Source organism: Bombina bombina, chromosome 11 (genome assembly GCF_027579735.1).
Source record: "Bombina bombina isolate aBomBom1 chromosome 11, aBomBom1.pri, whole genome shotgun sequence".
In the NCBI taxonomy this organism is placed as follows: Eukaryota; Metazoa; Chordata; class Amphibia; order Anura; family Bombinatoridae; genus Bombina; species Bombina bombina.
Genome location: NC_069509.1, coordinates 150,910,469 through 150,982,557, shown reverse-complemented (window position 1 = coordinate 150,982,557; position 72,089 = coordinate 150,910,469).

Sequence of the window (72,089 nt, the reverse complement as noted above, 5' to 3'; positions counted from 1 at the left end):
GGGAGACTTCCCCAGGGTCATAATAATTTGCATACAAAGAGAGAAGCGCTCTACCAGGAATGAACAACAGCTCAGTGGCTTGTTCTATGGCGATTTACCACCCGGAAGCAGCCTCTTTTAGACCAGTGTGCTTTTCACAGAAGAAAACTTTCCTGAAGTATATCAGTCTGATCCTGCCAAGTATGGTCAGTCCAGCCCCGAAATACCAGGCAATTCTCCTCTGAACAAGGAACATGACAACCCCAGATGATCGTTTTGGCCTCCTATGTGCCTCGTCAGTGAGGTGCAGCCACATTCCTCTAAGCACACTGGGCAAGGAGTCCACGTCTGGTTTCCCCCATCACCCATAGGGAGACTTCCCCAGGATCATAATAATTTGCATACAAAGAGAGAAGCGCTCTACCAGGAACGAACAACAGCTCAGTGGCTTGTTCTATGGTGATTTACCACTCGGAAGCAGCCTCTCTTAGACCAGTGTGCTTTTCACAGAAGAAAACTTTCCTGAAGTATATCAGTCTGATCCTGCCAAGTATGGTCAGTCCAGCCCCGAAATATCAGGCAATTCTCCTCTGAACAAGGAACATGACAACCCCAGACGATCATTTCGGCATACTATGGGCCTCATCAGTGAGGTGCAGCCACATTCCTCTAAGCACACTGGGCAAGGAGTCCGCGTCTGGTTTCCCCCATCACCCATAGGGAGACTTCCCCAGGGTCATAATAATTTGCATACAAAGAGAGAAGCGCTCTACCAGAAACGAACAACAGCTCAGTGGCTTGTTCTATGGCGATTTAACACCCGGAAGCAGCCTCTTTTAGACCAGTGTGCTTTTCACAGAAGAAAACTTTCCTGAAGTATATCAGTCTGATCCTGCCAAGTATGGTCAGTCCAGCCCCGAAATACCAGGCAATTCTCCTCTGAACAAGGAACATGACAACCCCAGACGATCGTTTCAGAGGAGAATTGCCTGGTATTTCGGGGCTGGACTGACCTTACTTGGCGGGATCAGACTGATATACTTCAGGAAAGTTTTCTTCCGTGAAAAGCACACTGGTCTAAAAGAGGCTGCTTCCGGGTGGTAAATCGCCATAGAACAAGCCACTGAGCTGTTGTTCGTTCCTGGTAGAGCGCTTCTCTCTTTGTTTTATTTTAACTAGGAGGTTATTAAATAGTTAAAATAAATACAAAGTTGCCTGTAAAATAAAAATAAATCCTAAGATAGTTAAAATGTAACTATTAGTTATATTGTAGCTATCTTAGGGTTTATTTTATAGGTATTTAGTTTTAAATAGGAATAATTTATTTAGATTTATTTAAATTATATTTAAGTAATAGGTGTTAGGGTTAGTGTTAGACTTAGGTTTAGGGGTTAATACATTTAATATAGTGGCGGCGGTGTAGGGGGGGCAGATTAGGGGTTAATAAATATAATGTAGGTGGTGGCGGTGTAGGGGGGGCAGATTAGGGGTTAATAAATATAATGTAGGTGGCGGTGGGCTCCGGGAGCTGCGGTTTAGGGGTTAAACACTTTATTTATTTGCGGCGGGGTCCGGGAGCGGCGGTTTAGGGGTTAAACACTTTATTTAGCTGCAGCGGGGTCCGGGAGTGGCAGGATAGGGGTTAATAACTTTATGTAGGTGGTGGCAGTATAGGGGACGGAAGATTAGGGGTTAATATGTATAATGTAGGTGGCGGTGGGCTCCGGGAGCGGCGGTTTAGGGGTTAATACATTTATTAGAGTTGTGGTGGGCTTTTTTTCAGCCAATATGAATGCAACAGTACCCCAATATAAAAGAGGTACCTTGCATGAAGAGGACCTCCACGTCAGACCGATGGACCTACGCCTGAAGATAGAAGATGCCGGTCCCGCGATGGATACAGATAGAGGCATCTGGATGAAGATGCTTTGCCGCTGGAATGAAGATCTTTCTCCGGACTTCAGCAACTGTGAGTACGGATTTTGTAGTTAGTGTTAGGAATTTTTTTGTTTTTTTTGCTGTGTTTTTTTTTTTTTTAGATTAGGGCTATTTTTATTTTAATGGCCGTAAAAGAGCTGAATGCCCATACAAATGTCCTTTTCAGGGCAATGGGAAGATTCATTTTATTTGTGGGTTTGGAGGCTGGGTGTTTGTAATGTTAGGGGGGTTGTTCTTATTTGTTTGCAAAAGAGCTTTTAACTTTAGGGCAATGCCCTACAAAAGGCTCTTTTTTATTTTGGGGTTGTTTTTTTTTTTTTTTTTTTAAAAAACCCATAATTTATGTAAGAACTTACCTGATAAATTCATTTCTTTCATATTGGCAAGAGTCCATGAGCTAGTGACATATGGGATATACAATCCTACCAGGAGGGGTAAAGTTTCCCAAACCTCAAAATGCCTATAAATATACCCCTCACCACACCCACAATTCAGTTTAACGAATAGCCAAGCAATGGGGTGATAAAGAAAGGAGTAAAAAGCATCAACAAAGGAAATTTGGAAATAATTGTGCTTTATACAAAAAAATCATAACCACCATAAAAAGGGTGGGCCTCATGGACTCTTGCCAATATGAAAGAAATGAATTTATCAGGTAAGTTCTTACATAAATCATGTTTTCTTTCATGTAATTGACAAGAGTCCATAAGCTAGTGACATATGAGATATCAATACCCAAGATGTGGATCTTCCACTCAAGAGTCACTAGAGAGGGAAGGAAGAAAAATAAAAACAGCCATATTCCGCTGAAAAAATTAATCCACAACCCAAAAAAATAAGTTTATTTCCATTTTTAAAAGAAAAAAACTTTAATAAAAAAGCAGAAGAATCATACTGAAACAGCTGCCTGAAGAACTTTTCTACCAAAAACTGCTTCTGAAGAAGCAAATACATCAAAACGGAAGAATTTAGTAAATGTATGCAAAGAGGACCAAGTTGCCGCTTTGCAAATCTGATCAACTGAAGCTTCATTCTTAAAAGCCCACAAAGTGGAGACCGATCTAGTAGAATGAGCTGTAATTCTCTGAGGCGGGGCCTGACCCGACTCCAAATAACCTTGATGAATCAAAAGTTTCAACCAAGAAGCCAAGGAAATAGCAGAAGCCTTCTGATCTTTGCTAGGACCAGAAAATAAAACAAATAGACTGGAAGTCTTCCTGAAATTTTTAGTAGCTTCCACATAATATTTCAAAGCTCTTACCACATCCAAAGACTGTAAGGATCTTTCTAAAGAATTCTTAGGATTAGGACATAATGAAGGGACAACAATTTCTCTATTAATGTTGTTAGAATTCACAACCTTAGGTAAAAATTGAAAAGAGGTCCGCAATACTGCCTTATCCTGATGAAAAATCAGAAAAGGAGACTCACAAGAAAGAGCAGATAGCTCAGAAACTCTTCTAGCAGAAGAGATAGCCAAAAGGAACAACACTTTCCAAGAAAATAGTTTAATGTCCAAAGAATGCCTAGGCTCAAATGGAGGAGCCTGTAAAGTCTTCAGAACCAAATTAAGACTCCAAGGAGGAGAAATGGATTTAATGACAGGCTTAATATGAACTAAAGCTTGTACAAAACAGTGAATATCAGGAAGTATAGCAATCTTTCTGTGAAATAAAACAGAAAGAGCGGAGATTTGACCTTTCAAGGAACTTGCAGACAAACCCTTATCCAAACCATCCTGAAGGAACTGTAAAATTCTAGGAATTCTAAAAGAATGCCAGGAGAATTTATGAGGAGAACACCATGAAATGTAAGTCTTCCAAACTCTATAATAAATCTTTCTAGAGACAGATTTACAAGCTTGTAACATAGTATTAATCACTGAGTCAGAGAAACCTCTATGACTTAGAACTTAGCGTTCAATTTCCATACCTTCAAATTTAATGATTTGAGATCCTGATGGAAAAACGGACCTTGAGATAGTAGGTCCGGCCGTAACGGAAGTGGCCAAGGCGGGCAACTGGAAATCTGAACCAGATACGCATACTTACCAAAACCTGTGTGGCCATGCTGGAGCCACCAGCAAAACAAAAGACTGTTCCATGATGATTTTGGAGATCAATCTTGGAAGGAGAACTAGAGGCAGGAAGATGTAAGCAGGATGATAACACCAAGGAAGTGTCAGTGCATCCACTGCTTCCGCCTGAACATCTCTGGACCTGGACAGGTATTTGGGAAGTTACTTGTTTAGATGAGAGTGTGAATTAACCAAGGTGTGGGGAGCTAACGGTGTGGGTTAAAAAAGTGTTGTGTCAAAGTGTTATCACTAAGTGTTTTATCACAGTATTATCACAAAATAAAAAAATAATTAAGCTTATATACAGAATGTATTTATTTAAAAACAATTTAAAACAGGTAGAATATAAGTATAGAGCTCTAATACTTTAAAACATTAAAACAGTGTACAATTTTATAAGGACAACATTGGAGAATTTTGAGCAGTCTTTTTGATTTGTTTTCAATCTGTTCATATAATTTGATTAGTTTCGTGTTTCGGTTAGAAAGTTTTTTATATGTATGTTTTACTTGTACTCACGTTTTAGTCCTGAATAAAAAACTTTTTAAGATGGCCTTAAATTATGTCCAGGATAGGCCGTTGAGGAGACAAAAGGAAATAGGTGACTGTCTTATGTTTAAGACGCTCCTTCTTTAAAAAGGTCAGAAATGGCAACTTATATAAGAAAAATTGTAAAGTTGTTTCTATTTCAGAAGATTCTTTTCTTTTTGTTCCAATTCTTAGATAGTCTTTGAGGAGGAGAGACAATGTATGTCTCTATATTAGATATGCTTGGAAAATTCGATATGCTTAAGGTTTCTTAGCCGTTTTCACTCGTAAATGTGATGTTTGAAAGCGAAATGGACTCGTTGGTCTCTGAGACTGTTTACCCTAATGATGTGGTAGATTTGATGTCCAGGGTTTGCAGGAGTCTCTAAGAGGCTTGTAGTGTTTGTTTTACTATAAGGGACCTCTACGGACAGATAAAATTGTCCCGGTCCTCAGAACCTTCAAAATAATTTATTTGTATTCCGAAATTGATATCAGATCCAAGATAGTATTATCCAGAAATACTTCAAGCCTCTTAGAGACTCCAGCAAACCCTGAACATCAAATCTACCATAACAATAGGGTAAACAGTCTCAGAGACCAACGATCACATTTCGGACCAAAGACTGTAATACCAACAAACACTACAAGCCTCTTAGAGACTCCTGCAAACGCTGGACATCAAATCTACCACATCATTAGGGTAAACAGTCTCAGAGACCAACGAGTCCATTTCGCTTTCAAACATCACACTTACGAGTGAAAACGGCTAAGAAACCTTAAGCATATCGAATTTTCCAAGCATATCTAATATAGAGACATACATTGTCTCTCCTCCTCAAAGACTATCTAAGAATTGGAACGAAAAGAAAAGAATCTTCTGAAATAGAAACAACTTTACAATTTTTCTTATATAAGTTGCCATTTCTGACCTTTTTAAAGAAGGAGCGTCTTAAACATAAGACAGTCACCTATTTCCTTTTGTCTCCTCAACGGCCTATCCTGGACATAATTTAAGGCCATCTTAAAAAGTTTTTTATTCAGGACTAAAACGTGAGTACAAGTAAAACATACATATAAAAAACTTTCTAACCGAAACACGAAACTAATCAAATTATATGAACAGATTGAAAACAAATCAAAAAGACTGCTCAAAATTCTCCAATGTTGTCCTTATAAAATTGTACACTGTTTTAATGTTTTAAAGTATTAGAGCTCTATACTTATATTCTACCTGTTTTAAATTGTTTTTAAATAAATACATTCTGTATATAAGCTTAATTATTTTTTATTTTGTGATAATACTGTGATAAAACACTTAGTGATAACACTTTGACACAACACTTTTTTAACCCACACCGTTAGCTCCCCACACCTTGGTTAATTCACATTTTATCTTTAGACAGTCGTTTGAAGGAACAACTGTCAATAATCGTAGGGTTCAGAGCGTGGTTACAAAAACTATTTTCTTTAGATAAAAAAAAAAAAAAAATTATTTATCTCTAAATATACACACACTAGGTGCACTCACTCTATATCTGTTCCTCCTAAATTGTTTAGATGAGAGGCCATGAGATCTATCTCTGGAAGACCCCACATTTGAACAATCTGAGAAAACACATCTGGATGGAGAGACCACTCCCCTGCATGTAAAGTCTGGCGGCTGAGATAATCTGCCTCCCAATTGTCTACACCTGGGATATTCACCGCAGAGATTAGACAGGAGCTGGATTCCACCCAAGCAAGTATCCGAGATACTTCTTTCATAGCTTGGGGACTGTGGGTCCCAGCCTGATGATTGACATAAGCCACAGTTGTGATATTGTCTGTCTGAAAACAAATGAATGGTTCTCTCTTTAGCAGAGGCCAAGACTGAAGAGCCCTGAGAATTGCACAGAGTTCTAAAATATTTATTGGTAATCTCGCCTCTTGAGATTTCCAAACCCCTTGTGCTGTCAGAGATTCCCAAACAGCTCCCCAACCTGAAAGACTCGCATCTGTTGAGATCACAGTCCAGGTTGGCCGAACAAAGGAAGCCCCTTGAACCAAACGATGGGGATCTATCCACCATGTCAGAGATTGTCGTACATTGGGATTCAAGGATATTAATTGTGATATCTTTGTATAATCCCTGCACCATAGATTCAGCATGCAAAGCTGTAGAGGTTTCATGTGAAAACGAGCAAAGGGGATCGCGTCCGATGCTGCAGTCATGAGACCTAAAACTTTCATGCACATAGCCACTGAAGGGAATGACTGAGACTGAAGGTGCCGGCATGCTGCAACCAATTTAAGCGTCTCTTGTCTGTTAGAGACAGAGTCATGGACACTGAATCTATCTGGAAGCATAAAACGGTGACCCTTGTATGAGGAATCAAGAAACTTTTTGGTAAATTGATCCTCCAACCATGTTTCCGAAGAAACAACACTAGTTGATTTGTGTGAGATTCTGCAGTATGTAAAGACTGAGCTAGTACCAAGATATCGTCCAAATAAGGAAACACCGCAATACCCTGTTCTCTGATTACAGATAGTAGGGCACCCAGAACCTTTGAAAAGATTCTTGGAGCTGTTGCTAGGCCAAATGGAAGAGCAACAAATTGGTAATGCTTGTCTAGAAAAGAGAATCTCAGAAACTGATAGTGTTCTGGATGAATCGGAATATGAAGGTATGCATCCTGCAAGTCTATTGTGGACATATAATGTCCTTGCTGAACAAAAGGCAGAATAGTCCTTATAGTCACCATCTTGAAAGTTGGTACTCTTACATAACGATTCAAAATTTTTAGATCCAGAACTGGTCTGAATACATTTTCTTTCTTTGGTACAATGAATAGGTTTGAAAAAAAACCCAAACCTTGTTCCTGAGGAGGAACTGGCATGATTACCCCTGAAGACAGATCTGAAACACACTTCAGAAAAGCCTGAGCTTTTACTGGAATAACAGGGATGCGTGAGAGAAAAAATCTTCTCACAGGAGGTCTTACTTTGAATCCTATTCAATACCCCTGAGAGACAATGCTCTGAATCCAATGATTTTGGACAGATTTTATCCAAAAATCCTTGAAAAACCTTAAGCTGAGCTGGAATGAGGGCCGCACCTTCTTGCGGACTTAGGGGCAGACTTTGGTTTCCTAAATGGCTTGGATTTATTCCAATTAGAGGAAGGCTTCCAACTGGAAGCAGATTCCTTGGGAGGATAATTGAGTTTGTGTTCCTTATTTTGACGAAAGGAACAAAAACGGTTAGAAGCCTTAGATTTACCCTTAGGTTTTTTATCCTGAGGCAGAAAAACTCCTTTTCCTCCAGTGATAACCGGAAATTACACACTTGTGTCACTAATGACGCCGCCGTGTGAAAGGTCTCGGCGTCACGTATGACGCCGGAAATGACGAAGTTGCGTCATAAACGTCTTTTTCCGCACCAAATTTTTTTCGCGCCAAGAATGACGCAATAAAGTTTAGCATTTGACGCACCCGCTGGACTAATACCCGCAATAGTAAGAAAGTGGTCAATTGAAAAAAAGACTAAACCCCAGGTAAGAAATACATTTCTTAAATGTTTAAATTCCCCAAATATGAAACAGACAGTCTGCTGAAGGAAATACATGAACCTGACTCATGGCAAATATAAATACAATACATATATTTAGAACTTTATATAAATGCATAAAGTGCCAAACCATAGCTGAGGTGTCTTAAGAAATAAAAAACATACCAAAAGACACCCATCCACATATAGCAGATAGCCAAACCAGTACTAAAACAGTTATTAGTAGAGGTAATGGTAAATTGAGAGTATATCGTCGATCTGAAAAGGGAGGTAGGAGATGAATCTCTACGACCGATCACAGAGAACCCATGAAAAAGACCCCCGTTAGAGAAATCATTGTATTCAATAGGTGATACTCCCTTCACGTCCCTCTGACATTCGCTGTACTCTGAGAGGAATCGGGCTTCAACAATGCTGAGAAGCGCATATCAACGTAGAAATCTTAGCACAAACTTACTTCACCACCTCCCTAGGAGGCAACGTTTGTAAAACTGAATTGTGGGTGTGGTGAGGGGTGTATTTATAGGCATTTTGAGGTTTGGGAAACTTTGCCCCTCCTGGTAGGATTGTATATCCCATATGTCACTAGCTCATGGACTCTTGCCAATTACATGAAAGAAAGGGGTATTAGAATAGGAATCATTTTTATTATTTTGGATAATTTCGTTTGTTATTTTTTGCAATTGTAGTTTTTTATTTTTTGTAATTTTAGTGTTTATTATTTTTGTAATTGTAGTTTAAATTTTTTAGTAATCTTAGGTTTTTTATTTTTAGTAATCTTAGGTTTAATTAGTGTAAGCTTAGGTTTTATTTTTATTTCACAGGTAAGTTTGTATTTATTTTTAAATAGGTAGTTAGTTAATAATTGTAACTTTAATTTAGGTCCATATTAATTATGTTACAGTTAGGGGGTGTTAGGTTTAGGGGTTTATATAGTTTAATTTAGGTTGTTGCGATGTTTGGGACCGGCGGTTTAGGGGTTAATAGGTTTAGTTAGTGTTGGCGATTTTGAGGAACTGTGGTTTAGGGGTTAATAGGTTTAGTTAGTGTCGGCGATGTTGAGGAACTGCGGTTTAGGGGTTAATAGGTTTAGTTAGTGTCGGTGATATTGCGGAACTGCGGTTTAAGGGTTAATATGTTTAGTTAGTGTCTGCAATGTCGGGGAACTGTGGTTTAGGGGTTAATAGCTTTATATAGTGATTTAATTGGTGTCGGCGATGTCGGGGAACAGCGGTTTAGGGGTTAATAGGTTTAGTTAGTGTCGACGATGTTTGGGACCGGCGGTTTAGGGGTTAATAGGTTTAGTTAGTGTTGGCGATGTTGAGGAACTGCGGTTTAGGGGTTAATAGGTTTAGTTAGTGTCGGCGATGTTGGGGAACTGCGGTTTAGGGGTTTATATATTTATTTAGTGTCTGCAATGTCGGGGAACTGTGGTTTAGGGGTTAATAGCTTTATATAGTAATTCAGTTGGTGTCGGCGATGTCGGTGAACGGCGGGTTAGGGGTTAATAACATTATTTAGTGATTTATTTAGTGTCAGCAATGTCAGGGAATGGCGGTTTAGGAGTTAATAGCTTTAATTAGTTATTTAGTTAGTGTCAGCGATGTCAGGTTAATAGGTTTAGTTAGTGTAGGCGATGTCAGGTTAATCGGTTTAGTTAGTGACGGCGATGTCGGGGAACTGCAGTTTAGGGGTTAATAGGTTTAGTTAGTGTCAGCGATGTCGGGAAACGGCGGTTTAGGGGTTAATAGCTTTATTTAGTGATTTATAAAATCACCAAATAAAGTCCATCAAAGATGATCCCTCAGGACAAAGGCGCCCTCTAGAGGCTTCCGTCGATGGTTAAGGAGAGATACACCAGGATCAGCTCTTCTTGGAACAAATCATTCACATTCACTGCCTGAGGAAAGAGTGCCATAAGCACTTCGAAACGCGTTGCAGATTATATTTAAATTTTGAAATATGTCAGACTGAGCAGGAGCGAGCTGCACTTAATGTTATGGCTCGGTCGGGCCGGGCTGTGACTATACAGCTGGCCCGATGCGCTGTGTAAAAAAAACAGACCCGCTCAGTAGAGAGCAGAGAGCAGGTTTGTAAAACAGGCATATTTTTAAAAAATTTAAATGGAAAAAAGGGTTTTATAATGAAAGCACTAAAATAATGTTATATAATTCTACACTATGTGCAGAATTATATAACATTATTTTTTACGTTTACTGTCCCTTTAAATTAACCCCCATTTGCAGATTACCCATGTTTCTAAGGTCTAAGAATGGCCTATATTATTAAAATATGGGAGGAAAATAGAAAGAGGACTATTATCTTTCCGGTACATTCCAGTTTAAAAGTTATGACGTAAATTTCAGACACTTACGGCTAGATTACGAGTTGTGTGTTAGGGTAAAAAAGCAGCGTTAAGAGGTCCTAACACTGCTTTTTACACCCGCTGGTATTACGAGTCTTGAAGGTTTAGGGTCACAGCACACTTCTTTGGCCTTACCGCAAAACGACATACGCAAATTTCAGAAAGTCTTTTTTCTATGGGACTTCCATAGCGCCGGTATTATGAGTCTGTCCTGGGAGGCCAAAAAATGAACGGTACACCCTCTCCTGTCAAGAGTCCTACCGCATTTAAAAGTCAGTAGTTAAGAGTTTTATGGTACAACGCAGTAACATAAAACTCATAACTAAAGTGCTAAAAAGTACACTAACACCCATAAACTGCCTATTAACCCCTAAACCGAGGCCCTCCTGCATAGCAAACACTAAAATAAACATTTTAACCCCTAATCTGCCGATACGGACACCGCCGCCACCTACATTATATTTATGAACCCCTAATCTGCTGCTCCCAACATCACCGACACCTACATTATATTTATTAACCCCTAATCTGCCGCCCCAAATGTCGCCGGCACCTACCTACACTTATTAACCCCTAATCTGCCGCCCCCAACGTCGCTGACACTATAATAAACATATTAACCCCTAAACCGCCACACTCCCGCCTCGCAAACATTAGTTAAATAGTATTAACCCCTTATCTGCCATCCCTAACATCGCCACCACATACCTACATTTATTAACTCCTAATCTGCCGCCCCTAACATTGCCACCACTATATTAAAGTTATTAACCCCTAAAATTAAGTCTAACCCTAACACCTCATAATTTAAATATAATTTAAATAAATCTAAATAAATATTCCTATCATTAACTAAATTATTCCTATTTAAAACTAAATACTTACCTGTAAAATAAACCCTAAAATAGCTACAATATAACTAATAATTACATTTTAGCTAGCTTAGGATTTATTTTTATTTTACAGGCACGTTTGTATTTATTTTAACTAGGTAGAATAGTTATTAAATAGTTATTAACTATTTAATTACCACCTAGCTAAAATAAATACAAATTTACCTGTAAAATAAAACCTAACCTAAGTTACACTAATGTAAAATTAGTATAAAAGTAATTCCCAAAGGAATAACTAGGAGGATGTGCGTATATAAAAATAATAATATGGTAATATGGTGTGAATATATATAGCTAAAATTATATATTCATTAATATAGTACACTTATTATGGTAAACAACCTTATACACTTTGCTGTGGTATTCAAAATAACATATAAACAAGTATATGAAAAAAAATATTCAAAAATATTCAAAAAAATAATGATTAAATGTTCCAAAAAAATATTCAAAAATATTATTAGTGTCCCAAAAAGTTGTTTATAAAAATGATGGTGAAAAATATGTCCCAAAATAACTGTGTGTGTCTCAAAAGAGAAAGATCTCAAGTATAAGTAAATGAAATACGTGAATATTCGGCACGCTCCACTTGTGTCCCACTGTGTGATGGTTCGAGTGTCTAAAATGAAGCAAAAGACAAGGGGCGCCACATAGTGTAATTTGTATCACCAATGGAATATAGTAGGTAAAAGAAACTACTCACAAGGAGAGTTGCACCTTAAACTAATAAGATGCTCACAAGCAGGCTGACATTCAATACAGCAGTCAGTACACTGGGGGTCCCCGTTGGTATGACCCGTAGCCGGGTGTGGAAGCCGGATCTGGAACAATATCCCAATTACAAGTCTCCCTCTGTAGCTTATAGATGTTATGTATGTGAAGACTTCCTTCACACACAGGAATTCAGAGCTGTATGCAGGATCTCACTGTGGAGCAACACAGCACCAAGCTAAAAGGAAGCCTGTATAAAACAGTTTTATCCTGTAATTCACGATCAGCTGGAAGCGGTAACCTGTTTAAAGTTTCAAGACAATTTTGTCTGATATGCATTTCTGTTTTTAACTTCTGCTCTTTTCTAATACTAAGGGACTTCTGATGATACACCCTTTTAAACAAACCAGCATACACCATTTTTTGTGGTGGGGACTGAGAGAATCATCAAGTACATAACATCTATAAGCTACAGAGGGAGACTTGCGACTGCGATATTGTTCCAGTTCCAGCTCCCACACCCGGCTTTCAGTTTGTGAAGACTGACGCTGCAATATCCTGATCCAGATCCTACGGGTCATACCAACGGGGACCCCCAGCGTACTGACTGCTGTATTGAATGTCAGCCTGCTTGTGAGCATCTTATTCGTTTAAGGTGCAACTCTCCTTGTGAGTAGTTTCTTTTATCTACTATATTCCATTGGTGATACAAATTACACTATGTGGCGCCCCTTGTCTTTTGCTTCATTTAAGTTACACTAACACCTAACACCGCGCTATAATTAAATAAATTAACTAAATTAAATACAATTACTTAAATTAAATTAGCTAAAGTACAAAAAAAACCCCACTAAATTGCAGAAAATATTAAACAAATTACAGAAATTTAAACTAATTACACCTAATCTAATAGCCCTATTAAAATAAAAAAGCCCCCCCAAAATAAAAAAAACCCTAGCCTAAACTAAACTACCAATAGCCCTTAAAAGGGTCTTTTGCGGGGCATTGCCCCAAAGTAATCAGCTCTTTTACCTGTAAAAAAAAATACAAACAACCCCCCCAAAAGTAAAACCCACCACACACACAACCAACCCCCCAAATAAAATACTAGCTAAAAAAACCCTAAGCTCCCCATTGCCCTGAAAAGGGCATTTGGATGGGCATTGCCCTTAAAAGGGCAGTTTGCTCTTTTGCTGCCCAAACCCTAATCTAAAAAATAAAACCAACCCAATAAACCCTTAAAAAAACCTAACACTAACCCCCTGAAGGTCGACTTACCGGGAGATGTTTTCATCCAAGCCGGGCGAAGTGGTCCTCCAGACGAGCAGAAGTCTTCATCCAAGCCGGGCAGAAGTGGTCCTCCAGACGGGCAGAAGTCTTCTTCCAGACGGCATCTTCTATCTTCATCCTTCCGGCGTGGAGTGGGTCCATCTTCAAGACATCCGACGCGGAGCATCCTCTTTATCCGACGACTAAAACAGAATGAAGGTACCTTTAAGTGACGTCATCCAAGATGGCGTCCCTTAGATTCCGATTGGCTGATAGAATTCTATCAGCCAATCGGAATTAAGGTAGAAAAAATCCTATTGGCTGATGCCTGTAATCTTTTGCCTGTAATCTAATCCCCCTACACCGCCGCCACCTATTTAAACTATATTACCCCCTAATATGATCCCTCTACACCGCCGCCACCTATTTAAACTATATTACCCCCTAATATGATCCCCCTACATCGCCGCCACCTATTTAAACTATATTACCCCCTAATATGATCCCCCTACACCGCCGCTACCTATATAAAAATTATTAACCCCTAATCTAATCCCCCTATACTGCCGCCACCTATATTAAATTTATTAACCCCTAAAATACTAAAATTTCCCTACCACTAAACCTAAGTCTAACCGTACAAATAGCCCTGAAAAGGGCCTTTTGCGTGACATTGCCCCAAAGTAACCAGCTCTATTACCAGCCCTTAAAAGGGCCTTTTGCGGGGCATTGCCCCAAAGTAACCGGCTCTTTTACCAGCCCTTAAAATGCTTTTTGCGGGGCATTGACACAAAGTAATCAGCTCTTTTGCCTGTAATCTAATCCCCCTACACCGCCGCCACCTATAATAAATGTATTACCCCCTAATCTAATCCCCCTACACCGCCCCCACCTATATTAAATATATTAACCCCTAATCTGACCCCCCTACACCGCCGCCACCTACATTAACTATATTAACCCTAATTATATTAGGGTTAATATAGTTAATATAGTTATTATATTATATATATTAACTATATTAACCCTATCTAACTCTAACACCCCTAACTTAATTATTATTAAAATAAATCTAAATAATATTAATAATATTAACTAAATTCCTATTTAAAACTAAATACTTGCCTATAAAATAAACCCTAAGATAGCTACAATATAATTAATAATTACATTGTAGCTATTTTAGGGTTTATATTTATTTTACAGGTGACTTGGTATTTATTTTAACTAGGTACAATAGCTCTTAAATAGTTAATAACTATTTAATAGCTACCTAGTTAAAATAATTACCAATTTACCTGTAAAATAAATCCAAACCTAAGTTACAAATACACCTATCAGCCAATACACCTAATCAGCCAATAGAATTACAGTAGCTCTTGTTATATTGGCTATTCAAATCAGCCAGTAGAATTAAAGTAGCTCACATCTGATTGGCTGATTTGAATTTCAAGGCTCAAATCAGCCAATAGGAATTCAAGGGACGCCATTTTTAATCACGTACCTTGAATTCCTATTCAGTGTACGGCGGCGATCGTATGAAGAGGATCCTCCGCGCTCCGGCTCTGGTCTTCAGTTCCAGCGGTCTTCAGTTCCAGCATCGCCGGTCTTCAGTTCCAGATGGACGGTCTTCCGCTCTGCGGTCATTGGTCTTCAACTCCTCTGCTCCGCGCCGGCTGGATCCTGGAAGAATAAGAGGTCACCACCTGGAAGAAGACTTCTCCGCCTGGAACAGGACCTTCTCCGTCGGTCTTCAGGACAGGTAAGGAGCACTTGGGGGTTAGACTAAGGTTTTTTAAGGGGGGATTGGGTGAGTTAGAGTAGGGGTATGTGGGTGGTGGGTTATAATGGGGGGGTTGTTTTTTTTTACAGGTAAAAGAGCTGATTACTTTGGGGCAATGCCCCACAAAAGGCCCTTTTAAGGGCTGGTAATAGAGCTGATTACTTTTGTAATTTAGATTAGGGTAGGGGCATTTGTTTATTTTGGGGGGCTTTGTTATTTTATTAGGGGGCTTAGAATAGGTGTAATTAGCTTAAAAATCTTGTAATCTTTTTTTATTTTTTGTAATTTAGTGGGTTTTTTTTGTAATTTAGTTTAGTGTATTGTATTTTAGTTTAGATATTTGTAGTTTATTAAATTAATTTATTGATAGTGTAGGTGTAGTTGTAACTTAGGTTAGGATTTATTTTACAGGTAAATTGGTAATTATTTTAACTAGGTAGCTATTAAATAGTTATTAGGAGGAGATCTATATGGAGATAAGAAGGCGCCAAACATAGGGTGATATCGTCAAAAACCGGCAATACACTACGGTAGCAGGCAGATTGAATACTTACAAACAGAGCGGCACCACGATGTGCCTAGTAACACAGGCCAGGACCTCAACTGTCACCCGGAAGACCAAACACTGGCGTGCAACGAGCCTCCAGCGGTCACGTGAGTCGTTTAGCCAATCACGATCCGTTAGGCACACACACCTTTCTTCCAAGTTTCCGAATGAACTGATTAGCAACATTGTAGACAAACCAGGTGTCCCATACACTACGAACAAACACTGGAAATTGTTGGTTAGAATAGGGGGGTGATGAAGAAACCCACTCCAACGAGGTATTATAAAAACAATTTATTTAAAATGTCCTTAAAATCAGCAACGCGTTTCTCAGTCACACAGGGCCGTTTCATCAGGCTGTAATACATAATTTAACAATCCCGCTGCTTATATACCTCTTCTAACCAATCACAACAATTCATACCTAACTCGCATTTCAAGAGGAGGATATATTGCTCGGAGTAAATACTTATATTTGAAACAATATCTTAGCGGTTTATCTCATTGCACAAAATCAGTTTGTAGCATCCTGTAGTCACTACTTCAATCCCACTAAAATGAAAGTATATACTTTGTGGGCTCCCCTCTATTGCGTAATTGATACTTTATAATTAATTCTATACTGATTCTTTCATTATGGACTCTATTGCCAGATTTTCCTATGTTGTTTTTACTTAACTTATTTTTAGTTTGATAAATATTAAAGTTTTATACATATACCCAATAGACTTATTTCGTCTACAATATTTCAATCCTAAACCAAAACACTTATTTAAACAACCGCATATGATTGACGTGCTCTACCATGACCTCACATCACATTTCAAAATTGACAAAATTCAATAAAATCAAAACCTATAAATTCAGTTATTAACTATTTAATAGCTATTGTACCTAATTAAAATAAATACCAAGTTACCTGTAAAATTAATATAAACCCAAAAATAGCTACAATGTAATTATTAATTATATTGTAGCTATCTTAAGGTTTATTTTATAGGTAAGTATTTAGTTTTAAATAGGAATAATTTAGTTAATATTATTAATATTATTTAGATTTATTTTAATAATAATTAAGTTATGGGTGTTAGAGTTAGATAGGGTTAATATAGTTAATATATATAATATAATAACTATATTAACTATATTAACCCTCATATAATTAGGGTTAATATAGTTAATATAGGTGGCGGCGGTGTAGGGGGATTAGATTAGGGGGTAATACATTTATTATAGGTGGCGGCGGTGCAGGGGGATTAGATTATAGGCAAAAGAGCTGATTACTTTGTGTCAATGCCCCGCAAAAAGCCCTTTAAAGGGCTGGTAAAAGAGCTGGTTACTTTGGGGCAATGTCCCGCAAAAGGCCCTTTTAAGGGGTGGTAATAGAGCTGGTTACTTTGGGGCAATGTCACGCAAAAGGCCCTTTTAAGGGCTGGTAATAGAGCTGGTTACTTTGGGGTAATGCCACACAAAAAGTCCTTTTCAGGGCTATTTGTAGGGTTAGACTTAGGTTTAGTGGTAGGGAAATTTTAGTATTTTAGGGGTTAATAAATTTAATATAGGTGGCGGCGGTATAGGGGGATTAGATTAGGGGTTAATAATTTTAATATAGGTGGTGGCGGTGTAGGGGGATCATATTAGGGGGTAATATAGTTTAAATAGGTGGCGGCGGTGTAGGGGGATCATATTAGGGGGTAATATAGTTTAAATAGGTGGCGGCGGTGTAGGGGGATTAGATTAGGGGTTAATACATTTAATATAGGTGGCGGCGGTGTAGGGGGATTAGATTAGGGGGTAATATAGTTAAAATAGATGGTGGCGGTGTAGGGGGCTCACATTAGGGGGTAATAATTTTAATATAGATGGCGGCGGTGTAGGGGGATTACTTTAGGGGTTAATATAGTTTAAATAGGTGGCGGCGATGTAGGGGGATCACATTAGGGGTTAATATAGTTTAAATAGGTGGTGGCGGTGTAGGGGGATCATATTAGGGGGTAAAACATTTAATGTAGCTAGCGGCGGTGTAGGCGGGTCAGATTAGGGGGTAATACATATAATATAGGTGGTGGCGGGGTCCGGGAGCGGCAGTTTAGGGGTTAATATATTTATTATTAGGAGTGAGAGGGGGGATTGCGGATAGAGGGGTATACGTGTCGGGCTATGTTTGGGAGGCGTGTTAGACAGTACGGGTGATTTTATAACTTAGTCAGTTTTTTTTATGCGGCGTCAGTTTCTAAAGTGCCGTAAGTCACTGGCGACTCCAGAAATTTGTACTTACGCAGATTTCTGGACATCGCTAGTTTGTCAGACTTTAGCATCTGACGGCACCGTATATGAGATAGCTCGAGTTGCGAGCTGAAACTACGGGCGGCGCAGGTTTCCACGCTTGAGCCGAAACCTGCGCTGTATATCAGATTGCGCCCATTGATGGTAACATATATATATTGATCTGACCAACATTATTGTGGAAGAGTGCTCAGTAATAATTTAAAGGAACATTATACACTAGATTTTTCTTTTTGTAAATGTTTTGTAGATGATCCATTTATATAGCCCACCTGGGAGTGTTTTTGTAAAAAATGTTTAGTTTTGTTTATTTTTAAATAACATTGTGCTGATTTACAGACTCCTAACCAAGCCACAACGTTTTAGATGTATACTGATGTCTGATTGTGTAATGGGTCTTTTCATATGCAGGGGGATGGGGGATTGTCTGTATGTTGCTGTTTTCCCAGCCCCTTTCAGCGGGTGTCCTAGCCTAACCTCATCAACAGTCCTAAACTGGTTGCTTCTAAGTAAGTTTTTAAAAGTTTTTTATTACTGGGTTTATATCAGTATCTGTGCATATTCTTCTTTATAGTAGTGTCTATTACATGCAGTTTTTGAAAATTGGTGTATACTGTCCCTTTAATGTTTCTCTGTGCCAGTGTTACAAAGTTAGTGATAAACTATTCTGAAATGAGAAAAATGTTTCATTTGTCCCACAAGATCTAAAACTAAGGGCATAACAGGTGAGATTATATAAGAAGATTTGTTAGCACTGCAATGCCCTTCAAGGGATTCTGGAAAGGTACATTTTACCTTGAAAACTCTGTGTCTCTCTATGGAACATTCTCTACATTTTTGTATATAAAGGAAAGACGCAAATAATATGATAAAGAACATTGGCAGGGTAGAAAAACATATTGAAAGTCCCACATAGAAATACATTCATTTAACCCCTCAATGACAAGCAACGTACCATGTAATTCGCTGGTCTTTCTAAGGGAATTGCTTTATTTATAGCTCGGTTTTGCTGCCATTTTAAGAAGCCAACAGGAGGAAGGGAGGGTCTATAGCACGGTATTGGCAATTGCGGCAAGACCTGCGCTATTAGAAGCAGACAATCTCTTAACGACCAGTGACGTACAGGGTACGTCATGGTTGTTAAGGGGTTAAGCACACATTAAACTTTGTGTTACAAAATTGTGCCACAAAATTCCATTTCAACTATGCATAAAAGTTCTTAAAATATGTAAGAAAATCATATTTAATACACACACTAAAAATCATATTTGGTGTTCAATATATATATATCAAAATAGAAATATCATACTAAAAAATATACATTGAAGCTGCACTTTATTTTTCTAATGAAAAATGAGTCTTGGAGCATCAATGAGAGGACTAACATTTCTTGGTTGTATCTTAGGTCTTATCTCCCCCTAAGCATTTTACACCTGCATGTTTCACTCTTTTATCTCCCCAAATGTATGATTGTGATTTTGTCTTAAAATACCTAATATAATGATAAAAAATGCATGTATGTAAAAAAAGAATAAAATACAAGTTAATGTATTAAGTTTAATTAGTTTATTCCACTAAGTTTAATTAGTATCTATGGGATGCAGGTCACCACTCACCAGGACTTTTTCCTTCTTTATTTTAGACAAATGAGTAACGTCTGACCATGTGAAGGTTGACCTGATGACTTTACTCCATACTGGGAGTATAGGGCCCTATGTTCTGATTTAATACTGAAAACAAAATTAATAATTGTATCTTACTCCTAACCTATGGGAGAAATTTGGCAGCAATGTGGCATACTACCATTTCTTCTGATGTCCCTTTATTTAAACCTCCCTATTGAGAGCCAACATACCCTGAACGTCAGCAATCATGTTAATGCTTAAAGGGATATGAAACACCAAATATTTTCTTTTATGATTCATATAAAACAAGTGATTTTAAACAACTTACCAATTCACTTCTATTATCAATTTTGTTTCATTCTCTTGGTATACTTTTTTGGAAATAATACCTAGGTAGGCTCAGCAGCTACTGATTGGTGGCTGCACATATTTGCCTCTCTTCACACCCAATATGTCCAGCTAGCTCTCAGTAGTGCATTACTGGTTATTTACCAAATGATGCCAAGAGAATGAGGCAATTTAGTTAACAGAAGTAAATTGGAAAGCTGTTTAAAATTCTATTCCTTATCTGAATCATGAAATAAATAATTTGGACCTCATATCCCTTTAAATATATGCATAATAAAGCTTATGTATAACATATAACAATAAAGTATTTCACTCATATTTATAAATATTAAATGGAAAATAAGTTTAACCCCTTCATGCCCCGAACAAGTGTTATTCCGATGTAAACACTTTCTGCGAAAATTAAATCAGACGATCGTCAATGTCACGTGATTTCAAGGCCAGGATCAGATTTTGGGGGACTGCCTACGTTGCTAGGAAGTGGAACGCCCCCAGTCCGATCTTGAGTTTGTCAAAAGGGGGAGGCTTCAAGACCCCTTATAAGGTAGGATGTTCTATGCCATCCTTTGGCGTTAAAGCATGGAACGTACTAATGGCATAAAGGGGTTAATATGGAAATAAATGTTTTAACAATGATTTAAAAAGATATGCTATATAACAAGGTGCTGGACTGGGAAGGTCTTAGATGTGTATTTGTATGTGTGTATGTATATGTGCATACGTGTGTGTAAGTATGTAAGTTTGCAGTGTTTTAAATATATATTTCATTACAAAATCAGTTTAAAAGTTAGTAAAGAATTCTACTTTTTCGTCATCGGCTCAGCTCTCTTCTGGCTTAGTGCTTAAGCAATAGCTGACTAGTGATGGGCGGGTGTTTTGCAACATTTGAAAATTTAAACAAATTTTAACACATTTGTTTGTTTGTTTGTTTCAAATTTCGAATGCTTGCACAACATTCTAACATTCAATTAATGTAATAGTATTTCTAATGCTTTCTTTAAATGTAATATTCTATTAAAATTGTTCTAATAATTTGATTAAAATATTTGAATCTATATATTTGTAACAGTATTTCTAATGCTCTCTTTAAATTTAATATTCGAATTATGCAATATTCGAAATTGAAACATTCAAATTGATATATTTGTATCTATTACGTATCAATTTACTAAATTCCCTACCATATGAACTATTGAACTTGTATTTGTTAAATTGAATGTTACATTCCAAATTTCGAATGTGGATATTCAATTTCATTATGAATATTCGAAAACGAAAGTAACATTTGATTACCGAATTTTAATGGATTTTCATTCTTATCAACATTTGATTGTCCAAAATGAATTTCCACAGGACTATTCATTCTACCAAGCAAATTACACTTTCAACACATTCACCCATCCCTATAGCTGATATTAGTTTTTTCAGCAAGCCTCCATTTAAAGGGCCATAATACCCAAATGTTTAAACACTTGAAAGTGATGCAGTATAGCTGTAAAAAGCTGACTAGAAAATATCACCTGAGCATCTCTATGTAAAAAAGAAAGATATTTTACCTCAAAAGTTCCTCAGTAGCCACCTCCCATTGTAAAGGATTTCTAAGCAGCATTTTTGTGTGTCTGTCCTGGGACAGCTGAAAGGATGAGCCTTGTGAACTCTCATATTATTTCACCATTCAGGTAAAGGAAGCTTACTATGAAATCTCATGAGAGTTAAGTGAAATCTCATGAGATCACAGTAAAAGTTCATGACCTCAGCACTGCTGATGCTGATTGGCTGCTGTTCATTTCTTTTTTTTTTTTTTTCTTTTTTTTACCTGCAGCTGGGAGCAGGTGAAGTATAACTTTTTACACAGAACTTACTCTGCTGAGCTGAGGAGATTGTGAGGTAAAATATCTTCCTTTTTTACATAGAGATGCTCAGGTGATATTTTCCTGTCAGCTTTTTACAGTTATAATGCATCAGTTTCAAGTGATTTAGCATATGAGTATTATGTCCCTTTAAGTTATGTGATGGGTTTAGTGGAAGCTTTGCTATTCGATAATGCAGATGTTAGCATACCCTATACTTTTGTACAAGCACTAATATATCACTTTCAATTTTAGAAGCTTTAAATTGTGACATTGAAAAAAAAATGTTTGTCAAAACATAAGCCCCACCTAAGTTAAATTCATAGTTTAAAAGTTAGCGAAGAATTCCACCATTTCATCATCGGCTAAAGCAATTGCTGACATGAGTTTTCCAGCAATCCTCCATTGTAGTTTGTTATGTGATTGGTTTAGTTGATGATTTGCTATTAGACATCCAGATGTTAGCATGCCCTAGACTTTTGTAATATAAACACATACATACAAGCTCTATGGATTTAGCTCTGTATGAAAAGATAGAATAGCATTAGCTTTCAAAGTAGATATGTGCAATTCGTTTCGGATCAATTCGGAAATTCGGAAAATTCGGAGATTCGGATCGAACCGAATTTCCGAATTAAAATACTGCCGAATTTACCGAATAAATCCGAATTAGTTCGGATTTATTCGATAAATTCGGATGGCCATGGATTACACTAGTATTGTACAGTATATTAGGTTATATCACTCTGCTATGGGTTACACCTAATATACCGAATCAAACCGAACCGAATTTTTTCGCCATGCACATATCTATTTCAAAGATTGAATTATTACATTTTACGGGTAGCTTATGTTTTCACATAAAATTCTTTTTCAATATCAGAATTAGAATTTAGAGCTTCTTTCTTGACATGTGATTACTATTGCAACCATCACACCCCCCCCCCCCCACACACACAAGCACTGATCATGAGGGTTTGATAGCTGAATGTGTTAATGATGGGTTTTATTACCATTTAATAAGTCACTAGTTTTATTGTATTTAAAATTATTTATGCAAATATAATTCTCACAGCTGTGATTTTATCTGTGAAAGGTTACAACCCTACTTTGATGAAAATATAAAGGACCAAGGTTCATTCAGCAGGTAGGAGTTCTCTATACAAAGTTTTAGATATTATGGACAATAAAGTAATGTCTTGTAGAAATAATAACTTGGGTTGTGCATTGAAGGACATTTAAGAGCTTTGATATGGAAATTCCATGCATTTTTTTGTTTCAACATATTATCATAGAATGTACATATTTGCCACCTTAGCATTTAGTGGATGTTTATTTTCCTAAATGGTGTCTGGGTAAGACAATGGAGTCCATGTTAGCTCTGTTGCTGCAATAGAATCCTGACTCCTTGGTTTTGCACAATTGTGTTGCACAATTACTCTTGGTGATGAAGAGCGACGTGTAAGGAAGATGAGCCTGGCAGAGGCATTCATTATGGATTGTAATGGAGCTAGATGGCAGCAAAGGAGACCAGAGAGGACGGAGTTGCAGTAGTCAAGGCAGGAAAGGATGAGAGAGTGAATTAAAATCTTAGTTGTGTCTTGTGTAAGGAAATGTCTAATTTTAGAGATCTTTTTATGGTGGAAGCAGCAGGATATAGCAAAGACCTGAATGTGAGAAATGAAACAAAGATCTGAGTCAAGTGTGACCCCAGGACATCGGGCATGTGGGGTAGGGGTAATGATGGAGTTGTCGACAGTTATAGAGAGATGGGTGGGTGGAGATTTTAGAAGAAAGGGGGGAAATAATAAACTCAGTTTTGGAGAGATTTAGCTTAAGGTAGTGAGAGGACATCCATAAAGAGATGTGAGAAAGACAGTTAGTGACACGGGTTAGCAAGGATGGAGATAGGTCTGGAGCAGAGATGTAGATTTAAGTGTCGTCGGCATACAAATGATATTGAAACCCATGGGACTTTATTAGGGAATCTAATGATGATGTGTAGATTGAGAAGATAAAGGGACTGGGGACAGAGCCTTGCGGTACCCCAACAGAAAGTGGTAATGGGACAGAGGAAGCTCCAGAGAAGGCTACACTAAATGTACGGTTAGACAGGTAGGAAGAGAACCATGAGAGGATTGGAGGGTTTGGAGCAAAAATGGGTGGTCAACAGTATTAAAGGCTACAGACAGATCAAGGAGGGTAAGCAGAGAGAAGTGGCATTAGGATTTTGCTGTTAGTAGGTCGTTGGTAACCTTAGCGATTGCTGTCTCTGTGGAGTAATGGGCAAAATACATATTGCAGTGGGTCAAGGAGGGAGTGTAATGTAAGTAAATTTGGATAGGCGTGTATGTACTAGCTTTTCAAGAAGCTTTGAGGCAAGAGGGAGTAGGGAAATAGGGCGTTATTTGGATGGGGAGGTTGGATCGAGAGAAGGTTTTTTAAGGATAGGTGTGACCAGTGCATCTTTTAGAGATGAGGGAAATATACCAGTGCTGTGGGAGAGGTTGAAAATATGTGTGAGTATAGGGGTAAGGGTAGAAGAAAGGGAGGAGTGTAGCTGTGAGGGGATGTGGTCAAGGGGACAGGTAGTGATGTGAGTGCACAGTATAAGTGCAGAAACTTCTTTCTCAGTAACAGAGGCGAAAGAGCTAAATATATAGCTAAATGGGTTTTGGTTAATTGCAAGTTTTTGAGGTGGTGAGAGGCTGGAAGCATGTTGAGAGATGATTTCGAAGAGTGTTGAAAGTGGAGAACAGACATGTTGGTTTTGAAGAAAGGGTGGAGATAAGAGTAGAGAAGTAGTGTTGCTTATAAAGATTAAAGGGACACTGAACCCAATTTTCTTCTTTCATGATTTACAGGGAGTTCAGAATTATTAGGCAAATGAGTATTTTGACCACATCATCCTCTTTATGCATGTTGTCTTACTCCAAGCTGTATAGGCTCGAAAGCCTACTACCAATTAAGCATATTAGGTGATGTGCATCTCTGTAATGAGAAGGGGTGTGGTCTAATGACATCAACACCCTATATCAGGTGTGCATAATTATTAGGCAACTTCCTTTCCTTTGGCAAAATGGGTCAAAAGAAGGACTTGACAGGCTCAGAAAAGTCAAAAATAGTGAGATATCTTGCAGAGGGATGCAGCACTCTTAAAATTGCAAAGCTTCTGAAGCGTGATCATCGAACAATCAAGCGTTTCATTCAAAATAGTCAACAGGGTCGCAAGAAGCGTGTGGAAAAACCAAGGCGCAAAATAACTGCCCATGAACTGAGAAAAGTCAAGCGTGCAGCTGCCAGGATGCCACTTGCCACCAGTTTGGCCATATTTCAGAGCTGTAACATCACTGGAGTGCCCAAAAGCACAAGGTGTGCAATACTGAGAGACATGACCAAGGTAAGAAAGGCTGAAAGACGACCACCACTGAACAAGACACACAAGCTGAAACGTCAAGACTGGGCCAAGAAATATCTCAAGACTGATTTTTCTAAGGTTTTATGGACTGATGAAATGAGAGTGAGTCTTGATGGGCCAGATGGATGGGCCCGTGGCTGGATTGGTAAAGGGCAGAGAGCTCCAGTCCGACTCAGACGCCAGCAAGGTGGAGGTGGAGTACTGGTTTGGGCTGGTATCATCAAAGATGAGCTTGTGGGGCCTTTTCGGTTTGAGGATGGAGTCAAGCTCAACTCCCAGTCCTACTGCCAGTTTCTGGAAGACACCTTCTTCAAGCAGTGGTACAGGAAGAAGTCTGCATCCTTCAAGAAAAACATGATTTTCATGCAGGACAATGCTCCATCACACGCGTCCAAGTACTCCACAGCGTGGCTGGAAAGAAAGGGTATAAAAGAAGAAAATCTAATGACATGGCCTCCTTGTTCACCTGATCTGAACCCCATTAAGAACCTGTGGTCCATCATCAAATGTGAGATTTACAAGGAGGGAAAACAGTACACCTCTCTGAACAGTGTCTGGGAGGCTGTGGTTGCTGCTGCACGCAATGTTGATGGTGAACAGATCAAAACACTGACAGAATCCATGGATGGCAGGCTTTTGAGTGTCCTTGCAAAGAAAGGTGGCTATATTGGTCACTGATTTGTTTTTGTTTTGTTTTTGAATGTCGGAAATGTATATTTGTGAATGTTGAGATGTTATATTGGTTTCACTGGTAAAAATAAATAATTGAAATGGGTATATATTTGTTTTTTGTTAAGTTGCCTAATAATTATGCACAGTAATAGTCACCTGCACACACAGATATCCCCCTAAAATAGCTATAACTAAAAACAAACTAAAAACTACTTCCAAAACTATTCAGCTTTGATATTAATGAGTTTTTTGGGTTCATTGAGAACATGGTTGTTGTTCAATAATAAAATTAATCCTCAAAAATACAACTTGCCTAATAATTCTGCACTCCCTGTAGATAGAGCATGCAATTTTAAGCAACTTTGTAATTTACTCCTATTATCAATTTTTCTTCGTTCTCTTGCTATCTTTATTTGAAAAAGAAGGCATCTAAGCTTTTTTTCTTGGTTCAGACTCTGGACAGCACTTTTTGATTGGTGGATGAATTTATCCACCAATCAGCAAGGACAACGCAGGTTGTTCACCAAAAATGGGCCGGCATCTAAACTTACATTCTTGCATTTCAAATAAAGATACCAAGAGAATAAAGAAAATTAGATAATAGGAGTAAATTAGAAAGTTGCTTGAAATGTTATGCTCTATCTGAATCATGAAAGAAAAAAATTAGTTTCAGTGTCCCTTTAAGGGCAGAGTAGTAGGAGTTAAAAATAACTTGTAGTGAAGCAAGTCAGCTGAACTCTGAGATTTTCTCCAGTGCCGCTCAGCAGTATGGTAATATCTACGTAGGTACAGTGTCAGAGGAGTATGCTAGGGCTGAGGGTGAGTGTGTGATTTCTGAGCAATGGTAGGAGGGGCCAGATTGTTAAGGACCGTCGTAAGGGTGGAATTATAGTGGCAGATAGATTGGCCAGGGCAGGAGAATGAGGAGATGGATGAGAGGAGACGTTAGAGAGAACTAATGAACTGTTGTTGATTTAATGACATAATGCTTCTGTGAGGTTTAGTGTGAAGGGTAGAAGGAGGGAGAGTTGTAGGGAGGGATGAGGTTTTGAAGTGAGGAGATGATGGTCAGAAAGAGGAAAGGGGAGTTTGTGAAGTTTGAACTAGTGCATCGATAGCTAAAGATCAGATCGAGGGAGTGAACATCTTTGTGAGAGGGAGAGTCAGTCCATTGTGACAGACTGAAAGAGGAAGTGAGTTGCAGAAGTTGTTTTGCAGGAGGCAGCAGTGGGATTGTCAAGAGGGATGTTGAAGTCACCAAGAATGAGGGCAGGAGTGTCTGAGGAAAAGAAATACGGTAGCCAGGCAGCAAAGTGATATAGAAATTGAGTTGAGGAGCCAGGGGGGCTGTAGATTACTACAACACATATAGAGAGGGGAGAGAATAAGTGAATCATGTGGGTTTCAAATGAGGAAAATGTGAGGAAGAGATGGGTTGTATTTGTTGAAAGGTGCAACGAGAGGAAAGTAATATACATACACCACCCCCTTGTCTGTCACCAGACCTAAGAGTATGGCTGAAGTAGAAACACCCATGTGACAATGCAGCACTGGATGTTGTGCCTAAAGGAGAGAGACACATTTCTGTGAGAGCCAGAAGGTTGAGGGAATGGGAGATAAAGAGATCATGGATAGAAGTGAGCTTGTTGCAAAAAGAGTGTGAGTTCCAGAGTTCACAAGTGAAGGGGGAAGTGGCTATAGATACAAGAGGATTGTGAGTAAGGTTACCAGAGATTTGTTTGCTGAGTCTGTGGAATGGTACACATGGATGTGCATGACTAGGAAGTTGTTGGGGACCAGGATTAGGGGAGATGTCACCAGCAGCTAGTATAAGCAAGAGGGAGAGTGACATGAGGTGAGATGCAGATTTGCAGCAATGAGACTGTTTTTGGGATGAGGTGCAGGGGGGAGAGAGGGAGTCTATGAATGTGTGAATTTCATGAGTACAAAAGTAAAGTGAGTTTAAGAGAGATGGGCTAATAAACAGAGCAGGTGTTGAGGGGCAAGGAGTAATTGAGTAAAGTAGTTTTGTTATAGAGGCAAGAGGTAGCAAAAAGGAATATGAATATATTGAGCAATTTTACAAAAGTGGGAACCAATTAAACACAGAATTACAGCAGCACTTGCATAAGGAAACAATAAGATACTTAAAACACAAAATGACGAGTAACTGCCTTGTATCTTGCCCCTTGTCCAATCCTTGTTCATTTCTTCTATAATTCTTATCTTAATGCCTCACTTAAAAAATGTGAACATTTGCTGTTGTAACAACACATACTGCCCAGAAATGCATGCCCATTGCAATGCACAGCCCAAGCTAGTGTTAAAAGGGACACTGAACCCAAATTTTTAATTTTAAGCAACTTTATAATTTACTCCTATTATCAATTTTTCTTTGTTCTCTTGCTATCTTTATTTGAAAAAGAAGGCATATAAACTAAGGAGCCAGTGAATTTTTGGTTCAGACCATGGACAGCACTTGTTTACTGGTGCTGTCCAATCAGCAAGGACAACCCAGGTTGTTCACCAAAAATGCTTTTCAAATAAACATACCAAGATAATGAAGACAATTTGATAACAGGAGTAAATTAGAACGTTGCTTAAAATTGCATGCTCTATCTAAATCATGAAAGAAAAAAATTGGGTTCAGTGTCCCTTTAAATATATAGTCAGGGCAGTCAACTAGGTCCACTAAATTACTTGATTGCTAAGTCAAAGACAATTTTAAAGGCCAATTGAAACATGGGACATGGAACCCATATTTTATTTCATGATTCAAATAGAGCATACATTTTTAAACAAGATTTAAATTTACTTCTATTATCAGATTTGCTTCATTCGCTTAGTATCCTTTGTTAAAAGCATCAGCAATGCACAACTGGAAGCTAGCTAAACACATTGGGTGATCCAATGACAAGAAGCATATATGGACAACCCCAAATCAACAACTAGCTCCTATAGTGCATTCCTGTCCCTGAGATTACCTAGGTAGCTAGGTATGCTTTCCATTTAAAGGATACCAAGAGAACAACACAAATTAAATAATAGACGTAAACTGGAAAGTTGTTTAAAATTACATGCACTATCTCAATCATGAAAGTTTAATTTAGACTTTACTGTCCCTTTAAAAAAAAAAGTCAACTATATGCACACTTCCCTCATTAACAGGGCAGCAGCTTTAATTATTGTTTTCTGTTCCATTTCATGTATAAAATGTACTTTTTGTAACATACACTTTGAATATGCATATCTATCCATGTCTTTTGAATCCACAGATGAAGACTTTGGTCACTAACACATCAGTCTCGGAGAGGTTCAGCAAAGATGGTGAATTTATCCCAAGTACCATAAAGTAATGCAGCCAAAATAACCAACTGCCACAAACAACTTCACAAGCAAACATCTGGGGCTCGATCACATATGCAGCGTCGCCCGCAAAAGCCGGCAACGCCAGATTTTACGCGATTTTGGTATTACATATACGGCGTAGCATACAAGTTACGCCCATATATTTCACCCTTCATTCGTATTTTTTTTAACCATAGACTAACATAGAACAGACGCGCAATTTGGTATCCAATATACAGCGTAAGGACTTACGCGCGCAGAATTCTGAAAATCTATTCCATTCTCATCTCGCCACAATTTGCAGGCAACCCTTGCACTGACTAAAAAACCAACGTAACTCCCTGGAAGCCTTAACAAACACATACATTTAAGCAGCATCTCAAGGTTAAAGGGACAGTATACTATGATATTTTTTTTTAAGGTTTAGTTGTGTATTTGAAATAGTTTGAAGCCACAACATAATCAAATGGATTGAGCTTGTAGGTACTTTATCACATTGTGGACATATACTTGCTTATTTACTTTAAATTTGTTCTCAAAACAATCAACAATACTTGGAGGAGAGAACAATGTGAAATCATAATTGTATTACCTTCATCTCTTTATATATGGGTTTATATATGAATTTTGAATAGCAGAATAATGTGTTGCATTTATTTGAAATTGTGGATCATTTTTACGAGTCTTAGTCTAATTTGCATAAAACTACTCTATATTGAGACTTTCCGTGGACAAAATACTGGCGTAAGTTACTTGCGACGACTAAAATGTGTATTTGCGCACATTTCAGAAGATCGCCAGTTTGTCCTACTTACGCCAGTTTAGCATCTGAAGGCGCAGTATATGTAATACCCCGATGTGCGAGGTGAAATTACGGGCGGCGCAGGTTCCCTTGCTTGCGCCGAAACCTGCGCCGTATATGTGTTATCGCGCCACTGGTCTATGCCCTCAGCTTTATAAGATTCTCTGCTGTCTATCCCAGGAACTGAACAATCCAGCTGTCATTCATTGAATAGTAAAATGGAGACTGTAGCTTGCGATCACATAGACAATTTGCAGTCAATTTTACAAAACAAATAAATATAGTAAACTATAGCAATAAAAATGTTTTTTTTTTTCCCCTGTGATTATTGTTTTGTATTCTGTAGGGGATTAAATAAACAAAATCTGCAATTACCTAATAAAGAGACATAAAACAGCTAAAATGTTATTCTACCTAAAACACATCTCAGCAACTCTTAAAGGGAAATGAAACCCAATTGTTTTATTTCATGATTCAGATAGATAATGTTTTTATATAACTTTCCAATTTATTTATATCTAATTCATTCTCTTTGTATCCTTCTTTGAAAAGTATACCTAGGTAGGTTCAGAAGCTGCTGATTGGTGGTTGTTTGTATATATATATATATATATATATATATTTATTTATTTATTTATACACTTCTTGTCATTGGCTTGGCTAGCTCCCCGGTAGTGCATTACAGCTTCTTCAACAAGGAATACCAATATAATGAAACAAATTTGATAACAGAAGTAAATTGGAAAATTGATTTAAATTGTATGATCTAACTAAATCATGAAATAAATATTTTGGGTTTCATGCCCCTTTAACTGGATTTTTGGTCGCTTACGTTTCAACAGCTTTGACTTGTTAAAAATCAGTTTTGACCTCTTTTCGCTTTTTCTATATGTGAAATTATTTTCTTATGCTCATTTGGCATGTTAATAAATAAATATGAGGTGTTCTAAAAATTTTAAGCATAAATCAAATGTTTTAAGTCATTTAATTTACACACAACTAAACCCCCTGCATAAATCACTCTTGGAAAGCCTAAGAAAATCATTTTCTTCATAAAGGAACAGTCTACAAGAATTTGTATTGTTTAAAAATATAGATATTCCCTTTATTCTCCATTCCCCAGTTTTGCATAACTAAAATGGTTATATTAATACACTTTTTACCTATGTGGATAGCTTGGGGCATATGTATCAAGCTCCGAACGGAGCTTGATGCCCCGTGTTTCTGGCGAGTTATCAGACTCGCCAGAAACGCCACAATACAACCCAATCGAGTACGATCGGGTTGATTGACACCCCCCTGCTGGTGACCTATTGGCCGCGAGTCTGCAGGAGCTGCTGGTGCAATGATGAATACGGCGAACATATTTCTCGCCGTATTCAGCGAGGTCTGGCGGACCTGATCCGCACTGTCGGATCAGGTCCGCCAGACTTTCATAACTAGAGGCCCTTGTATTTAAGCCTCTGCAGACTGTCCCCTTATATCAAAGCCCTTTGAGAAAGCCGCTTAGGCGAAACATGTTAGGGACGTTAGGGTACTGGTGAGGAGTCTTAGGAGCTCCTGTGTTTTAGTTTGCCTTAGGCTTCTCTTCTTTCTTTGATGTAGTTTGATCAATGAATATTATGGGAGACCATTAATTCAAAACCAGAGTTATTTAACATCTGGCAAACTTACAGAAGCAGATGCTTCCGTAACCTGTACTGACATTGGGTATTAAGATGTGGGGGCAACAGTAGTTGTTCAATTAGTTAAGGTTTAATAGATATGTATCATATATAATCAGTAACCTTTATTTTGACTATAAGACTTTAGGAAAACTGGTTTTAAAAAGACAAGCTGTAAATCACTCCTATGATACCGCTTTAAGGGAAAATACTTATATAGGATCCTATAAGCTATGCGTAGCTAACTAATAGGACAACCAATCGACCTATTATATTTTCTAAGACCCTTATAAACACTGCAATATTTGTCAAGTATAATTAAAAGGTACTATTATATAGATTCTACAATTATTATTGTGGAATTGTGAAACTTTACAGTATCCAGTACATCAATACATTCAACTAATGTAATCCTGATACAAATACCATAAGCACCTATGTTACTCTCCACTTGCATTATGTTTAATGCATCAAATTGTGATTTTAGTTACACTTTCCTAATTTTAAAACTGTATGTTTTTTTTGTTATTAAAAGTTATGTTTTAATAGGCACAATCCCTCAACACTATAATGTACTGTCTTTTCCTCTTTTGATCTAAACCAGCGAAACTAAGAGGGTGTGTGTTGCAACATCAGTGTTATAAATATATACACAACAATCTACTCTTTGATTGCTGTTTATGTAGTCTTTCTAAAGAGTAGTCTGGCTGGACTATCTTTAAACCCCAGTGCCATTGGTTCCTTTCTCCCTTCTCATAATGTACCCTTTTATCAGTTCTTTTGCAAGACTTGCATTTTAGCCAATCAATGCTGACTCATAAATAACTACACAGAAGTGAGCACAATGTTGGCACACATAAACTATTGCTGTCTAGCTGTGAAAAACTGTCAAATTGCACTGAAATAAGAAGCAGCCTTCAAGGGCTAAGAAATTAGCATATGAGCCTACCTATGTTTAGTTTTTAACAAAGAATACCAAGAGAATAAAGCAAATTTGATGATAAAAGTAAATTGGAAAGTTGTTTAAAATTGCATGCCCTATCTGAATCATGAACGTTTAATTTTGACAAGACTGTCCCTTTACAGTATTCTTTTATTTTTTTTTCCAATCATGGTGTAAGTAAAACAGATTTATTTATTACAGCATATTGTTATTTTACCATCTTTACTATTTCATACAGCTTCTAGTACATTTGAATGACAAAGATATAGAAGCTAAACAAACCAAAGTCAAATACAAAGGGCCAGATTACAAGTGGAGCACTATATATAGCTTGCATGCAAATGATATTAGCACTCCGCTTTGTAATACCAGTGCACGATAATGTGTACTGATATTACTAGTTACAGTGGGTATTGAAAAATATCGCCCCCCTTGAAAATAATTACATTTTGTTGCTTTGCAGCCTGAAATAAAGTCAGACACCATTATTGTTTATCCAGTTATAATTATTACTCAGTACAACCTATAACATCCAAGTTAAAGATCTAACACCAACATGTCAGACAAAAATAAAGACAATTCAAAAACAGAATCACTGAGTTGGAAAAAGGATCACCCCTTCCTAAATTTACTTATAAACTCAATCAGGTGTAGCTAATCACCTTCTCAACGGCACAAACAAAGCCATTTGACCTTCAACTGTGATCAACTGTGGGCATATTGATTAGCTCAGCATGAAAAGAGCGTTCCTGGAGCATCCTAGTCCCTGGTAGTGCAACTGAAGCAAACAATCAACTATGGGTGGCAAGGCAGTGTCAAAAGATTTTCTAGTTAAAGTTGTGGACAGGCACAAGTCAGAAGATGGATACAAGAAAATATCAAAGGTTTTATCAATGCCTAGAAGCACAGAAAATTATGTTATTAAGAAGTGGAAGGTATTTGGCACAACACAGATCCTCTCTGGATCAGGACGTCGCTCCAAACTGGATGAAAGAGTTGGGAGGAAACTGGTCAGAGAGGCTACCAAGAGGCCCACAGCAACTCTGAAGCAGTTGCAGGAATTTATGACAAAGAGTGGTCATTGTGTGCATGTGACAACAATATCACAAATTCTCCACAAATGTGGCTTGTATGGGAGGGTTGCAAGGAAAAAGCCATTCCTCAAGGCAGGCCACATGCAGTCACGACTGAGCTTTGCCATAACACCTAGGAGATTCTGAGGCCACATGGAAAATGGTGTTATGGTTAGATGAGACTAAAATTGAATTATTTGGCCTCAACACCAAACAATATGTCTGGAGGAAATCTAATACAGCTCACCATCCAAATAACACAATACCTACAGTAAAGCATGGAGGTGGCAATATCCTGTTATTTGGGTGTTTCTCTGCAGCAGGCACTGGAGCACTTGCCAGGATAGAAGGAATAATGGATGGTGAAAATACAGACAAATTCTAGAGGAAAATCGGCTGCCCTCTGCCAGGAAGTTGTCAATGGGAAGAAGGTTTACCTTCCAACATGACAATGACCCACAGCACACAGCAAAAATGACCACACAGTAGTTGAAGGAGAAAAAGGTGAATGTCCTTGCATGGCCTAATCAGAGCCCAGACTTAAACCCCATTGAATATCTGTGGCATGACTAGAAGACTGAAGTCCACAACCGGTCACTTTCAAATGTAACAGAAGTGGAGAAGTTCTGCAAAGAAGAGTGGCCAAATATTGCACAGTCTAGATGTACAAAGTTAGTAGAGACATATCCCAACATACTAAAGGCTGTAATTAAAGCAAAAGGTGGTTCAACAAAATACTGACACAAGGGGGTGATTCTTTTTCCAACTCAGTAATTCTGTTTTTGAATTGACTTCATTTTTGTCTGACATGTTGGTGTTATATCTTTCATTGGATATTATAAGTTGCAATTACAACTGGAAAAACAAAAACTGTGTCTGTCTTTATTTCAGGCTGCAAAGCAACAAAATGTGATTATTTTCAAGGGGGTGGTTGTTTTCAATACCCACTGTAAGTGCTAAGGAGGTACAGGTATATAGCACAGGGATAATCAGCAGATCTTAAATATATATGTATATGAATATATACATATATATTTATGTGTTAATATGTGTATATATATACTTTTTAACCCTTTCCAGTCAAATAAAAGGAAACAAGTAATATCATTTTTAAACAATATACAATGGCCTCTATTTATCAAGCTGTCAACCGCAAATACGCTAGAATTCCGCAGCGTATTTGTAGCGAGCCTGATTCACCTTAGTTATCAAATCTTACAGACCGGCAAAAGTAGAATTTTGTGACGTAACATACGATTCGCCGGACTCAGCCCGACACAGATCGATGCTTACGTCACTCCAGATGTTCCGAATGCAAGTTCGGCACAATCTGACTACTTTTGCTAGTTATCAAATAACTAGCAGGTACGCTCGGCACTTTTCCGGTCCAGCGTACCTGGTTTTCAATCTGCCACACTGGAGGTGGTGGATGCCATAGGAATCAATGGGAGTCTGAAAGCAGCAAAAGCTCATGTTCGCTGTCCGATATCCCATTGATTCCTATGGGAACGTCTACACCTAACACCCTAACATGTACCCCGAGTCTAAACACCCCTAATCTGCCCCCCCTACACCACCGCCACCTACATTATACTTATTAACCCCTAAAACGCTGCTCCCGGACCCAGCCACAACTAAATAAATTGTTTAACCCCTAAACCGAGGCTCCGGACCCCGCCACTACTAAATACAATTATTAACCCCTAAACCGCCGCCCCAGGAGCCCACCGCCACCTACATTATATTTATTATCCCCTAATCTACCCCCCCTACGTCGCCGCCACTATATTAAATTTATTAACCCCTAAACCTAAGTCTAACCCTAACACCCCCTAACTTAAATATAATTTAAATAAATATTACTATCATTAAATAACTTGTTAATATTTAAAACTAAATACCTATAAAATAAACCCTAAGCTAGCTACAATATAACTTATAGCTATCTTAGGGTTTATATTTATTTTACAGGCAACTTTGTATTTATTTTAACTAGGTAGAATAGTTATTAAATAGTTATTAACTATTTAATAACTTACTAGTTAAAAAAGACAAATATACCTGTAAAATAAAACCTAATAATAAAACCTAACCTAAGTTACAATTACACCTAACACTACACTATAATTAAATGACTTACCTAAATTAAAGACAATTAAATACAATTTAGAAAAAATATCTAAAGTACAAAAAAAACCCTAAATTACAGAAAATAATAAAATAATTACAAGTTTTTTAAACTAATTACACCTAATCTAATCCCACTAATAAAATAAAAAAGCCCCCCAAAATAATAAAATGCCCTACCCTATACTAGATTACAAATAGCCCTTAAAAGGGCCTTTTGCTGGGCATTGTCCCAAAGTAATCAGCTCTTTTACCTGTAAAAAAAGAAATACAACCCCCCCCAACATTAAAACTTCATCCATCCGGCGTGGAGCGGCTCCATCTTCAAGACATCCGACGCAGAGTATCCTCTTCGTTCGATGAAGAATGAAGGTTCCTTTAAGTGCATCAGCCAATAGGATTTTTCCTACCTTAATTCCGATTGGCTGATAGAATTCTATCAGCCAATCGGAATTGAAGGGACGCCATCTTGGATGACGTCACTTAAAGGAACCTTCATTCTTCAGTCGCCGTCGAATAAAGAGGATGCTCCGCGTCGGATGTCTTGAAGATGGAGCCGCTCCGCGCTGGATGGATGAAGATATAAGATGCCATCTGGATGAAGACTTCTGCCCGTCTGGAGGACCTCTTCTTCCCGGCTGGAATGAAGACTTCTGCCCATCTGGAGGACCACTTCGTCCGGCTTTGTTGAGGACTTCGGCCCGGTTGGGTGAAGACTTCTCAAGGTAGGGTAATCTTCAAGGGGTTAGTGTTAGTTTTTTTTTAAGGGGGATTGGGTGGGTTTTAGAGTAGGGTTGGGTGTGTGGGTGGTGGGTTTTAATGTTGGGGGGGTTGTATTTATTTTTATATTTGTATGTACAATATGTATCTATATGCATATATATTCATAAGGATATGTAGGCATATATATATATATATATATATATATTTTACAAGGATATATATATATATATTTATAAATAAAAAGAGTATTTTCTCCTAAGTAAAGAACATAGGAATGTGAAGTATTTCAAGCGCATGTTCGGCTTTAGAGCAGTTGATCTAGCGCAGTGTCGGGTTATCTCACAAGTGCTTTCTACAGAGCGCCCCATAGAAGTCTATAGGGTGAAGGAGTTAGCGAGGTTACAATATCTAAAGTCCTGAAGTTAGCGGGCCTGAGTCTTTCCCTCTCGTGTTAACTTTTTACTCTCAAATTGTATTACCCTCAATAATTCTGCTGTGCTAATTTTTAACTCTAGCGTAGTAAGCGCTCAAGTGCAAAAAAAAATTAGCGTGACATTTTAGAAATTTGTAATACCTTGTTTTTATTAAAGTTTCTTAATAACCAAATTGTACTCACAAGTTGCTTTATACAGAGAAGCCAATCCAGACTTTTTACTGGAGAAGACAAGCCTATCCACTGTCATATTGTATGCAAAACTCATTTATCATTGCACAAGCATTTCTAGTGAAATGCATATGCAATGCCGCCCCCTGCACATTCACAGCCAATTAGCCGCTAGCAGGGGGTATCAATCATCCCGATCGTTTCGAGATGATTGCAGTCCACCATCTCAAAAGTGGCGGATGAGTTAAGGAGCAGCGGTCTTATGACCACTGCTTCTTAACTCCTGATTCCGGCGAGTCTAAAGGCTCGCACGGAATAAGCAGCATTGATTGCTTGATAAATCAGCCCCTTAGTCTTCACTGACTTATTCTCTTTTCTCCTGGGCCCCTGCATGGGTCTCAGCAAAGGAATTGTTTGCTTCTCAAAGTAAACCTTTAGATCTGCCCCTGTGGCTACAAGTATGAAGGAGCTACAGGCACAAATGGGTGACAGAGAGCAGACTACTGATTGTACACTGCACAGCAACATGATGACCACATTCACTCTAAATGATATAAAATGCTTAATTTGTATTAAGGATAAGTCTGAATAATAGAGAAAGTGGCACCAGACAAAAAATTGGTCATTCAAGCTGAATCCCAGGAAAGAAACCATAAAAAGCTAAAATTAATAAATGGCAATACACCCCCCCACACCAATAAAAGACAATTTTTTTGTATTGCCACATCTGTTTAAAATCCTTAGATGGCACTAATACAGCTTATGTTTAATTGTAATATATACTTTAAAACAGCCTTCTGTGCCAGTTTGATTTTCACACCAGCTGTCTAACTGCTGAGTGAGTTTTGTTTTTTTCTTAGAGCATAGCAGTAAAGCTATCTAGAAGCCCTACTCCCTGTTCCTATACACAATAGCAGGCCGCGCACTCTCTCTCTAGCTCCTTCTAAGCTGTCTTATCTTCAATAATGGTTCTAGCTGCACATGGATCCTTGAATATGTACCTGCTAATTTGTCATTTAAATTTGACTAAAGAGCAGATAAGTCTAACAAAATGTGGGACAGTTGATGACTTATGTACCACACAATTATACATCAAGTTTCCCACAATTTTATATACACTTGATCATAGAGTCTACATAAATGATACAGCAAAAATGGTCTGTTTGCTGACTTCAACAAATATCTTATCATTCAATAATGTATGTTGTAGCAGGAAAAGGAATAGGGAGCAAGATGGCTGCACCATTTACCACTGCACTGTAGTTGCCCCTATGCCACAGGTTTCATGATTACAGCTGCTTTAAAGGGACATTGTTAGGAATTATTGTTAGCATGATTAGCACCATCTTGTTCTTGGCTGTCATTTTGTCTTTGGAATCCATCTTGTCTGAATAATTTTTATTATAGCAATAATTCTGTAGAAATACATATTTGTTATTAGCGTGTTAGAGCTAGTTTTGACCTTGCAGATGTTCCTGGCACAACGCCTGGAAAGTGCTATCTCTATAAGATGCCCACATAACCTTGCTTTGGTCCTAGATGCCCTCCTTATTATGACTATAGAAATATTGTTTCTAGCTAGTATTTTTCCTGACAAACACTGTGTAAAATGACGCGGTCATAACGTGTCATCAAGTTAACCCTTTACGCTGTAATTGTTGCCTATAAGACATGTTGTGTGTCTTTCAATAAAGGAGAATAGTTTTAGACTCATTGCTGCGTGGTCTAAAGTGCTGTTCTAAGAATACCCTTATCAAATAATATATTCATTTCCAGTTGGTACGGTGTGCCAGAGGCCCATTCCTGACTGACACTCCCCCCCTGAAAACAACACCTAACAGACATGAAACCCATTATTTTTTTCTTTTATGATTTAGATAGAGAATGCCATTTTAAACAACTTTCTAATTTACTTCTATTATGTAGTTTGTTTCATTCTCTTTATATCCTTTGCCAAAAAAAATATCTAGATAGACTTAGTAGCTGCTGATTGGTGGCTGCACATAGATGCCTCATGTGATTGGCTCACCCATGTACATTGCTATTTCTTTAACAAAGGATATCTAAAGAATGAAGCAAATTATAATTAAGCAAATAATAGAAGTAAATTGGAATGTTGTTAAAATTGTATTCTCTATCTGAATCAGGAAAGTAAACAATTGGATGTAATGTTCGAAAGAGAGAGAACAGCACTCCATGAGATAGAACAGAAGCTGGAATAACTTCCATGCATGTTCATTTTTATTAAATTCCTCAGGGTGCCAGTTCTTTTTGCACACGATGCCCCTTCACAGAGAAAAAATATCCTGAAGCATATCAGTCTGACCCTGCCCAATGACAGTCCAGCGCCAAAATACCAGGCAATTCCTCTCTGAACAAGGGAAGCAACAACCCCAGGCGATCGTTTCGGCCTCCTATAGGCCTCGTCAGTGAGGTGCAGTTGTATTTCTCTAAGGGCAAGTGTGCATGGAGTCCACATCTGGTTTCCCCATTACTCTTAGGGTGACCCAAGAATAATTTGCTTGAAAATCGAAAGAGAGAGAACAGCACTCCATGAGATAGAACAGAAGCTGGAATAACTTCCATACATGATAATTTTTATTGAATTCCTCAGGGTGCCAGTTCTTTTTGCACACTATGCCCCTTCACAGAGAAAAAATAACCTGAAGCATATCAGTCTGACCCTGCCCAATGACAGTCCAGCGCCAAAATACCAGGCAATTCCTCTCTGAACAAGGGAAGCAACAACCCCAGACGATCGTTTCGGCCTCCTATGAGCCTCGTCAGTGAAGTGCAGTTGTATCTCTCTAAGGGCAAGTGAGCATGGAGTCCATGTCTGGTTTCCCCATTAATCTTAGGGTGACCCAAGAATAATTTTCATAAACATCAAAAGAGAAGCACTCCATGCGATAGAACAGAAGCTGGAAAAACTTCCATGCATGTTCATTTTTATTGAATTCCTCAGGGTGCCAGTTCTTTTTGCACACTATGCCCCTTCACACAGAAAAAATATCCTGAAGCATATCAGTCTGACCCTGCCCAATGACAGTCCAGCGCCAAAATACCAGGCAATTCCTCTCTGAACAAGGGAAGCAACAACCCCAGGCGATCGTTTCGGCCTCCTATAGGCCTCGTCAGTGAGGTGCAGTTGTATTTCTCTAAGGGCAAGTGTGCATGGAGTCCACATCTGGTTTCCCCATTACTCTTAGGGTGACCCAAGAATAAATTGCATAAAAATCAAAAGAGAGAGAACAGCACTCCATGAGATAGAACAGAAGCTGGAATAACTTCCATGCATGTTCATTTTTATTGAATTCCTCAGGGTGCCAGTTCTTTTTGCACACGATGCCCCTTCACAGAGAAAAAATATCCTGAAGCATATCAGTCTGACCCTGCCCAATGACAGTCCAGCGCCGTAATACCTGGCAATTCCTTACTGAACAAGGGAAGCAACAACCCCAGACGATCGTTTTGGCCTCCTATGGGACTCATCAGTGAGGTGCAGTTGAACCTCTTTAAGGGCAAGTGTGCATGGAGTCCACGTCTGGTTTCCCCATTACTCTTAGGGTGACCCAAGAATAATTTGCATGAAAATCGAAAGAGAGAGAACAGCACTCCATGAGATAGAACAGAAGCTGGAATAACTTCCATACATGATAATTTTTATTGAATTCCTCAGGGTGCCAATTCTTTTTGCACACTATGCCCCTTCACAGAGAAAAAATAACCTGAAGCACATCAGTCTGACCCTGCCCAATGACAGTCCAGCGCCAAAATACCAGGCAATTCCTCTCTGAACAAAGGAAGCAACAACCCCAGACGATCGTTTCGGCCTCCTATGGGCCTCGTCAGTGAGGTGCAGTTGTATCTCTCTAAGGGCAACTGAGCATGGAGTCCATGTCTGGTTTCCCCATTAATCTTAGGGTGACCCAAGAATAATTTTCATAAACATCAAAAGAGAAGCACTCCATGCGATAGAACAGAAGCTGGAATAACTTCCATGCATGTTCATTTTTATTGAATTCCTCAGGGTGCCAGTTCTTTTTGCACACTATGCCCCTTCACACAGAAAAAATACCCTGAAGCATATCAGTCTGACCCTGCCCAATGACAGTCCAGCGCCAAAATACCGGGCAATTCCTCTCTGAACAAGGGAAGAAACAATAGCCCCAGACGATCGTTTCGGCCTCCTATGGGCCTCGTCAGTGAGGTGCAGTTGTATATCTCTAAGAGCAAGTGTGCATGGAGTCCACGTCTGGTTTCCCCATTACTCTTAGGGTGACCCAAGAATAATTTGCATAAAAATCAAAAGAGAGAGAACAGCACTCCATGAGATAGAACAGAAGCTGGAATAACTTCCATGCAGGTTCATTTTTATTGAATTCCTCAGGGTGCCAGTTCTTTTTGCACACTATGCCCCTTCACAGAGAAAAAATAACTTGAAGCATATCAGTCTGACCCTGCCCAATGACAGTCCAGCGCCAAAACACCAGGCAATTCCTCTCTGAACAAGGGAAGCAACAACCCCAGACGATCATTTCGGCCTCCTATGGTCCTCGTCAGTAAGGTGCAGTTGTACCTCTCTAAGGGCAAGTGTGCATGGAGTCCACATCTGGTTTCCCCATTACTCTTAGGGTGACCCAAGAATAATTTGCATAAAAATCAAAAGAGAAAGAACAGCACTCCATGAGATAGAACAGAAGCTGGAATAACTTCCATGCATGTTCATTTTTATTGAATTCCTCAGAGTGCCAGTTCTTTTTGCACACTATGCCCCTTCACACAGAAAAAATATCCTGAAGCATATCAGTCTGACCCTGCCCAATGACAATCCAGCACCAAAATACCAGGCAATTCCTCTCTGAACAAGGGAAGCAACAACCCCAGACCATCGTTTCGGCCTCCTATGGACCTCGTCATCGAGGTGTAGTTGTATCTCTTTAAGGGCAAGTGAGCATGGAGTCCATGTCTGGTTTCCCCATTACTCTTAGGGTGACCCAAGAATAATTTTCATAAACATCAAAAGAGAAGCACTCCATGCGATAGAACAGAAGCTGGAATAACTTCCATGCATGTTCATTTTTATTGAATTCCTCAGGGTGCCAGTTCTTTTTGCAAACTATGCCCCTTAACAGAGAAAAAATATCCAGAAGCATATCAGTCTGACCCTGCACAATGACAGTACAGCACAGAAATACCAGGAAATTCCTCTCTGAGCAAGGGCAACAACAACCCCAGACAATCATTTCGGACTCCTATGGGCCTCGTCAGTGAGGTGCCGTTGTATGGAGTCCACGTCTGGTTTCCCCATTACTCTTAGGGTGACCCAAGAATAATTTGCATAAAAATCAAAAGAGAAGCACTCCATGCGATAGAACAGAAGCTGGAATAACTTCCATGCATGTTCATTTTTATTGAATTCATCAGGGCGCCAGTTCTTTTTGCACACTATGCCCCTTCACAGAGAAAAAATAACCTGAAGTATATCAGTCTGACCCTGCCCAATGACAGTCCAGCGCTGAAATACCAGGCAATTCTTCTCTGAACAAGGGAAGCAACAACCCCAGATGATCGTTTCGGCCTCCTATGGACCTCGTCAGTGAGGTGCAGTTGTATCTCTCTAAGGGCAAGTGTGCATGGAGTCCACGTCTGGTATCCCCATTACTATTAGGGTGACCCAAGAATAATTTGCATAAAAATAGAAAGAGAGAGAACAGCACTCCATGAGATATAACAGAAGCTGGAATAACTTCCATGCATGTTCATTTTTATTGAATTTCTCAGGGTGCCAGTTCTTTTTGCACACTATGCCCCTTCACAGAGAAAAAAATATCCTGAAGCATATCAGTCTGACCCTGCCCAATGACAGTCCAGCGCCAAAATACCAGTTAATTCCTCTCTAAACAAGGGAAGCAACAACCCCAAACGATCGTTTCGGCCTCCTACGGGCCTCGTCAGTGAGGTGCAGTTGTATCTCTCTAAGGGCATGTGAGCATGGAGTCCATGTCTGGTTTCCCCATTACTCTTAGGGTGACCCAAGAATAATTTGCATAAACATCAAAAGAGAAGCACTCCATGCGATAGAACAGAAGCTGGAATAACTTCCATGCATGTTCATTTTTATTGAATTCCTCAGGGTGCCAGTTCTTTTTGCAAACTATGCCCCTTAACAGAGAAAAAATATCCAGAAGCATATCAGTCTGACCCTGTACAATGACAGTACAGCACAGAAATACCAGGCAATTCCTCTCTGAGCAAGGGCGACAACAACCCCAGACAATCGTTTCGGTCTCCTATGGGCCTCGTCAGTGAGGTGCCGTTGTATGGAGTCCACGTATGGTTTCCCCATTACTCTTAGGGTGACCCAAGAATAATTTGCATAAAAATCAAAAGAGAGAGAACAGCACTCCATGAGATAGAACAGAAGCTGGAATAACTTCCATGCATGTTCATTTTTATTGAATTCCTCAGGGTGCCAGTTCTTTTTGCATACTATGCCCCTTCACAGAGAAAAAATAACCTGAAGCATATCAGTCTGACCCTGCCCAATGACAGTCCAGCGCCAAAACACCAGGCAATTCCTCTCTGAACAAGGGAAGCAACAACCCCAGACGATCATTTCAGCCTCCTATGGTCCTCGTCAGTAAGGTGCAGTTGTACCTCTCTAAGGGCAAGTGTGCATGGAGTCCACGTCTGGTTTCCCCATTACTCTTAGGGTGACCCAAGAATAATTTGCATAAAAATCAAAAGAGAGAGAACAGCACTCCATGAGATAGAACAGAAGCTGGAATAACTTCCATGCATGTTCATTTATATTGAATTCCTCAGAGTGCCAGTTCTTTTCGCACACTATGCCCCTTCACACAGAAAAAATATCCTGAAGCATATCAGTCTGACCCTGCCCAATGACAGTCCAGCGCCAAAATACCGGGCAATTCCTCTCTGAACAAGGGAAGAAGCAACAGCCCCAGACGATCGTTTCGGCTTCCTATGGGCCTCTTCAGTGAGGTGCAGTTGTATCTCTCTAAGGGCAAGTGTGCATGGAGTCCACATTACTCTTAGGGTGACCCAAGAATAATTTGCATAAAAATCGCAAGAGAGAGAACAGCACTCCATGAGATAGAACAGAAGCTGGAATAACTTCCATGCATGTTCATTTTCATTGAATTCCTCAGGGTGCCAGTTCTTTTTGCACACTATGCCTCTTCACAGAGAAAAAATAACCTGAAGCATATCAGTCTGACCCTGCCCAATGACAGTCCAGCGCTGAAATACCAGGCAATTCTTCTCTGAACAAGGGAAGCAACAACCCCAGACGATCGTTTCGGCCTCCTATGGGCCTCGTCAGTGAGGTGCAGTTGTATATCTCTAAGAGCAAGTGTGCATGGAGTCCACGTCTGGTTTCCCCATTACTCTTAGGGTGACCCAAGAATAATTTGCATAAAAATCGAAAGAGAGAGAACAGCACTCCATGAGATATAACAGAAGCTGGAATAACTTCCATGCATGTTCATTTTTATTGAATTCCTAAGGGTGCCAGTTCTTTTTGCACATTATGCCCCTTCACAGAGAAAAAATAACCTGAAGCATATCAGTCTGACCCTGCCCAATGACAGTCCAGCACCAAAACACCAGGCAATTCCTCTCTGAACAAGGGAAGCAACAACCCCAGACGATAATTTCGGCCTCCTATGGTCCTCGTCAGTAAGGTGCAGTTGTATCTCTCTAAGGGCAAGTGTGCATGGAGTCCACATCTGGTTTCCCCATTACTCTTAGGGTGACCCAAGAATAATTTGCATAAAAATCAAAAGAGATAGAACAGAAGCTGTAATAACTTCCATGCATGTTCATTTTGATTGAATTCCTCAGAGTGCCAGTTCTTTTTGCACACTATGCCCCTTCACACAGAAAAAATATCCTGAAGCATATCAGTCTGACCCTGCCCAATGACAGTCCAGCGCCAAAATATCAGGCAATTCCTCTCTGAACAAGGGAAGAAGCAACAGCCCCAAACGATCGTTTCGGCTTCCTATGGGCCTCTTCAGTGAGGTGCAGTTGTATCTCTCTAAGGGCAAGTGTGCATGGAGTCCACGTCTGGTTTCCTCATTACTCTTAGGGTGACCCAAGAATAATTTGCATAAAAATCGCAAGAGAGAGAACAGCACTCCATGAGATAGAACAGAAGCTGGAATAACTTCCATGCATGTTCATTTTTATTGAATTCCTCAGGGTGCCAGTTCTTTTTGCACACTATGCCCCTTCACAGAGAAAAAATATCCTGAAGCATATCAGTCTGACCCTGCACAATGACAGCACAGCACAGCACAGCACAGCACAGCACAGCACAGCACAGCACAGCACAGAAATACCAGGAAATTCCTCTCTGAGCAAGGGCAACAACAACCCCAGACAATCGTTTCGGACTCCTATGGGCCTCGTCAGTGAGGTGCCGTCGTATGGAGTCCACGTCTGGTTTCCCCATTACTCTTAGGGTGACCCAAGAATAATTTGCATAAAAATCAAAAGAGAAGCACTCCATGAGTTATAACAGAAGCTGGAATAACTTCCATGCATGTTCATTTTTATTGAATTCCTCAGGGTGCCAGTTCTTTTTGCACACTATGCCCCTTCACAGAGAAAAAAATATCCTGAAGCATATCAGTCTGACCCTGCCCAATGACAGTCCAGTGCCAAAATACCAGTTAATTCTTCTCTAAACAAGGGAAGCAACAACCCCAGACGATCGTTTCGGCCTCCTACGAGCCTCGTCAGTGAGGTGCAGTTGTATCTCTCTAAGGGCATGTGAGCATGGAGTCCATGTCTGGTTTCCCCATTACTCTTAGGGTGACCCAAGAATAATTTGCATAAACTTCAAATGAGAAGCACTCCATGCGATAGAACAGAAGCTGGAATAACTTCCATGCATGTTCATTTTTATTGAACTCCTCAGGGTGCCAGTTCTTTTTGCAAACTATGCCCCTTAACAGAGAAAAAATATCCAGAAGCATATCAGTCTGACCCTGTACAATGACTACAATGACAGCACAGCACATCCTCTCTGAGCAAGGGCAACAACATCCCCAGACAATCGTATCAGCCTCCTATAGACCTCGTCAGTGAGGTGCCGTTGTATGGAGTCCACGTCTGGTTTCCCCATTACTCTTAGGGTGACCCAAGAATAATTTGCATAAAAATCAAAAGAGAGAGAACCGCACTCCATGAGATAGAACAGAAGCTGGAATAACTTCCATGCATGTTCATCTGGGGTTGTTGCTTCCTTTGTTCAGAGAAGAATTGCCTGGTATTTCGGCGCTGGACTGTCATTGGGCAGGGTCAGACTGATATGCTTCAGGATATTTTTTTCTCTGTGAAGGGGCATAGTGTGCAAAAAGAACTGGCACCCTGAGGAATTTAATAAAAATGAACATGCATGGAAGTTATTCCAGCTTCTGTTATATCTCACAGAGTGCTGTTCTCTCTCTTTCGATTTTTATGCAAATTATTCTTGGGTCACCCTAAGAGTAATGGGGAAACCAGACGTGGACTCCATGCACACTTGCCCTTAAAGAGGTACAATTGCAGTTTACTGATGAGGCCGAAATGATCTTTTGGGGTTGTTGCTTCCCTTGTTCAGAGTAGATTTGCCTGGTGTTTCAGCACTGGACTGTCATTGGGCAGGGTCAGACTGATATGCTTCAGGATGTTTTTTTTCTCTGTGAAGAGGTATAGTGTGCAAAAAGAACTGACACCATGAGGAATTTAATAAAAATGAACATGCATGGAAATTATTCCAGCTTCTGTTCTATCTCATGGAGTGCTGTTTTCTTGAGTAATCCTAAGAGTAATGGGGAAACCAGCCGTGGACTCCATGCACACTTGCCCTTAGCGAGATACAACTGCACCTCACTGATGAGGCCCATAGGAGGCCGAAACGATTGTCTGGGGTTGTTGCTTCCCCTGTTCAGAGAAGAATTGCCTGGTATTTCGGCGCTGGACTGTCATTGGGCAGGGTCAGACTGATATGCTTCAGGATATTTTTTTTCTCTGTGAAGGGGCATAGTGTGCAAAAAGAACTGGCACCCTGAGGAATTCAATAAAAATGAACATGCATGGAAGTTATTCCAGCTTCTGTTCTATCTCATGGAGTGCTGTTCTCTCTCTTTCGATTTTCATGCAAATTATTCTTAGGTCACCCTAAGAGTAATGGGGAAACCAGACGTGGACTCCATGCACACTTGCCTTTAGAGAGGTTCAACTGCACCTCACTGATGAGGCTCATAGGAGGCCGAAACGATTGTCTGGGGTTGTTGCTTCCCTTGTTCAGAGAAGAATTGCCTGGTATTTCGGTGCTGGACTGTCATTGGGCAGGGTCAGACTGATATGCAAATTATAATTGGATGTAATGTTCCTTTAAGCATCTGTTTATTTCTAGACCTTTGTCTTCTATATAAAATATGTACACTTCTGCATGAATAAATGTAAAATGATGGCATACATGCAGCGATAAGAAGATATGAGGCATTTATTTGAGGGAGGGGACCATATAGAAGGGCTACTCTAGCAATGTCCAAAGCACAACACTGGAGTATTACATGATCTATGAAACTTCTTAATTGGACTTACATTTCATATTAAATGTCAAGCTTTAGAGAGCTAAATGTTAGTCAAGTAAAAATAAATGTATATTTCTTTCATGTAATTAGCAAGAGTCCATGAGCTAGTGACGTATGGGATATACATTCCTACCAGGATGGGCAAAGTTTCCCAAACCTCAAAATGCCTATAAATACACCCCTCACCACACCCACAAATCAGTTTTACAAACTTTGCCTCCCGTGGAGGTGGTGAAGTAAGTTTGTGCTAGATTCTACGTTGATATGCGCTCCGCAGCAGGTTGGAGCCCGGTTTTCCTCTCAGCGTGCAGTGAATGTCAGAGGGATGTGAAGAGAGTATTGCCTATTTGAATTCAATGATCTCCTTCTACGGGGTCTATTTCATAGGTTCTCTGTTATCGGTCGTAGAGATTCATCTCTTACCTCCCTTTTAAGATCGACGATATACTCTTATATATACCATTACCTCTACTGATTCTCGTTTCAGTACTGGTTTGGCTTTCTACTACATGTAGATGAGTGTCCTGAGGTAAGTAAGTCTTATTTTTGTGACACTCTAAGCTATGGTTGGGCACTTTTATATAAAGTTCTAAATATTTGTGTTTAAACATTTATTTGCCTTGATTCAGGATGTTCAATATTCCTTATTTCAGACAGTCAGTTTCATTATTTGGGATAATGCATTTGAATAATCAATTTTTTTCTTACCTTAAAATTTGACTTTTTTCCCTGTGGGCTGTTAGGCTCGCGGGGGCTGAAAATGCTTCATTTTATTGCGTCATTCTTGGCGCTGACTTTTTTGGCGCAAAAAATTTTCTTTGTTATTTCCGGCGTCATACGTCTCACCGGAAGTTGCGTCATTTTTTGACGTGTTTTGCGCCAAAAGTGTTGGCGTTACCGGATGTGGCATCATTTTTGGCGCCAAAAGCATTTAGGCGCCAAATAATGTGGGCGTCTTTTTTGGCGCTAAAAAATATGGGCGTCACTATTGTCTCCACATTATTTAAGTCTCATTGTTTATTGCTTCTGGTTGCTAGAAGCTTGTTCACTGGCATTATTTCCCATTCCTGAAACTGTCATTTAAGGAATTTGATCAATTTTGCTTTATATGTTGTTTTTTCTATTACATATTGCAAGATGTCCCAGTTTGACCCTGAATCAGAAGATACTTCTGGAAAATCGCTGCCTGATGCTGGATCTACCAAAGTTAAGTGTATTTGCTGTAAACTTGTGGTATCTGTTCCTCCAGCTGTTGTTTGTAATGAATGTCATGACAAACTTGTTAATGCAGATAATATTTCCTTTAGTAATGTTACATTACCTGTTGTTGTTCCATCAACATCTAATACTCAGAGTGTTCCTGTTAATATAAGAGATTTTGTTTCTAAATCCATTAAGAAGGCTATGTCTGTTATTCCTCCTTCTAGTAAACGTAAAGGTCTTTTAAAACTTCTCATTTTTCAGATGAATTTTAAAATGAACATCATCATTCTGATAATGATTCCTCTGGTTCAGAGGATTCTGTTTCAGAGGTTGATGCTGATAAATCTTCATATTTGTTCAAAATGGAATTTATTCGTTCTTTACTTAAAGAAGTCTTAATTGCATTAGAAATAGAGGATTCTGGTCCTCTTGATACTAAATCTAAACATTGAAATAAGGTTTTTAAATCTCCTGTAGTTTTTCGAGAAGTTTTTCCTGTCCCTGATGCTATTTCTGAAGTAATCTCCAGGGAATGGAATAATTTGGGTGATTCATTTACTCCTTCTAAACGTTTTAAGCAATTATATTCTGTGCCATCTGACAGATTAGAGTTTTGGGACAAAATCCCTAAGGTTGATGGGGCTATCTCTACTCTTGCTAAACGTACTACTATTCCTACGGCAGATAGTACTTCCTTTAAGGATCCTTTAGATAGGAACATTGAATCCTTTCTAAGAAAAGCTTACTTATGTTCAGGTAATCTTCTTAGACCTGCTATATCTTTAGCGGATGTTGCTGCAGCTTCAACTTTTTGGTTAGAAGCTTTAGCGCAACAAGTAACAGATCATAATTCTCATAGCATTGTTAATCTTCTTCAACATGCTAATAATTTTATTTGTGATGCCATCTTTGATATCATTAGGGTTGATGTCAGGTATATGTCTCTAGCTATTTTAGCTAGAAGAGCTTTATGGCTTAAAACTTGGAATGCTGATATGTCTTCTAAGTCAACTTTGCTTTCCCTTTCTTTCCAGGGTAATAAATTATTTGGTTCACAGTTGGATTCTATTATTTCAACTGTTACTGGAGGGAAAGGAACTTTTTTACCACAGGATAAAAAATCTAAAGGTAAATTTAGGTCTAATAATCGTTTTCGTTCCTTTCATCACAATAAGGAACAAAAGCCTGATCCTTCACCCACAGGAGCGGTATCAGTTTGGAAACCATCTCCAGTCTGGAATAAATCCAAGCCTTTTAGAAAACCAAAGCCAGCTCCCAAGTCCACATGAAGGTGCGGCCCTCATTCCAGCCCAGCTGGTAGGGGGCAGATTACGATTTTTCAAAGAAATTTGGATCAATTCAATTCACAATATTTGGATTCAGAACATTGTTTCAGAAGGGTACAGAATAGGCTTCAAGATAAGGCCTCCTGCAAGAATATTTTTTCTTTCCCATGTCCCAGTAAATCCAGCGAAGGCTCAAGCATTTCTGAAATGTGTTTCAGATCTAGAGTTGGCTGGAGTAATTATGCCAGTTCCAGTTCTGGAACAGGGGCGGGGGGTTTTACTCAAATCTCTTCATTGTACCAAAGAAGGAGAATTCCTTCAGACCAGTTCTGGATTTAAAAATATTGAATCATTATGTAAGGATACCAACATTCAAAATGGTAACTATAAGGACTATTCTGCCTTTTGTTCAGCAAGAGCATTATATGTCCACAATAGATTTACAGGATGCATATCTGCATATTCTGATTCATCCAGATCACTATCAGTTTCAGAGATTCTCTTTCCTAGACAAGCATTACCAGTTTGTGGCTCTGCCGTTTGGCCTAGCAACAGCTCCAAGGATTTTTACAAAGGTTCTCGTTGCCCTTCTGTCTGTAATCAGAGAACAGGGTATTGTGGTATTTCCTTATTTGGACGATATCTTGGTACTTGCTCAGTCTTCACATTTAGCAGAATCTCATACGAATCGACTTGTATTGTTTCTTCGAGATCATGGTTGGAGGATCAATTTACTGAAAAGTTCATTGATTCCTCAGACAAGGGTAACCTTTTTAGGTTTCCAGATAGATTCAGTGTCCATGACTCTGTCTCTGACAGACAAGAGACGTCTAAAATTGGTTTCAGCTTGTCGAAACCTTCAGTCTCAATCATTCCCTTCGGTAGCCTTATGCATGGAAATTCTAGGTCTTATGACTGCTGCATCTGACGCGATCCCCTTTGCTCGTTTTCACATGCGACCTCTTCAGCTTTGTATGCTGAACCAGTGGTGCAGGGATTATACAAAGATATCTCAATTGATATCTTTAAATCCGATTGTACGACACTCTCTGACGTGGTGGACAGATCACCATCGTTTAGTTCAGGGGGCTTCTTTTGTTCTTCCAACCTGGACTGTGATTTCAACAGATGCAAGTCTGACAGGTTGGGGAGCTGTTTGTGGTCTCTGACAGCACAAGGGGTTTGGGAATCTCAGGAGGTGAGATTACCAATCAATATTTTGGAACTCCGTGCAATTTTCAGAGCTCTTCAGTCATGGCCTCTTCTAAAGAGTGAGTCGTTCATTTGTTTTCAGACGGACAATGTCACAACTGTGGCATATATCAATCATCAAGGAGGGACTCACAGTCCTCTGGCTATGAAAGAAGTATCTCGAATACTGGTATGGGCGGAATCCAGCTCCTGTCTAATTTCTGCGGTTCATATACCAGGTATAGACAATTGGGAAGCGGATTATCTCAGTCGCCAAACGTTACATCTGGGCAAATGGTCTCATCACCCAGAGGTTTTTCTTCAGATTGTTCAAATGTGGGGACTTCCAGAAATAGATCTGATGGCTTCTCATCTAAACAAGAAGCTTCCCAGGTATCTGTCCAGATCCAGGGATCCTCAGGCGGAAGCAGTGGATGCATTGTCACTTCCTTGGAAGTATCATCCTGCCTATATCTTTCCGCCTCTAGTTCTTCTTCCAAGAGTAATTTCCAAGATTCTGAAGGAATGCTCGTTTGTTCTGCTGGTGGCTCCAGCATGGCCTCACAGGTTTTGGTATGCAGATTTTGTCCAGATGGCCTCTTGCCAACTGTGGACTCTTCCGTTAAGACCAGACTTTCTGTCGCAAGGTCCTTTTTTCTATCAGGATCTCAAATCCTTAAATTTGAAGGTATGGAGATTGAACGCTTGATTCTCAGTCAAAGAGGTTTCTCTGACTCTGTGATTAATACTATGTTACAGGCTCGTAAATCTGTATCTAGGAAGATATATTATCGAGTCTGGAAGATTTACATTTCTTGGTGTCTTTCTCATCATTTTTCCTGGCATTCTTTTAGAATTCCGAGAATTTTACAGTTTCTTCAGGATGGTTTGGATAAAGGTTTGTCTGCAAGTTCCTTGAAAGGACAAATCTCTGCTCTTTCTGTTCTTTTTCACAGAAAGATTGCTAATCTTCCTGATATTCATTGTTTTGTACAAGCTTTGATTCGTATAAAACCTGTTATTAAGTAAATTTCTCCTCCTTGGAGTTTGAATTTGGTTCTGGGGGCTCTTCAAGCTCCTCCGTTTGAACCTATGCATTCACTGGACATTAAATTACTTTCTTGGAAAGTTTTGTTTCTTTTGGCCATCTCTTCTGCTAGAAGAGTTTCTGAATTATCTGCTCTTTCTTGTGAGTCTCCTTTTCTGATTTTTCATCAGGATAAGGCGGTGTTGCGAACTTCTTTTAAATTTTTACCTAAGGCTGTGAATTCTAACAACATTAATAGAGAAATTGTGGTTACTTCATTGTGTCCTAATCCTAAGAATTCTAAGGAGAGATCATTGCATTCTTTGGATGTAGTTAGAGCTTTGAAATATTATGTTGAAGCTACTAAGAATTTCTGAAAGACTTCTAGTCTATTTGTTATCTTTTCCGGTTCTAGGAAAGGTCAGAAGGCTTCTGCCATTTCTTTGGCATCTTGGTTGAAATCTTTAATTCATCATGCTTATGTCGAGTCGGGTAAAACTCCGCCTCAAAGGATTACAGCTCATCTACTAGGTCAGTTTCTACTTCCTGGGCATTTAGGAATGAAGCTTCGGTTGATCAGATTTGCAAAGCAGCAACTTGGTCTTCTTTGCATACTTTTACTAAATTCTACCATTTTGATGTGTTTTCTTCTTCTGAAGCAGTTTTTGGTAGAAAAGTTCTTCAGGCAGCTGTTTCAGTTTGATTCTTCTGCTTATAATTTCAGTTTTTTTCATTATAAGATTTAAACTTTATTTTGGGTGTGGATTATTTTCAGCGGAATTGGCTGTCTTTATTTTATCCCTCCCTCTCTAGTGACTCTTGCGTGGAAGATCCACATCTTGGGTATTCATTATCTTATACGTCACTAGCTCATGGACTCTTGCTAATTACATGAAAGAAAACATAATTTATGTAAGAACTTACCTGATAAATTCATTTCTTTCATATTAGCAAGAGTCCATGAGGCCCACCCTTTTTGTGGTGGTTATGATTTTTTTTTGTATAAAGCACAATTATTCCAATTCCTTATTTTTTATGCTTTCGCACTTTTGTCTTATCACCCCACTTCTTGGCTATGCGTTAAACTGATTTGTGGGTGTGGTGAGGGGTGTATTTATAGGCATTTTGAGGTTTGGGAAACTTTGCCCCTCCTGGTAGGAATGTATATCCCATACGTCACTAGCTCATGGACTCTTGCTAATATGAAAGAAATGAATTTATCAGGTAAGTTCTTACATAAATTATGTTGTTTTTGTGTGTGTTAATCTGCATCAGTTATCTGTGTGTGAATGCATGTGTTTTTATCAAACAGCCGTGTGAATACCAGCCTTACTATACTTATCCTTGGGGTAGCATGAATATGTTTGTATAACTGAGTGAGGTGAAGAAGATACCAAAATCACACCTGTTGGTGTTATGTAATCATGTGTATATACTGATATATTCTGGTATGCATGTATAAAGATATATTGTATTAGCTAGCATTGCTTTTTTAGAATACAGTCATTTACTTTGGATTTCTGTATAATAACTGCAGAATTTATATAAATAAGCTTGGCTTGTCAAGGTTTCTGAAATAGGTGAATATTGTCATCTTTATTTATTCTTAGTACAGAAAAACCCAAACACCCATTACAGTCCTAGCAAATTGCATGTGGGATAAATAGCATCCTTCATAGAGCTGTCAACCCTCCCTTGTTTTAAAGACATCTTCCTTTTTTGGCAAAACTTTTTTTACAGGTACCTGTATTTACCTGTGCGTTTTCTCCCTTATATTTTACAGCATGTAAAATCTTAATTTCATACATGTAATATTGTACTCTTATACTCTTATTTAGGGCCAGATTATGAGTGCTGCGCTAATTGTAGTGCACAAGCGATTGTATTACATGTATAGTTTAAATGCCTACATGTTGTGTCACCAACTGTATACAGTTACCATGACAACCTGATCATTCACTCTTCTAATTGCTGGCCCTATCAAATAACCAATATCTGACAAGGAGATTAGTGTTATATGATGGAGAACCTATGTGAAACATATATAACTCTAATAAATATGATGTTTAAATATTTTACATGTAAATACCTTTCATTAATTGTAATCTCTAACCAATATATATCTATCTCCACTAAATCCATAATCAATCGCTTGATGAAATATATTCCTAATGTCAACATACTAATGTACTGAAATAATCTACATCTAACCCCAAGGTTAATGCTGTGAAGTAAATAATATGTTATGCATCCTTACAGTTTATTATTCATTATATACCAATATAATGAATATCCAATCTCTAATGAATATCCATTCAAAACAATACTCTGCTCATACCTGTCCACTTAACTATAAGTAGAATGTATTTACATCTAAATTCATAAAAAAACGGATACATGTATGAAACATCAAATATATCATACCTGGTAAACTACAATGTACTAGCTAAAAATTGGGCTCATAGCTATAGGACATCATGTATGCAATGTGTATATATATCAGTTGTTATTCAATAGCAAACACCTAGATTACGAGTTTTGCGCTAAACAGGGTGTAAAACTAACGCCAAAAAAGTTGCATTATTTCCCTCTCCATAGCGCCGCCATTACAAGTTACTAAAAAGCCTCCTTGTGCGTGCGATATGGTAGCATTAAGCTCCATACCACACAAAATCCAAGGGCTGCTTTGACGTGCTCGTGCACGCTTTCCCCCATAGACATCAATGGGGAGAGAGTGTTAGAAACAAAATTAACACACGAGATCGCGGAATGGAGATCACCGTAGCGCAACCCCATTGATGTCTATGGGGAAAAAATATATATTTAAACCTAACACCCTAACATAAACCCCAATTCTAAACACCCCTAATCCGCCGCCCCCGACATCACCAATACCGAAATAAAGTTGTTTACCCTTAATCCGCTGCTCACGACATCGCCAACACTTTAATAAAGTTATTAACCCCTATTCTGCCGCTCCCCGACATCGCCGACAGTTTAATAAAGTTATTAACCCCTAAACCTTCGCCTCACACACCGCCGAAACTAAATAAACCTATTAACCCCTAAACTTTCAGCCTTGCACATCTCTGCAACTAAATAAACCTATTAACCCCTAAACCTCCAGCCTCCTACATCGCAAAACACTAAATTAAACTATTAACTCCTAAACCTAACACCCCCCTAACTTAAAATTTAAATAAATACTTACCTTTGAAATAAAAATAAACCTACCATTAAACTATAAATTAACCTAACCTTGCTATTCTAATAAAATAAAAAAATACTATCAATTAAAAAATCTACATTACAAATTTAAAAAACCTAACACTATGAGAAAAATTTAAAATTTTAAAATGACAAAAAATAATAAACACTAAATTACGAAAATTAAAAAACACTAAGCTTACAAAAAATAAATGTAATTATCAAAAATAAAAACAATTACACCTAATCTAGTTGAATCAGCAGTTTGAATTCTTTTTGGTCCTGTGTGGCTTCCATAGATCCTTGTGTGCACAGTGAGGAATCTATTGGTTAGAGCCGAGGAGGTGTTTGTTCCATAATCTCAGCGGGCTCAGCGGGCTTAACGGATCTCACAGCATTGAAGTGTTACTTCGGTCTTAAAGCAGAACTTCTGTTTTATTATATCCGCTACTATTGATCCAGTCGGGAACGAGCTTTGAAAGTCTAGTACTTCGTTGAGGAATTGACGTGTTCCGTGATGTGCCAGTTTTTATCGTTTGTCTTGTGAGTATATATATAGCGAGTGTGGCTATAATAAAGTATGAGCTCTACACTTGAATCGGATTCTGCTCTTCTCTCCTTTTTCCATTATTTTTTAGACGTCTGCTTTGGGGGTATCGGAACTACCCATACAAGAATAGCAGCAGCACAGTTCACTGTTTGAGCAGTATTCATCTCAACAAGACTTATACCAGATTTATCAAGTACTTTTTACCTTTTTATACATCGCTCGTATTAAGAGACTCTGACTATCAGCACTTTATCCAGTTTTAGGAACTATTCATTTGTTTCTGGAATTGTTTTAGAATTTATTATATTACCTATATAATTTAGGACTCTTTGTATATCATCTTGGCTAGTTGTCTGTTTTTATACCTATTTGTTTGTTTTTATAGCTATGTTTTGATAAGACCTTATTATGTTTTTAATTTTTTTATTTATTGTATAGAATCAATACTCTTACAGCACTGCTTGGTGTATCTTATACACTATCTCTTTATTTGCATATTAAGTTTAATATAGTGTTTGCGATGAAGGAGGGCAGCGGTTTAAGGGTTAATAGGTACTTTATGGGTGTTAGTGTACTTTGTAACATTTTTTTTGGAGTTTTGTGAAACATTTTTGTTACACAAAACTCATAACTACTGCTCTCAGATGGTGGTATGGATCATGTCGTATAGGCTGTAATGCAAGCATTTTAGCTTCACCGCACAACCTGTAATACCCGTGTTATGAAAATCCCACAAAAAAACATCCTTTTTTTTTTTAGTGCGGAATGGATGTTGCATTTCAGGCTAAAATGCTTGCGGTATAGCTATACCGACATGACTCGTAATATGCGTTCCTGGCCATTACGCTGGTATTGCCATTTTTTCAGCGTTAAAAGCCGTAACGTAAAGCTCATAATCTACCTGTATGTTATTTAAATTATAATTTCTTGACTAATATATCTGTTGTTAAACCTATAGGTAGCAATGCCAGTGAATCCTTGGGTTCAATCCCTTTGGTTGTAATGTGTCCAACATGAATATCCATTTGGCTTCCAACTCAAATCATCTCCCCTTGGTGGATTTGGGACATGATCGATCAGCATAAATCTTAAATCTTTCACTGTATGTTTTTTCTCCATAAAATATCTGGCAACTGACTGGTCCATCTTTTATGTGCTAATAGCTGTTTTGATGGCACTTCTATGGTTAGCCATTCTTTTTTGGCCCCAATGTATTTAGGAATAAATAGAACATATTCTTCTATGTATAGAACATTGGAATGTGAAATATTAATATTTTCATGTTGGGTTAGCGCACTTGAGAAAATAAGATCAGGTTTGCCTGACTTGTTGGGTGTTATTATTTTTTTTCACTTTTCACACTCAATTGACTTCTATGGGAAAACATGTTAATGCGGTGGCGATATTGTAACTTTTTGCACGCATCGGATAAGCTCGCAAGCTAAAACCTTTTACTTTCAACTTGTGATATGTGTGGTACCCAATGTGAGCAAAAAGCCAAAGTCAAGCGCAGTAAGTGCGCAAGCAGGAGTGATAAATAGCGTTTAGCCCTTAGTTGATCATTTCTATGTATCTGGCAGTTTGAAGTCTTTACTTCCACTGTGACTTAAATGACAAAGAGAATTCACAGATTTACAGAAAGTTGTTGAAAGTGTTAAGTGAGAATGTGTGAATGAAGATGTACAGTATTTGTATGAATTTTGTTGTACCAAACTGTATCAAACTTATCACCCGACTCATTAACAAATTAACTTCACCTACCTAACAGTTGCCCTCATCTATCTCCTCACTTATATCCTTCTCACCTTTGCAGTCCCCACCTCCTGTTTCCCATCCTCCCACCCATCTAGATTGTAAATTCTCACGGGAATAGAGCCCTCAATCCCCACTGTATTTGTCTGTAAAATGTTGTCTCTTATTGTATTATTTCTCTGTTGTACTTTTAATCCTTGTACCCATGGGCAACGCTACGGAATTTGTTGGTGCTTTATAAATAAAGAATAATAATAATAACTTTAAAATAAAGTTGTTGTTTTTTTCCAGAAACTACTGTATAATTTGTTAATTTTCTAGTTAAATTTGTTGATTCCTTAGGCTCCATTATTTTCTTAAAAAAAAAGTTGCCAAACCCTAGCTTTTCATCCTTGGTCAACTGACAGAGAAATAATGTCATGTTTTGAAGATACAAAACAGGGATTTGTCCATTGTTGAATAGAGAATTTGGGGCGAACGGTAGACTTGAATATTTGACACATACAAAATATAAAGTCAATGCAATAGCACTTAATTTGAATTTATCATGTGACAGCCATCAACCAATCACAAAATCCCCATAAGTATATACTATGCACTTTTGCACATGCTCAGTAGGTACTAGAACCTCAGAAAGTGTGAATATAAAAAATGTGCATGTTTTGATAATGGAATTATATCGTAAAGTTTTTTTTTTCTAAATTGCATGCTCTGCCTGAATAATGAAACATTATCCCATTCTCCTACGACTATGCTTATAATCTAAAGGTATATCAATAAATACTGTCTGTGATGAGAGTATATATATACACATACAGTACTTCTCAACAGGTAAGGGTCCTTTTGTAAGACAATCTCCCAAGAGGTTAAATACCTGTTTGGTGAGCAATGCACTAAACCCTGGAGCTATGCTCTGTCTACTTACTCAGCCAGTAGAGAACATGGAGAAAGGAGCCACCAGACATTTGTTATCGTTACCTTCGTCTGTGGCGTCTTCGGCGTTGCTCTCCAGGACGGGTTCGTTGTGCAAGTCACAGCCCAATGATGTCATACAGGTAAATCCCTTACCCGGACTCTTTAGAAGAAAGGATGAAGGTTGTATTCAGTGCCTGGTAGATAAATCCATACAGAGAAAAATAATCTGTTCTTGTAAAAATTAGCCTTTATTGTTGCAGATTAAAACGGAAATTCACACAGCAAAGGAGCGAACATACAGGCGCAGCACCATCCGGCATACGCGTTTCGGCAGTTAGCCGTAATCATGGCCAAATTCTTCTTCTCTGTATAATTTAAATGAACATAAAATCACCAAAATTTCTTTCATGATTCAGATATTGTAAAATAAAAAATAAAAATTACAATTTACTTCTGTTATCAAATGTACTTTGTTCTATTGCTATCTTTTGTTGAAAAAGCAGTTAGGAAGTTGTAGGAGTGTTTTCGTGACGCGAATAATGTATGGCAGCAGTTTTATAACTATGTTATACATTTACAAGACCAGCAGATGGCAGCAGTATTTTCTGTCTTGTACTGATCCGGAAATGTTCACCCTACCTACCGATATATCTCTTTAACAAAGAATGCCATAAGAACAAAGTACATTTTATAATAGAAGTAAATTGAAAGCGTTTATAGAAAGGCATGCTCTGTCTGAATCACGAAAGACAAATTTTGTGTTACATGTCCCTTTAATATCAACATTTCAGTTTCTCTTCTAAACAGGGGACCTACTGCACAGTAAACATAATTTAATTAGTATTATCTGCTAGTATTTATATAATAGTCACATACCCATATTGATTTTGTGCTGATTTACAAGCATAAATGTTAAGTATATTTTGTAGCCTCTAATTGTTTACTCACTGCGGCTCTTTCGTGTTTTATGTAAATATTGTGTTTGTTGACTGTGCTTGGAACATGTATTGATTTTTCCTGATTATAGTGGATTTATAATCTTTTAATAAAATTAGTTTGATTAGAAACCCAGTCTCGTATTAACAGACCTACAAAAAATAAAAGAAACGAAACGCATAGATGAGCCTAATATTATCCTTAGATTACAGTTAACATTAAAGGGACATTAAACCCAAACATTTTCTTTCATGATTCCTTCTCTTGTTATCCTTTGCTGAAAGCTTTATCTAGGAAAGTTCAGGAGCGGCTGATTGGTGGCTGCATATATATACTGATTGTCATTGACTCACTCAAGTGTTCAGTCAACAACCAGAAGTGAATTGCTGCTCATTCAACAAAGCATACCAACAGAACAAAGACAATTTGATAATAGGAGTAAATTAGAAAGTTGCTTAAAATCGCTTAGGAGCCTCCCCTCTATCCGTGCTGTATGTCTTGAGTGTCGTTGCTGATTTTACCTGTTATGGAATAAAGAATTTACTTTTTAATCTTATCCGGAGTGCCATCTGTTCCTCGTTCCTTTTGTCTATATACGGCCTGCTCTGCCGTTCTATTGGATGTGCACCACGCAGGCTTATTGGGGTGTTTGTTTGCTCCATCAAGTTTTGAATGATATTGTGGCTGTTTTCAGTCTGCTTACGGCTTTTGTCTATCTGGATTGGGCTTTGGAGTGGCGACTACACACAAATACTTAAAATTGCTTGCTCTATCTGAATCATGAAACAAAAAGAAAAGGTTTCATATCCCTTTAACTGCAATTTTTGTATTATTAACCATATAGGCTCTGAAGTTTCAGAATCTATGTTAAACTGTCGTAGATTCCGGTCCAGCACAAGGGCGTATAAAGCTATTTTCTATATCCTTTTAAAGGGACAGCATACTGTATTTTGGTTTTTACCGGCTGGAGAGTATTTGTTAAAATTGTTTAGGTAAAAAAGAAGTGCTTTTCTCATACAACACAATGCTACATTATGAGTGGAGCACTATTTAGCATTCCCGCAGGAGTGTAAGCTTTGCTCAACATTGGCTGTTTGCAAGTGTCGTGTACTGCACGTATTACAAGTTGAAAGTTAACAGTTTTTGCTCACGCGGTAACCCGACATGCAAACAAAGTTGAAGTTCGAATATTGCAACCACATTAATGTATTCCCCCATGGATTTCAATTTAACCCATACTCACTCGCAAACCCGATCGCTTTTAACAAAGTGCGCAAACCCAACATGAAATATGAACATTTCACATTCCAATGTTCTTCACATAGCAGAATATGTTCCATTTATTCATAAATGAAAAATATATAAATATAAAGTATTTAATTAATATTTATACATATCAAATGTAAACAGGTTTTAACACTGATTTAAAGGGATATGGTATATGACAAGGTGCTGGACTAGGAAGTGCTCTTATATATATATATATATGTGTGTGTGTGTGTGTGTGTGTGTGTATGTGCAGCATTTTACATTTATATTTTAATACAAAACCATAGCATAAAGTAAGTAAAAAGAACTTGACTACTTGAGCGTAGGTTTAGCGCATCTTTGAACAATAGTGGACATGAGTATTTCAGGGCCCCCTCAATAGAAGTCTTTTACGTGAGAGGTTTAGCTCTCCTGACATCCAGATGTTAGCGCGCCCAAGACTTTCACGTAAGCGCTAAAATATTACTTCCAACTTTTAATACAAGCCAAAAAATAAAAGTGCTATTCATTTAAAATGCGAGCGCACTGGGGATAATATTTTTGCGCTCTACTTGTAATCTAGTCCTAAATATTTTGAAAGCAGTTAAAGGGATAGTAAACACCAAAAATGTTATTGTTTAAAAAGATTGATAATCCCTTTATTTACCATTCCCCAGTTTTGTATAACCAACACTGTTATGAAATATAGTTTTTACCTCTGTAATTAATTCTATCTAAGCCTCTGCTGACTGCCTCCTTATCGCAGATCTTTTGACAGACTGGAATTTCAGGCAATTAGTGCTGACTCTAAATAACTTCACATGCATGAGAACAGTGTTGTCTATATGAAACACATGAACTAACGCCCTCTAGCTGTGAAAATTTGTCAAATGCAGAGGTGGCCATCAAGGGCTTAGAAATTAGCATATGAGCCTACCTAGGTTTAGCTTTCAACTAATAATAACAAGAGAACAAAGCAAATTTAATGATAAAATTAAATTAGAAAGTTGTTTAAGATTACATGCCCCATCTGAATCATGGAAGTTTAATTTTGACTTTACTATCCCTTTAAGTTGTCACTTTATTAATGATTTTCAATACTACTTTAAAATCCTTTTCTAAAAACATTTAGTAGTGACAACTAAAATATAATACTATTTTGTGAACCTTAGATTGTTTGCTCAAGAGGCTAAATAAATTAATAGTGATAAGAGAAGTAAATAAATGAATTCATTATTTTTCAGTAATTAAGTATTTTTTTCTTCTTTTTTCTTCTAAAATTGGATATTTTAAATGATATCGTTATATAAAGAACAAAAAAGTTGTATTTATGAATGTATGTACAGTATATACTGTAGTTATTTAATTATTTAGCTGTTATATATATATATTTTTTTTTATTTTAATCTTGGTAGGCAGGTCCCTGTTCACCAATAAATCAGTAGGTATTCTGCTTTTCAACCAATAAGTAATCAGTCCTCAGGGTCCAATTGTATACAGATATCCACTTCAGATACAAATTTAAAAGTATAAAAGCTTTAACATATTTTTTTTGCAAAAATATTTTAACACATTATTTTTATAATGCTCCATTTAATGTATCACCTATTTTTGTAAATTTTTATTTTCTTTGTACATGTCTATTTAAAAGTATATGCAAAACTGAATATGAATTACAAGAAGTTAGATAACAGCCATGTACTATCTTGAATGAACATATCAATCATATAGGCCTAGATTTGGAGTTCGGCGTTAGCCGTGAAAACCAGCGTTAGAGGCTCCTAACGCGGGTTTCTTATGGACTCCGGTATTTAGAGTTCAGTTACCGACACTCAAAAATCACCTAACGCTCAAATTTCTACCGACACCTCAGAACCAGTAGTAAACATATACCGACAAAAAAAACATCCACGAATCACAAAACAAATATTACACAAACTACACTTACACTCATACAAACACTACACTATGTTTATTTTTCATATTTAATAATTTTTCATCAAAATACAAAGGATTAAAGTTGCGAGATCTCGGGTGTTAGAAAAAAAACAACACAAATCCATTTTCCCATTGACTTACATTGACACACGGGAAAAGACCCTCATATACCTACATCTAACTAATAACATTATCACAAACATACACTCATCGATGCATACAAACAATATACACCACATGACATACACAAAATATTTATTTATCACAAAAAGAACACGATTTAGTTACTTTTTCACAAAAGCTCATGACGTCATTCACTTTACGAGGAAAACCAGTCTTAGAAAAAAAAATGAACAAATTTTAGAGCCTCCATTGACTTCTATTGGGAAGACGTGCTCGTGCACGCGAAACCCTCATTTCCCTAACGCACGCAAATAGCGTAGACAGAAAAACTCCAAATACCAGCGCTAGAAAATACATGATTTCATGCGTTAGACACAGCTATGATAAATAGATCAAGAAATGACTATTTCCCTATGGTGGATTTATGGATTTTACTGTTTGAATATTCACAACACCATTAAATTGTTTCAGACTTTTATATTACATCAACTACAAATCAACATCACTAGTAACAACATTTTTGTTTTAAAAATATTACATTTAAACGGACACAAAAAAAAAGTCAACTTTTCAGGATTCACAAACACTACACAATGGGAAACAATTCTCATTTACCTTTATTATTGCATTTCAGTTATTCAACTCATATGCTTGCAGCAACAGCATATCTACATAGGCTTAACACATGATCACTCATGGATGCACATACATTACTTTTAACATTCACTCATACATGTGCATTCAAATGATGGGGGAAAAACACATTACATTCTCTCGAGGAATCACAAAACACAACATATGGATTTTACTGTACTTTTAACATCATGATTCCATCACCAGAAACCATTAGGAATTACGTACAACAAGAACATCATTACACCAGATTACAGATGTCACTTTATGGGAAGGAACAACAATGGCAGACCGCTATATAGAAGTCAGCATATGTGGGACACAATCACAATATATACGTATATGTACATAACACGCATCACCCATCACGCAACCACAAAGCACACATTTAGATTTTATTCAGCACACAATAACAATGTAGTCAAATACAACAACACAATGAGGATTTCAGAACTACATAGGCAGGTTAATAATATCATGATGTCATTAGAAGATTCAACCATACACATCACAGATTCACGACTGTACCGCCCCTTTCGGAACTTTAACACTCAATACTACAATACAACATATACGTAAACAACAGTTTGGAACAGCATTATTAAGGCGATTTCAATGGGACAATTAATAAATATTGTCATATCGCAAATCACTTATATATATAATACTACAGATGACAGCCGGAAGTTCTTCAGTATTAGTGCCATTTGAATGGGACGCATACAATATTGACATCTCGGCAATCACTTATATATACAATGCTACAGATGACAGCCAGAAGTTATTCAGTATTAGTGCGATTTGAAAGGGACGCATACAATATTGACAGCTCGGCAATCACTTATATATACAATACTACAGATGACAGCCGGAAGTTATTCAGTATTAGTGCGATTTGAAAGGGACGCATACAATATTGACTGCTCGGCAATCACTTATATATACACAATACTACAGATGACAGGCGGAAGTTATTCAGTATTAGTGCGATTTTAAAGGGACGCATACAATATTGACAGCTCGGCAATCACTTATATATACAATACTACAGATGACAGCCGGACGTTATTCAGTATTAGTGCGATTTGAAAGGGACGCATACAATATTGACAGCTCGGCAATCACTTATATATACAATACTACAGATGACAGCCGGAAGTTATTCAGTATTAGTGCGATTTGAAAGGGACGCATACAATATTGACTGCTCGGCAATCACTTATATATACACAATACTACAGATGACAGCCGGAAGTTATTCAGTATTAGTGCGATTTTAAAGGGACGCATACAATATTGACAGCTCGGCAATCACTTATATATACAATACTACAGATGGCAGACGGGAAGTTCGGAATTATTATTGCGATTTGAAAGGGACGCATACAATATTGACTGCTTGGCAATCACTTATATATACAATACTACAGATGGCAGACGGGAAGTTCGGAATTATTATTGCGATTTTAAAGGGACGCATACAATATTGACAGCTCGGCAATCACTTATATATCCAATACTACAGATGGCAGACGGGAAGTTTGGAATTATTATTGCGATTTGAAAGGGACGCATACAATATTGACTGCTCGGCAATCACTTATATATACAATACTACAGATGGCAGACGGGAAGTTCTGAATTATTATTGCGATTTTAAAGGGACGCATACAATATTGACAGCTCGGCAATCACTTATATATACAATACTACAGATGGCAGACGGGAAGTTCGGAATTATTATTGCGATTTTAAAGGGACGCGTACAATATTGACATCTCACCAATCACTTATATATACAATACTACAGATGGCAGCTGTTACTTTATCGTTTACAAACAATATTGCAGCAACATCGATCGATCACATTCGATGCACATTATACACAGCTATGCACTTTCATTCATGTTAGCCTGGACGTGTGCTTGTTACTATAAGATCGCGTTTAAGAAATATTGATTACGCATATGAACAAACATTACAAACATGCACTGTATGTGTGATATTTGACACTTTCACATTGAGATTCATTGTTGCAAAATAACATTTCAGCAAACAACAAATAAACGCCCACTGTGAAAGCATTCGCGCCGCTCACATACAAACAGGTGAATACAATCAGCAATCATTACAAACTCACTACCATTGGACTAATTGTACTATAAATCCCCCAAACAACATGGCCAATGCATCACTTGTGATCCACATCAGATCAAGTGCTTATCTTGTTACGCTGTTTTGAAAGATGGATGACGATGACATGGTAGACGCTGCTGGTGCTGCTATTGGCGAACTAGCTGTTGGTCGAATCAGGCAGCCTCGGCGGCTCAGACTGAGACGAAGGGGTCATCTGGTTCGAGGTCCTCGTGTCTACAGGGTGAGACCCACCTTGGAAAACATGAGCGACTTTGAGGTTTATGATAAGTATCGGCTCAATCGCGAACAGCTCATTGGCCTTTACGATCTTCTTAAACCTCATTTGGAGCCACGTATAAGAATAAGGACTGCTGTTCCCGCCATGAGTAAGATGCTAAGCTGTCTATACGTCCTGGCCTCCGGGAGTTTTCAATCCGGAGAACTGTACATGCATGGCCTGGCTCAAGGTACATTCTCTGGGGTGTTTGATAACTTTCTGGACGCCATGGTACGTATCAGTAAGCAATACATAGGATTCCCACAGAATGATGGTGATTGGAGGCGCCTGAAGCGGGAATTCTTTGATATTGCTCAATTGCCCAATGTCTTGGGAGCCATAGATTGTACCCACATTGCGCTGCATGCTCCAATTGATGACTCGCCCTTCAGAAATCGCAAACATTTTCATAGCCTCAACGTGCAGTATGTTTGTGACGCACAGATGAGGATTATGCATGTGTGTGCGAATTTTGGAGGGGCTTGTCATGATGCCCGCATCCTCTCTCTGTCGTCCCTGTGGAGACAGTTTGAGGAAAGACAAATGCCCCCTGGTTATCTCGTTGGTGCGTATTTGTGCACAACATGGTTAATTAGTTTGACAATTGCCACTGTAGTTTTAAAATGTTAGGGTAATGTTCAGCTATAGGATGCAATTTAACCATATATTTTCCCCCCGCTAATGTCTACTTTTAGATCAATGCAGATATGTAGCATGTCTTACCTTAAATGCTCAGATAGAGAATGTAATGTAACCATGTAGTTAGCATTTTACACAAGGCTTGATTTAGGAGAAATACGCATATGTAGCATGTCTTAGCTGAAATGGGAAGATATTAGCTAATGCAATTTAACCATGTCATTGTCTCTTTCCGCAAATGTCTTTTAGTTCAATGCAGATATGTAGCATGTCTTACCTTAAATGCTCAGATAGAGAATGTAATGTAACCATGTAGTTAGCATTTTACACAAGGCTTGATTTAGGAGAAATACGCATATGTAGCATGTCTTAGCTGAAATGGGAAGATATTAGCTAATGCAATTTAACGATGTCATTGTCTCTTTCCGCAAATGTCTTTTAGTTCAATGCAGATATGTAGCATGTCTTACCTTAAATGCTCAGATAGAAAATGTAATGTAACCATGTAGTTAGCATTTTACACAAGGCTTGATTTAGGAGAAATACGCATATGTAGCATGTCTTAGCTGAAATGGGAAGATATTAGCTAATGCAATTTAACCATGTCATTGTCTCTTTCCGCAAATGTCTTTTAGTTCAATGCAGATATGTAGCATGTCTTACCTTAAATGCTCAGATAGAGAATGTAATGTAACCATGTAGTTAGCATTTTACACAAGGCTTGATTTAGGAGAAATACGCATATGTAGCATGTCTTAGCTGAAATGGGAAGATATTAGCTAATGCAATTTAACCATGTCATTGTCTCTTTCCGCAAATGTCTTTTAGTTCAATGCAGATATGTAGCATGTCTTACCTTAAATGCTCAGATAGAGAATGTAATGTAACCATGTAGTTAGCATTTTACACAAGGCTTGATTTAGGAGAAATACGCATATGTAGCATGTCTTAGCTGAAATGGGAAGATATTAGCTAATGCAATTTAACCATGTCATTGTCTCTTTCCGCAAATGTCTTTTAGTTCAATGCAGATATGTAGCATGTCTTACCTTAAATGCTCAGATAGAGAATGTAATGTAACCATGTAGTTAGCATTTTACACAAGGCTTGATTTAGGAGAAATACGCATATGTAGCATGTCTTAGCTGAAATGGGAAGATATTAGCTAATGCAATTTAACCATGTCATTGTCTCTTTCCGCAAATGTCTTTTAGTTCAATGCAGATATGTAGCATGTCTTACCTTAAATGCTCAGATAGAGAATGTAATGTAACCATGTAGTTAGCATTTTACACAAGGCTTGATTTAGGAGAAATACGCATATGTAGCATGTCTTAGCTGAAATGGGAAGATATTAGCTAATGCAATTTAACCATGTCATTGTCTCTTTCCGCAAATGTCTTTTAGTTCAATGCAGATATGTAGCATGTCTTACCTTAAATGCTCAGATAGAGAATGTAATGTAACCATGTAGTTAGCATTTTACACAAGGCTTGATTTAGGAGAAATACGCATATGTAGCATGTCTTAGCTGAAATGGGAAGATAGAGAATAATATTGAACTAGATATTTTAAATTTAAAATAAACATTTGTTAATGGATTATCGTGTACAAAACTTTTTATTGTACTACAAATACTATTTTGAGGATTCTGTTAGAATTATGTTCTGTTCATAATTTATAGGTGATTCTGGGTACATGAGCCGGCCTTGGCTCATTACCCCCTTGCGTAGCCCGACTGATGTGTCTGAGGAGCGCTACAATAGGGCTCATAAGAGAACCAGGGCGGTGGTTGAACGGATGTTCGGGCTCCTGAAGATGAGGTTCAGGTGCCTGAACTTAATCTAAAGACTGAAAGGGAAGAATTAGAAGCCTGACAGTGAAGATTGCCCAGACTGACAGTGGAAAAAGCCAAGATTGAAATTGAAGTATACCAATGGGATCATGTCTGGCATTATCTTTCAAATCTACTGACCTTGAAAACCATACAAAGACATGTTCACATGGTAAGTGCCAACTATTTGATAGAATAAGGCTGTTGAGGTATCCTATTGGAGACACTTAGATGATTTTCAAATTTTTAGATGGTATTTCACAGTCCTCTATTTTTGAAATGATGAATAAGACACCTATTGAAGATCAACTGTTTACCCCTGAATTGACTTTCAAAGACCATGCATTATCCAGGTTGGTGTACCAATGCATGCTAGTTAAGAATCACAGGAAGAATGTTGAATATTATTAGCTTACATACATTAGTCATATTTAGTTCTTAATTAGATATTTAGGGATCACAATCAGACACTTAGATGAATTTCTAATTTTTAGATTGGATTTCAGTCCTCTATTTTTGAAATGATGAATAAGACACCTATTGAAGATCAACTGTTTACCCCTGAATTGACTTTCAAAGACCATGCATTATCCAGGTTGGTGTACCAATGCATGCTAGTTAAGAATCACAGGAAGAATGTTGATTATTGGTAGCTTACATACATTAGTCATACATATTTCATCATTAGATATTTAGGGATCACAATCAGAAAAAGGAATACATATTATAGTTGATATAGAGGTATTTGAATGGACATGAAATATGACATTTATGTTCAACATATATATTATTGAAATGTGATATACATTATTATGTATAATTAGAAAATCAGATTTTTTTTTTATTTTATTACACAATATAATGTTGTTGTTTTTTTAAATATAATTAATAAATATCTTTAAAAAATGTTGAACAAAGTTAGAGCATAGACACAAGATGATTGTAAATGTATTTTATGAATCTTTGACTACATGTGTATTAACTTTGTTAAAAAAAAAAATTTACATTTCAGATTGGCATCTGATGACTTCCAGGAATATTTTTTTCTTTTTGGTTCAGAAACTATTAAATTTTAAAATGGTAATAATAAACATTTTAGTATTAAATACACTCTTTGGAACAGATTATAATAAATATCCATATAATCTGTCAATAAAAATTTTTTTGACTCCCATGACTGGTAGTTGTCTATTTGACAAGCACATGCATAAGATCAAATAATGCATTAATTGTGGAAAATCCACTGATTCCGAGAATATTACATTAAACTATCTTTTTTAACATTCATTGGGGAGTGAGATCCATCGATGCTTTTCTTTTGAAATTCTTAGATGTTAAAATAATTTCAGATATGTAGTCAATTTCTCAAAAAGTATTTGTTTTCACTTTTAAGAAGAGGAAGTGGTTCAATTACATTAAAGTGACAGTGTTGTTGAATGTAAAATTAATTTTATAAGATCTTGTATCTTCCTTAGGTATCTCAAAACATTATTTGCTAAATTATTTTAATTTTTACATTTATAAATGGTAGGTCATTTAACTTGATATTTTTCACAAGCTAGTTATTGGATGGCAGGTTAATCGATTTGATTTTCTAGTGGAGTCATTTAACTATAGTTAATAATATTATGTAGTTTTTAAAATCTTACCTCTTGGGTTAGACATCACATATCTATATATAATTTTCATTCCCCTTTAGTTTATTTTGACAATGTTAAATCAACATTACAAATGTTTTTGTCCTTAAAGGGACATTCACAAAGTATATTGTGTATTGATTTTTAAATAATTCATAAAAGAATTTAAACATATTTAGAAAGTACTATAGAATTACATTCAGTCTTTAAATATACTTTGAAAAAAAACATCAATGCACATATCTTAGTCAATTACATAAGGTATCTATGTGCAACCAACAATCAGCATCAAAATAGCCTATGTAGATATGTATTTAATCCAAAAATATATATAATTACAATCTAATGATTGAATACCAAAACATATTAAGTTGTTCAAATATTATAATCTTATCCAAAATGCATACATAACATATAGCTTAATGTCCCTCTAAGCTGAAGACTCCGAAATACCTCCTTTACAATATATATTTCAGTCAGTGTGTAAAACAATCCAGAAGTTAATCTAAATTTGATTTACTCATATGTTATACTAATTTATCAAAAGGAAGGTGCCTAGGTTTCTGATATTTCAAGCATTATTGTGAAATGTTTATTTAAAGGGACATGAACTAAAAATATACTTAAAGGGAGACAGTTAAAAAATTAATGATTTATACATTCTGAATGAGTATTCTATTTTAAGCAACTTTAAAAATTGTCTCATATTATGAATGCTCCTTGTGATGTTGCTATCATTACTTTAAAAATAATGCATTAAATAGATAATTTATTTGCTTCAGTACTCTGGACTGAACTTGTTTTTTTGTGGTGGATTAATTTATCCAACAATCATCAAGGACAACCCAGGTTTTTTGAAACAATTGTCCGTAATCTCAAATATCATTATTGATTTGCAAAGAAAGATAACAAGATAATTGTTAACATTTGAGAATCGGATTAAATTATAACGTTGATTAACATTTCATGCTCAATCTGAATCACCAACGCTAAATTTGTTTGGACAGTGTCCCTTTAAGAGATTTAAATAGTGTATTTACTTCTCTTCCTATCTTGACATACTTTGCTTGAAAAACATATCGAGATAGGCTCAGTAGATGAAGATTGGTGGATGCACAGAGATGCCTTATGTGATTGTCTCAACCATGTGCATTTAAATTTCTTCTGTTGAGGATATCTAAATACTAAGATAAATTGATTTACATTTTAAAGTCTAAACAATCTTCTATCTCTACAGATCATTTGATACAATTGTTTGTTTGTAATGTCTATTTAAAAATAAAGACGCCATTGCACAATAACATATATGAGCACTTCAGACAAATACAAGCTCGAGGTTTATTTACTAATAACAAACAAACCTGTAGTTTAACATTTATAAACAGATTATCCAAGTTACTGACCTTATAACCTGAATTTGAACATTCAGAAATATTGCGTGGGAAACGCATCTTGAAACACCAGATTAGCATCTTTAAACATTAGAGTCTAATGTCACGCAATAGCACACAATCAATGTGCATTATGAAATACATTTAATAGAGCAATATCAATACTTCACAATAAGTCAATAAATGGATTTTATGAACAATAAAGACATACAATATTAAATGTGTATTTGTATTAAAGAAACAGACCGTTATTAAACCGAGAAATGTCTACAACATTTAATAATGTGACAGTATTAGATGTTAAAGAGAATTTAATCATTAATATTTAACGGATCACGGATATTAAATCTGCGTCACACATATCCGCATGACAGGCCCATGAGTTACAAATAAGTCTACATGAAAAATGAAGTAACAGCACCACCATG